General features: G+C 43.2%; 2 protein-coding genes and 1 long non-coding RNA gene across 3 annotated transcripts in view; 1 reads left to right on the top strand and 2 right to left on the bottom strand.

Moving 5' to 3' along the window:
- Positions 1 to 3613, top strand: part of LOC138854532 (mucin-22-like) — a 6776-nt gene extending 3163 nt beyond the window's left edge. The window contains exon 2 of the mRNA XM_070098315.1: positions 1906 to 3613. Coding sequence (XP_069954416.1) covers positions 1906 to 1994 — 89 coding nt within the window. The 3' untranslated portion in view covers positions 1995 to 3613. The remainder of the gene's footprint in view (positions 1 to 1905) is intronic.
- LOC138854533 (uncharacterized) lies at positions 3098 to 3844 on the bottom strand. The gene is made up of 3 exons (XR_011393731.1): positions 3770 to 3844; positions 3546 to 3705; positions 3098 to 3195 (listed from the first exon to the last, which is right to left on the bottom strand). It is a non-coding gene; the product is annotated as an uncharacterized lncRNA (long non-coding RNA).
- A 27810-nt stretch (positions 3845 to 31654) lies between these two features.
- LOC138854531 (uncharacterized) lies at positions 31655 to 71415 on the bottom strand. Its single transcript, XM_070098314.1, has 2 exons — positions 70414 to 71415; positions 31655 to 31860 (listed from the first exon to the last, which is right to left on the bottom strand). Exons 1-2 carry the CDS (start codon positions 70943 to 70945, stop codon positions 31742 to 31744), a joined length of 651 nt encoding a protein of 216 aa, XP_069954415.1. The 5' UTR covers positions 70946 to 71415; the 3' UTR covers positions 31655 to 31741.
- Between the last annotated feature and the right edge of the window lie 674 nt (positions 71416 to 72089).

The raw sequence follows: 72089 nt of genomic DNA, 5'->3' as shown, positions 1-72089 counted from the left end.
CCCTCTCTTTCTCCCTTTCTGCCTGTTTGTTTCTCATTCTCCTGTGTCTTTGTCTCTCAATGTCCCTCTCTTTCTCCCTTTCTGCCTGTTTGTTTCTCATTCTCCTGTGTCTTTGTCTCTCAATGTCCCTCTCTTTCTCCCTTTCTGCCTGTTTGTTTCTCATTCTCCTGTGTCTGTCTCTCAATGTCCCTCTTTCTCCCTTTCTGCCTGTTTGTTTCTCATTCTCCTGTGTCTGCCTCTCAATGTCCCTCTCTTTCTCCCTTTCTGCCTGTTTGTTTCTCATTCTCCTGTGTCTGTCTCTCAATCTCCCTCTCTTTCTCCCTTTCTGCCTGTTTGTTTCTCATTCTCCTGTGTCTGCCTCTCAATGTCCCTCTCTTTCTCCCTTTCTGCCTGTTTGTTTCTCATTCTCCTGTGTCTGCCTCTCATTGTCCCTCTCGTTCTCCCTTTTTGCCTGTTTGTTTCTCATTCTCCTGTGTCTGTCTCTCAATGTCCCTCTTTCTCCCTTTCTCCCTGTTTGTTTCTCATTCTCCTGTGTCTGTCTCTCAATGTCCCTCTCTTTCTCCCTTTCTGCCTGTTTGTTTCTCATTCTCCTGTGTCTTTGTCTCTCAATCTCCCTCTCTTTCTCCCTGTTTGTTTCTCATTCTCCTGTGTCTGCCTCTCATTGTCTCTCTCTTTCTCCCTTTCTGCCTGTTTGTTTCTCATTCTTCTGTGTCTGTCTCTCAATGTCCCTCTCTTTCTCCCTTTCTGCCTGTTCGTTTCTCATTCTCCTGTGTCTTTGTCTCTCAATCTCCCTCTCTTTCTCCCTTTCTGCCTGTTTGTTTCTCATTCTCCTGTGTTTGCCTCTCATTGTCCCTCTCTCCCTTTCTGCCTGTTTGTTTCTCATTCTCCTGTGTCTTTGTCTCTCAATGTCCCTGTTTGTTTCTCATTCTCCTGTGTCTGTCTCTCAATGTCCCTCTCTTTCTCCCTTTCTGCCTGTTTGTTTCTCATTCTCCTGTGTCTTTGTCTCTCAATCTCCCTCTCTTTCTCCCTGTTTGTTTCTCATTCTCCTGTGTCTGCCTCTCATTGTCTCTCTCTTTCTCCCTTTCTGCCTGTTTGTTTCTCATTCTCCTGTGTCTGCCTCTCATTGTCCCTCTCTTTCTCCCTTTCTGCCTGTTTGTTTCTCATTCTCCTGTGTCTGTCGCTCAATGTCCCTCTCTTTCTCACTTTCTGCCTGTTTGTTTCTCATTCTCCTGTGTCTGTCTCTCAATGTCCCTCTCTTTCTCACTTTCTGCCTGTTTGTTTCTCATTCTCCTGTGTCTGCCTCTCATTGTCCCTCTCTTTCTCCCTTTCTGCCTGTTTGTTTCTCATTCTCCTGTGTCTGTCTCTCAATGTCCCTCTCTTTCTCCCTTTCTGCCTGTTTGTTTCTCATTCTCCTGTGTCTGCCTCTCATTGTCCCTCTCTTTCTCTCTTTCTGCCTGTTTGTTTCTCATTCTCCTGTGTCTGTCTCTCAATGTCCCTCTCTTTCTCCCTTTCTGCCTGTTTGTTTCTCATTCTCCTGTGTCTTTGTCTCTCAATCTCCCTCTCTTTCTCCCTGTTTGTTTCTCATTCTCCTGTGTCTGCCTCTCATTGTACCTCTCTCCCTTTCTGCCTGTTTGTTTCTCATTCTCCTGTGTCTGTCTCTCAATGTTCCTCTCTCTCTCTCTTTCTGCCTGTTTGTTTCTCATTCTCCTGTGTCTTTGTCTCTCAATGTCCCTCTCTTTCTCCCTTTCTGCCTGTTTGTTTCTCATTCTCCTGCGTCTGTCTCTCATTGTCCCTCTCTTTCTCTCTTTCTGCCAGTTTGTTTCTCATTCTCCTGTGTCTGTATCTATCTATCTTCCTGTCTATCTCTCAGTTATTTGCTAAGTTCAGTTTTCTCTCTCCACACAGAGTTTGTTCGTCCCAACAGACGCAGAAGAATCTCCAAGTTCCATAAGAACACCGCCGCGCCACACACCACCATCACAACATTCGTCTAACTCACTAATGACCAGTCAGAGCCTTCACCTGGACACTAGTGGCCAATCAGCAGTCTCGTGAGAACCCTAGTGGCCAATCAGTCTTCATCTGGATACTATTGGCCAATCAGCAGTCTCGTGAGAACCCCAGTGGCCAATCAGAGTCTTCATCTTCGCACTAGTGGCCAATCAGCAGTCTCGTGAGAACCCTAGTGGCCAATCAGAGCCTTCATCTGGACACTAGTGGCCAATCAGCAGTCTCGTGAGAACCCTAGTGGCCAATCAGTCTTCATCTGGATACTATTGGCCAATCAGCAGTCTCGTGAGAACCCTAGTGGCCAATCAGAGTCTTCATCTTCGCACTAGTGGCCAATCAGCAGTCTCGTGAGAACCCTAGTGGCCAATCAGAGCCTTCATCTGGACACTAGTGGCCAATCAGCAGTCTCGTGAGAACCCTAGTTGTCAATCAGTCTTCATCTGGACACTAGTGGTCAATCAGTGCTCTCGTGAGAACCCTAGTGGCCAATCAGAGCCTTCACGTGTGCCCTAGTGACCAATCAGAGCCTTCACGTGTGCCCTAGTGACCAATCAGAGCCTTCACGTGTGCCCTAGTGACCAATCAGAGCCCTCATGTTCACTACAGTAACGAATCAATGTTTTTCGTGTATATATATATATCAGTGTATATACACTGAGAGGTGTGTATCTCAGTGTATACACTAAGTATACTGTAATCACAAACACTGTTGTTAGATCACAGGTGATAAGCAGCCGTTAATGACCCTCGTTCAAGTTAATTAGTACATTTTGTATTTGAAGGAATTATAGTGATTATAGTGGATTAATGGGTAATTATGACGGCAGAGCTGAGCAAATATGTGCTATACCTGACACATCTGGCTGTTTTTAAAGCATCAGAGGTGTTAGCTAATTGACATCAGTCGTGCTAGTAATTAGCTGACTGATGATAAAATATGCAGATCACACGAAAAATATTTAAAAGTCTGTGAATCCCTTGCTAGAAGTGTTTGTAACTAGTTACATGGGCTTGCTAGAAAGATAGGAAATAATCTTAAGTATATTTATTGGTATTCGCTTCTAAGTGGGAAGATTTTTTACCATCCTGGACACTGAGGTTTGTATTCTTGGTCCATATGTAGTGTATAATGTCGAGGTACTCTCCTTCACGCTTGTACCCCAGGATGCCACCCACACCAGTCACCTAACACACAGGATGCCACCCACACCAGTCACATAACACAGGATGCCACCCACACCAGTCACCTAACACACAGGATGCCACCCACACCAGTCACATAACACACAGGATGCCACCCACACCAGTCACCTAACACACAGGATGCCACCCACACAAGTCACCTAACACACAGGATGCCACCTACACCAGTCACATAACACACAGGATGCCACCCACACCAGTCACCTAACACACAGGATGCCACCCACACCAGTCACCTAACACACAGGATGCCACTCACACCAGTCACCTAACACACAGGATGCCACTCACACCAGTCACCTAACACACAGGATGCCACCTACACCAGTCACCTAACACACAGGATGCCACCCACACCAGTCACCTAACACACAGGATGCCACCCACACCAGTCACCTAACACACAGGATGCCACCCACACCAGTCACCTAACACACAGGATGCCACCCACACCAGTCACCTAACACACAGGATGCCACCCACACCAGTCACCTAACACACAGGATGCCACCCACACCAGTCAATTAACACCCAGGATGCCACCCACACCAGTCACCTAACACCCAGGATGCCACCCACACCAGTCACCTAACACCCAGGATGCCACCCACACCAGTCACCTAACACACAGGATGCCACCCACACCAGTCAATTAACACCCAGGATGCCACCCACACCAGTCACCTAACACCCAGGATGCCACCCACACCAGTCACCTAACACCCAGGATGCCACCCACACCAGTCACCTAACATACAGGATGCCACCCACACCAGTCACCTAACACACAGGATGCCACCCACACCAGTCAATTAACACCCAGGATGCCACCCACACCAGTCACCTAACACCCAGGATGCCACCCACACCAGTCACCTAACACCCAGGATGCCACCCACACCAGTCACCTAACACCCAGGATGCCACCCACACCAGTCACCTAACACCCAGGATGCCACCCACACCAGTCACCTAACACCCAGGATGCCACCCACACCAGTCACCTAACACCCAGGATGCCACCCACACCAGTCACCTAACACCCAGGATGCCACCCACACCAGTCACCTAACACCCAGGATGCCACCCACACCAGTCACATAACACCCAGGATGCCACCCACACCAGTCACCTAACACCCAGGATGCCACCCACACCAGTCAATTAACACCCAGGATGCCATCCACACCAGTCACCTAACACCCAGGATGCCACCAACACCAGTCACCTAACACCCAGGATGCCACCCACACCAGTCACCTAACACCCAGGATGCCACCCACACCAGTCACATAACACCCAGGATGCCACCCACACCAGTCACCTAACACCCAGGATGCCACCCACACCAGTCAATTAACACCCAGGATGCCATCCACACCAGTCACCTAACACCCAGGATGCCACCCACACCAGTCACCTAACACCCAGGATGCCACCCACACCAGTCACCTAACACCCAGGATGCCACCCACACCAGTCACCTAACACCCAGGATGCCACCCACACCAGTCACCTAACACCCAGGATGCCACCCACACCAGTCACATAACACCCAGGATGCCACCCACACCAGTCACCTAACACCCAGGATGCCACCCACACCAGTCAATTAACATCCAGGATGCCATCCACACCAGTCACCTAACACCCAGGATGCCACCCACACCAGTCACCTAACACCCAGGATGCCACCCACACCAGTCACCTAACACCCAGGATGCCACCCACACCAGTCACATAACACCCAGGATGCCACCCACACCAGTCACCTAACACCCAGGATGCCACCCACACCAGTCAATTAACACCCAGGATGCCATCCACACCAGTCACCTAACACCCAGGATGCCACCCACACCAGTCACCTAACACCCAGGATGCCACCCACACCAGTCACCTAACACCCAGGATGCCACCCACACCAGTCAATTAACACCCAGGATGCCATCCACACCAGTCACCTAACACCCAGGATGCCACCCACACCAGTCACCTAACACCCAGGATGCCACCCACACCAGTCACCTAACACCCAGGATGCCACCCACACAACACAGTCTTGAACAACTTGTGGACAAACTCGACTAAGAGGTATATACCAAAAGGTATATACTTACTTTTATGCCAAATTAATTTAACATGTTAAAAGTAATATAATATTAGGTAATTAACATAGTCAAGGAAACAGAAAAATTTATCCTAGTCACAAAGTGTTGAATTTATTGATATAGATTTAATGGCTGCAATAATGAGAATGTTCATCCCTCTACTAAATTAATGTAACACTAACAAAGAATCTCTATTGATTTTATTAGTTTTACAGTTGAAATGTTGTGTCTAGAGATGATGGTGGTGTTTTATTCGTCAGGAAACTGGGAAAAATATCTCATGACAAGAGTCTTAGTAATATGACAAGTTAACGTGAGTCTTTGGCCAATGTCAGGAAATACTTGTAGTGTTTCCTGACAAACATTACCTAACCTAACCTGAAGACCAGCGTCAGGAAACACTTGTTCTGTTTCCTGACAAACCTTACCTAACCTAACCTGAAGACCAGCGTCAGGAAACACTTGCCCTGTTTCCTGACAAACATTACCTAACCTAACCTGAAGACCAGCGTCAGGAAACACTTGTCTTGTTTCCTGACAAACCTTACCTAACCTAACCTGAAGACCAGCGTCAGGAAACACTTGTTCTGTTTCCTGACAAACCTTACCTAACCTAACCTGAAGACCAGCGTCAGGAAACACTTGTTCTGTTTCCTGACAAACATTACCTAACCTAACCTGAAGACCAGCGTCAGGAAACACTTGTCCTGTTTCCTGACAAACCTTACCTAACCTAACCTGAAGACCAGCGTCAGGAAACACTTGTTCTGTTTCCTGACAAACCTTACCTAACCTAACCTGAAGACCAGCGTCAGGAAACACTTGTCCTGTTTCCTGACAAACATTACCTAACCTAACCTGAAGACCAGCGTCAGGAAACACTTGTTCTGTTTCCTGACAAACATTACCTAACCTAACCTGAAGACCAGCGTCAGGAAACACTTGTCCTGTTTCCTGACAAACATTACCTAACCTAACCTGAAGACCAGCGTCAGGAAACACTTGTTCTGTTTCCTGACAAACCTTACCTAACCTAACCTGAAGACCAGCGTCAGGAAACACTTGTTCTGTTTCCTGACAAACATTACCTAACCTAACCTGAAGACCAGCGTCAGGAAACACTTGTTCTGTTTCCTGACAAACCTTACCTAACCTAACCTGAAGACCAGCGTCAGGAAACACTTGTTCTGTTTCCTGACAAACATTACCTAACCTAACCTGAAGACCAGCGTCAGGAAATACTTGTTCTGTTTCCTGACAAACCTTACCTAACCTAACCTGAAGACCAGCGTCAGGAAACACTTGTCCTGTTTCCTGACAAACATTACCTAACCTAACCTGAAGACCAGCGTCAGGAAACACTTGTTCTGTTTCCTGACAACTTGTCCTGTTTCCTGACCTTACCTAACCTAACCTGAAGACCAGCGTCAGGAAACACTTGTCCTGTTTCCTGACAAACATTACCTAACCTAACCTGAAGACCAGCGTCAGGAAACACTTGTTCTGTTTCCTGACAAACATTACCTAACCTAACCTGAAGACCAGCGTCAGGAAACACTTGTTCTGTTTCCTGACAAACATTACCTAACCTAACCTGAAGACCAGCGTCAGGAAACACTTGTTCTGTTTCCTGACAAACCTTACCTAACCTAACCTGAAGACCAGCGTCAGGAAACACTTGTCCTGTTTCCTGACAAACATTACCTAACCTAACCTGAAGACCAGCGTCAGGAAACACTTGTTCTGTTTCCTGACAAACCTTACCTAACCTAACCTGAAGACCAGCGTCAGGAAACACTTGTCCTGTTTCCTGACAAACATTACCTAACCTAACCTGAAGACCAGCGTCAGGAAACACTTGTTCTGTTTCCTGACAAACATTACCTAACCTAACCTGAAGACCAGCGTCAGGAAACACTTGTTCTGTTTCCTGACAAACATTACCTAACCTAACCTGAAGACCAGCGTCAGGAAACACTTGTTCTGTTTCCTGACAAACCTTACCTAACCTAACCTGAAGACCAGCGTCAGGAAACACTTGTCCTGTTTCCTGACAAACATTACCTAACCTAACCTGAAGACCAGCGTCAGGAAACACTTGTTCTGTTTCCTGACAAACATTACCTAACCTAACGTGAAGACCAGCGTCAGGAAACACTTGTTCTGTTTCCTGACAAACATTACCTAACCTAACCTGAAGACCAGCGTCAGGAAACACTTGTTCTGTTTCCTGACAAACATTACCTAACCTAACCTGAAGACCAGCGTCAGGAAACACTTGTTCTGTTTCCTGACAAACCTTACCTAACCTAACCTGAAGACCAGCGTCAGGAAACACTTGTTCTGTTTCCTGACAAACCTTACCTAACCTAACCTGAAGACCAGCGTCAGGAAACACTTGTCTTGTTTCCTGACAAACCTTACCTAACACATCTTTCAGAAGGTACCTTGATGCTGCTGGTGGAGGGCTTTTGATCCAAGGAGGTGTAGCTAATTTCCTTCCAAATCATAATGATTACCTCCCATTCCCCCCGGCGCTGCTGGATGACCCCTACATGTTTAGCGCTCCTTCTTCAATAATGGTAAAAAAAACACTAACTTATCTATTAAAAAAAACCGACCTTTTGGAGACTAAAAATGATGTTTGAATAATCATCAGAAAAAATGTGAAACTTAAATATTTTAGCGAATTTGCAAAAATTTAATTTTAATTTTGTAGACGAATGAATAAAAACATTTATAAGCAGATGTATCTTAGTGTATATACATTTAATATATATATATATATATATATATATATATATATATATATATATATATATATATATATATACTAGGATATACATCTGGATATTTACATGTTGCTCACTTATTATAGACATTATTACTAAGTCAATCAACACTTCCCAGATGCAATGTTGGACCAAAAACATGTGTAGGCCTACTAGTGTAGGCGTACTACTAGTGTAGGCCTACTACTAGTGCAGGCCAACTAGTGTAGGCCAACTAGTGCAGGCCATCTAGTGTAGGCCTACTACTAGTGTAGGCGTACTAGTGCAGGCCAACTAGTGTAGGCCTACTAGTGTAGGCACATTACAATATACAACTTTGGTTGTACATAATATTATAAATGTTCATTATTAAACTCGTCTTCTACCCTTAACAAATATGATTAATTTTCTTCTATTATTATTTATTTCCATTATTATATGTATATATATATATATATATATATATATATATATATATATATATATATATATATATATATATATATATATATATATATATATATGGCTACTTATTTCTAGTCTTATCACGAGTCGTTATAAAGTTTAATTTTGGTTTTTGTGTTACTTACAATAAAGAAATCAAGATAATTATGTTTTTTTGTTCTTGAAAAAACTGAGTCAGTAATATGACCAGGCCAGAAGAGTGGTCCTGGACCACAGTGGTGATCCAGGACCACAGTGGTGATCCAGGACCACTGTGGTGATCCAGGACCACAATGGTGATTCAGGACCACAATGGTAATACAAGTACCACAGTGGTGGTTTAGGACCACAATGGTGGTTTTGGACCATAATGGTAATATAAGGACCACAGTGGTGGTAAGTAAGTAAGTTTATTCAGGTATACACAAATACAGTTACATAGAATTATCATACATAGCAGCATATGTGTAGAGAACCTGGGATAACACAAAAAAGTCAGAAAGAGTGACTTATTTCCATTGGGGTCCTTTTACCTTATTATTATAATATAAAGGTTAAAATATTTTCTTATTATTCTACAATGAAGATAACATCTTATTATCATACTAAAAAGACTATCTACTACACGAGGGTCATTAAGACTATCTACAATACGAGGGTCATTACTAGGAATAAGGTAAAATTTACACGTATGTTTGCTAAAAAATAGAAAATCATTCCCCTCCCTTTCTGTAGCTACATTCATCAGACACTTTTTGGCACTCTTCTTGAACTGGTTCACGCTATGACTGGCTTTGACATGTGCGGGTAGTCTGTTCCATTCCTTTATTGCTGTACAATAAAAGGTGTTTGAAGCCTGGCCACTGACTGTGGGTACTACAAAGTTGTGCTCTCTCCCCCTAGTACTATGATTGCTTTGGTTCCCAAGCTTGACAAAATTGACAGCAAGATATTCTGGACACTGTTTGTGAGCAATTTTATAAACATGATTTAGCTTCAGTTGTTTTACTCTGTCTTCAACATTCAGCATATCCAACTGCTGTAATTCATCCTGGCCTACATGTTCTCTTGGTCCCAGCCCCAGGATGAATCTTACGATTTTGTTCTGGGTGATTTGCAGTCTATCTTTCAGTTTTTTTGTCAAGGCAGAGTACCAAGAAGAGCAAGCGTAATCCATATGGCATTGTATAAGGGCTAGACATAGGGTCCTGCGAGCCTCAGTAGGTAAACCATTGTGGGTTAGGACCACAATGGTAATACAAGGACCACAGTGGTGGTCAGTGTATGTACACTGAGAGGTGTATATCTCAGTGTATATACACTGACAGATGTACATCTTATTGTATATACATTGAAAGGTGTATATCTCAGTGTATATACATTGAAAGGTGTATATCTCAGTGTATATACACTGAGAGGTGTATATCTCAGTGTATATACACTGAGGGGCGTATATCACAGTGTATATACACTGAGAGGTGTATATCTTAGTGTATATACACTGAGAGGTGTATATCTCAGTGTATATACACTGAGAGGTGTATATCTCAGTGTATATACACTGAGAGGTGTATATCACAGTGTATATACACTGATATATATATATATATATATATATATATATATATATATATATATATATATATATATATATATATATATATATATATATACATACATATATATACATGTATATATATTTACTACCAGTACATGTACAAGGTATACAGACCATAGCTGACATCAGTGACATACTATGTAGAAAGTCCCTTGTTATGCTGAGCATTTCCCGCAATTTAGGTCCTTGTCCCAGGATGCGACCCACACCAGTCCACTAACTCCTAGGTAACCATTTTACTGATGGGTGAACATAGACAACCGGTGTAAAGAAACACACCCAATGTTTCTACCCTCGCTGAGAATCGAACGCATACCCTCACCCTGTGAAGCGAGAGCTTGAGAGAGAGAGAGAGAGAGACAGAGAGAGACAGAGAGAGACAGAGAGAGACAGAGAGAGCATGTGAAGGTTGTCAGTGGAAGGTGACACACGGTAGTAATGGACAAAACTCGTTAAGGTGAAGGAAGAACACGAGATGCGAGAGAAGAGATGGTAGGCGTGGGAATACTGAGTCAGCAAGATGGCAGGCGTGGGAATACTGAGTCAGCAAGATGGTAGGCGTGGGAATACTGAGTCAGCAAGATGGCAGGCGTGGGAATACTGAGTCAGCAAGATGGCAGGCGTGGGAATACTGAGTCAGCAAGATGGCAGGCGTGGGAATACTGAGTCAGCAAGATGGCAGGCGTTGGAATACTGAGTCAGCAAGATGGCAGGCGTTGGAATACTGAGTCAGCAAGATGGTAGGCGTGGGAATACTGAGTCAGCAAGATGGCAGGCGTGGGAATACTGAGTCAGCAAGATGGCAGGCGTTGGAATACTGAGTCAGCAAGATGGTAGGCGTGGGAATACTGAGTCAGCAAGATGGCAGGCGTTGGAATACTGAGTCAGCAACATGGCAGGCGTGGGAATACTGAGTCAGCAAGATGGCAGGCGTGGGAATACTGAGTCAGCAAGATGGCAGGCGTGGGAATACTGAGTCGGCAAGATGGCAGGCGTGGGAATACTGAGTCAGCAAGATGGCAGGCGTGGGAATACTGAGTCGGCAAGATGGCAGGCGTGGGAATACTGAGTCAGCAAGATGGCAGGCGTTGGAATACTGAGTCAGCAAGATGGCAGGCGTGGGAATACTGAGTCGGCAAGATGGCAGGCGTGGGAATACTGAGTCAGCAAGATGGCAGGCGTGGGAATACTGAGTCAGCAAGATGGCAGGCGTGGGAATACTGAGTCAGCAAGATGGCAGGCGTTGGAATACTGAGTCAGCAAGATGGTAGGCGTGGGAATACTGAGTCAGCAAGATGGCAGGCGTTGGAATACTGAGTCAGCAACATGGCAGGCGTGGGAATACTGAGTCAGCAAGATGGCAGGCGTGGGAATACTGAGTCAGCAAGATGGCAGGCGTGGGAATACTGAGTCGGCAAGATGGCAGGCGTGGGAATACTGAGTCAGCAAGATGGCAGGCGTTGGAATACTGAGTCAGCAAGATGGCAGGCGTGGGAATACTGAGTCAGCAAGATGGCAGGCGTTGGAATACTGAGTCAGCAAGATGGCAGGCGTGGGAATACTGAGTCGGCAAGATGGCAGGCGTGGGAATACTGAGTCAGCAAGATGGCAGGCGTGGGAATACAGAGTCAGCAAGATGGCAGGCGTGGGAATACTGAGTCAGCAAGATGGCAGGCGTTGGAATACTGAGTCAGCAAGATGGTAGGCGTGGGAATACTGAGTCAGCAAGATGGCAGGCGTTGGAATACTGAGTCAGCAACATGGCAGGCGTGGGAATACTGAGTCAGCAAGATGGCAGGCGTGGGAATACTGAGTCAGCAAGATGGCAGGCGTGGGAATACTGAGTCGGCAAGATGGCAGGAGTGGGAATACTGAGTCAGCAAGATGGCAGGCGTGGGAATACTGAGTCGACAAGATGGCAGGCGTGGGAATACTGAGTCAGCAAGATGGCAGGCGTTGCAATACTGAGTCAGCAAGATGGCAGGCGTGGGAATACTGAGTCGGCAAGATGGCAGGCGTGGGAATAGTGAGTCAGCAAGATGGCAGGCGTGGGAATACTGAGTCAGCAAGATGGCAGGCGTGGGAATACTGAGTCAGCAAGATGGCAGGCGTTGGAATACTGAGTCAGCAAGATGGTAGGCGTGGGAATACTGAGTCAGCAAGATGGCAGGCGTTGGAATACTGAGTCAGCAACATGGCAGGCGTGGGAATACTGAGTCGGCAAGATGGCAGGCGTGGGAATACTGAGTCAGCAAGATGGCAGGCGTGGGAATACTGAGTCAGCAAGATGGCAGGCGTGGGAATACTGAGTCAGCAAGATGGCAGGCGTTGGAATACTGAGTCAGCAAGATGGTAGGCGTGGGAATACTGAGTCAGCAAGATGGCAGGCGTTGGAATACTGAGTCAGCAAGATGGCAGGCGTGGGAATACTGAGTCGGCAAGATGGCAGGCGTGGGAATACTGAGTCAGCAAGATGGCAGGCGTGGGAATACTGAGTCAGCAAGATGGCAGGCGTGGGAATACTGAGTCAGCAAGATGGCAGGCGTGGGAATACTGAGTCAGCAAGATGGCAGGCGTGGGAATACTGAGTCAGCAAGATGGCAGGCATAGGAATACTGAGTCAGCAAGATGGCAGGCATAGGAATACTGAGTCAGCAAGATGGTAGGCGTGGGAATACTAAGTCAGCAAGATGGCAGGCATAGGAATACTGAGTCAGCAAGATGGCAGGCGTGGGAATACTGAGTCAGCAAGATGGCAGGCATAGGAATACTGAGTCAGCAAGATGGTAGGCGTGGGAATACTGAGTCAGCAAGATGGCAGGCATAGGAATAGAGTCAGCAAGATGGAAGGCGTGGGAATACTGAGTCAGCAAGATGGCAGACGTGGGAATACTGAGTCAGCAAGATGGCAGGCGTGGGAATACTGAGTCAGCAAGATGGCAGGCGTGGGAATACTGAGTCAGCAAGATGGCAGGCGTGGGAATACTGAGTCAGCAAGATGGCAGGCGTGGGAATACTGAGTCAGCAAGATGGCAGGCGTGGGAATACTGAGTCAGCAAGATGGCAGGCATAGGAATACTGAGTCAGCAAGATGGCAGGCGTGGGAATACTGAGTCATCAAGATGGTAGGCGTGGGAATACTGAGTCAGCAAGATGGCAGGCGTGGAAATACTGAGTCAGCAAGATCTCAGGTGTGGGAATACTGAGTCAGCAAGATGGCAGACGTGGGAATACTGAGTCAGCAAGATGGCAGGCGTGGGAATACTGAGTCAGCAAGATGGTAAGCGTGGGAATACTGAGTCAGCAAGATGGCAGGCGTGGGAATACTGAGCCAGCAAGATGGCAGGCGTGGGAATACTGAGTCAGCAAGATGGCAGGCGTGGGAATACTGAGTCAGCAAGATGGTAGGCTTGGGAATACTGAGTCAGCAAGATGGCAGGCGTGGGAATACTGAGTCAGCAAGATGGCAGGCCTGGGAATACTGAGTGAGCAAGATGGTAGGCGTGGGAATACTGAGTCAGCAAGATTGCAGGCGTGGGAATACTGAGTCAGCAAGATGGTAGGCGTGGGAATACTGAGTCAGCAAGATGGTAGGCGTGGGAATACTGAGTCAGCAAGATGGCAGGCGTGGGAATACAGAGTCAGCAAGATGGCAGGCGTGGGAATACTGAGTCAGCAAGATGGTAGGCGTGGGAATACTGAGTCAGCAAGATGGCAGGCGTGGGAATACTGAGTCAGCAAGTTGGTAGGTGTAGGAATACTGAGTCAGCAAGATGGCAGGCATGGGAATACTGAGTCAGCAAGATGGCAAGCGTGGGAATACTGAGTCAGCAAGATGGCAGGCGTGGGAATACTGAGTCAGCAAGATGGTAGGCGTGGGAATACTGAGTCAGCAAGATGGCAGGCGTGGGAATACTGAGTCAGCAAGATGGCAGGCGTGGGAATACTGAGTCAGCAAGATCTCAGGTGTGGGAATACTGAGTCAGCAAGATGGCAGACGTGGGAATACTGAGTCAGCAAGATGGCAGACGTGGGAATACTGAGTCAGCAAGATGGCAGGCGTGGGAATACTGAGTCAGCAAGATGGTAAGCGTGGGAATACTGAGTCAGCAAGATGGCAGGCGTGGGAATACTGAGTCAGCAAGATGGCAGGCGTGGGAATACTCAGCCTGCAAGATGGCAGGCGTGGGAATACTGAGTCAGCAAGATGGCAGGCGTGGGAATACTGAGTCAGCAAGATGGTAGGCTTGGGAATACTGAGTCAGCAAGATGGCAGGCGTGGGAATACTGAGTCAGCAAGATGGCAGGCCTGGGAATACTGAGTCAGCAAGATGGTAGGCGTGGGAATACTGAGTCAGCAAGATGGTAGGCGTGGGAATACTGAGTCAGCAAGATGGCAGGCCTGGGAATACTGAGTCAGCAAGATGGTAGGCGTGGGAATACTGAGTCAGCAAGATGGTAGGCGTGGGAATACTGAGTCAGCAAGATGGCAGGCGTGGGAATACAGAGTCAGCAAGATGGCAGGCGTGGGAATACTGAGTCAGCAAGATGGTAGGCGTGGGAATACTGAGTCAGCAAGATGGCAGGCGTGGGAATACAGAGTCAGCAAGATGGCAGGCGTGGGAATACTGAGTCAGCAAGATGGCAGGCGTGGGAATACTGAGTCAGCAAGATGGCAGGCGTGGGAATACTGAGTCTGCAAGATGGTCGGTGTAGGAATACTGAGTCAGCAAGATGGCAGGCGTGGGAATACTGAGTCAGCAAGATGGCAAGCGTGGGAATACTGAGTCAGCAAGATGGCAGGCGTGGGAATACTGAGTCAGCAAGATGGTAGGAGTGGGAATACTGAGTCAGCAAGATGGCAGGCGTGGGAATACTGAGTCAGAAAGATGGCAGGCGTGGGAATACTGAGTCAGCAAGATGGTAGGCGGGGGGATACTGAGTCAGCAAGATGGCAGGCGTGGAAATCTGAATCAGCAAGATGGCAGGCGTGGGAATACTGAGTCAGCAAGATGGTAGGCGTGGGAATACTGAGTCAGCAAGATGGTAGGCGTGGAAATACTAAGGCAGCAAGATGGTAGGCGTGGGAATACTGAGTCAGCAAGATGGCAGGTGTGGGAATACTGAGTCAGCAAGATGTCAGGCGTGGGAATACTGAGTCAGCAAGATGGCAGGCGTGGGAATACTGAGTCAGCAAGATGGCAGGCGTGGGAATACTGAGTCAGCAAGATGGCAGGCGTGGGAATACTGAGTCAGCAAGATGGCAGGCGTGGGAATACTGAGTCAGCAAGATGGTAGGCGTGGGAATACTGAGTCAGCAAGATGGTAGGCGTGGGAATACTGAGTCAGCAAGATGGCAGGCGTAGGAATACTGAGTCAGCAAGATGGTAGGCGTGGGAATACTGAGTCAGCAAGATGGTAGGCGTGGGAATACTGAGTCAGCAAGATGGCAGGCGTGGGAATACTGAGTCAGCAAGATGGTAGGCGTGGGAACACTGAGTCAGCAAGATGGTAGGCGTGGGAATACTGAGTCAGCAAGATGGTAGGCGTGGGAATACTGAGTCAGCAAGATGGTAGGCGTGGGAATACTGAGTCAGCAAGATGGCAGGCGTGGGAATACTGAGTCAGCAAGATGGTAGGCGTGGGAATACTGAGTCAGCAAGATGGTAGGCGTGGGAATACTGAGTCAGCAAGATGGTAGGCGTGGGAATACTGAGTCAGCAAGATGGTAGGCGTGGGAATACTGAGTCAGCAAGATGGTAGACGTGGGAATACTGAGTCAGCAAGATGGCAGGCGTGGGAATACTGAGTCAGCAAGATGGTAGGCGTGGGAATACTGAGTCAGCAAGATGGAAGGCGTGGGAATACTGAGTCAGCAAGATGGTAGGCGTGGGAATACTGAGTCAGCAAGATGGCAGGCGTGGAAATACTGAGTCAGCAAGATGGCAGGCGTGGGAATACTGAGTCAGCAAGATGGCAGGCGTGGGAATACTGAGTCAGCAAGATGGCAGGCGTGGGAATACTGAGTCAGCAAGATGGTAGGTGTGGGAATACTGAGTCAGCAAGATGGCAGGCGTGGGAATACTGAGTCAGCAACATGGCAGGCGTGGGAATACTGAGTCAGCAAGATGGTAGGTGTGGGAACACTGAGTCAGCAAGATGGCAGGCGTGGGAATACTGAGTCAGCAAGATGGTAGGCGTGGGAATACTGAGTCAGCAAGATGGCAGGCGTGGAAATACTGAGTCAGCAAGATGGCAGGCGTGGGAATACTGAGTCAGCAAGATGGCAGGCGTGGGAATACTGAGTCAGCAAGATGGCAGGCGTGGGAATACTGAGTCAGCAAGATGGTAGGTGTGGGAATACTGAGTCAGCAAGATGGCAGGCGTGGAAATACTGAGTCAGCAAGATGGCAGGCGTGGGAATACTGAGTCAGCAAGATGGCAGGCGTGGGAATACTGAGTCAGCAAGATGGCAGGCGTGGGAATACTGAGTCAGCAAGATGGTAGGCGTGGGAATACTGAGTCAGCAAGATGGCAGGCGTGGGAATACTGAGTCAGCAAGATGGTAGGCGTGGGAATACTGAGTCAGCAAGATGGCAGGCGTGGGAATACTGAGTCAGCAAGATGGCAGGCGTGGGAATACTGAGTCAGCAAGATGGCAGGCGTGGGAATACTGAGTCAGCAAGATGGCAGGCGTGGGAATACTGAGTCAGCAAGATGGCAGGCGTGGGAATACTGAGTCAGCAAGATGGCAGGCGTGGGAATACTGAGTCGGCAAGATGGCAGGCGTAGGTTCTGCCCAAGAATTAGGCAAGCGAAGAATTCCCAAGTATTAAGATCCCAAGAAGTTGCAGTGTCTGACAGGTTTGTAGATGAATGGTTCAGAGAACCGACATGTTGATAAATTAGACACATGTGCAACTCTTGGGTATCTTTATTGAGATGATGAAGCCACTGTGTGGCGAAACGTTTCCTCAATAAAGATACCCAAGAGTTGCACATGTGTCTAATTTATCAACATGTCGGTTCTCTGAACCATTCATCTACAAACCTGTCAGACACTGCAACTTCTTGGGATCTTAATACTTAGGAATTCTTCGCTTGCCTAATTCTTGGGCACGACCTACTTCCACATTGAACAAATGTGACACTACCTATGACTGCTACACCTCTCCTGCCATACGGTTTATAAGCTGCTTCTCCGCTCATCTGCCGTATTCTACTCAAGATTGATGGACTGAACACATCGACTCAAGGTTGAGGGACTGATTACCTCATTCTCCTCCTGTTCTTCAAGTTTCTCCTATGTATGGACTGATGAAGCCACTGTGTGGCGAAACGTTTCCTCAATAAAGATACCCAAGAGTTGCACATGTGTCTAATTTATCAGCATAACTAGACTGGTTGCCATATATCTTGGTAACTAGGCTGGTTGCCATATACCATGGTAAATAGACTGTTTGCCATATACCATGGCAACTAGGCTGGTTGCCATCCACCATGGTAACTAGACTGGCTGCCATATACCATGGCAACTAGACTGGTTGACATACACCATGGTAACTAGACTGGCTGGAATATACCATGGCAACGACTGGTTTCCATCCATGGTAACTAGACTGGTTGCCATACAGCATGGCAACTAGACTGGTTGCCATCCAGGATGGTAACTAGACTGGTTGCCATACAGCATGGCAACTAGACTGGTTGCCATCCAGGATGGTAACTAGACTGGTTGCCATACAGCATGGCAACTAGACTGGTTGCCATATACCATGGCAATTAGACTGGTTGCCATATACCATGGCAATTAGACTGGTTGCCATATACCATGGCAATTAGACTGGTTGCCATATACCATGGCAACTAGACTACATCCAGCATGGCAACTATTCTGGTTGTCATCCATCATATACTGGAGTCACTCATGGGACAAGTGTTGACTCAAGGCTAGGAAATATAAAAAAAAAATTTTAATTTCATTTACGCATTTCTGGTGTAGAGTAAAAATGTAGCTGATCATGTAGTAGTCTAGCATGTTGTATCAACAACCTGGCCACCTCATGTGAGCTCCAAGACTTCCCCATCAGCTGGGTTATTACAAGTGTCCAAGACTTCCCCATCAACTGGGGTATTACAAGTGTCCAAGACTTCCCCATCAACTGGGTTATTACAAGTGTCCAAGACTTCCCCATCAGCTGGGTTATTACAAGTGTCCAAGACTTCCCCATCAACTGGGTTATTACAAGTGTCCAAGACTTCCCCATCAGCTGGGTTATTACAAGTGTCCAAGACTTCCCCATCAGCTGGGTTATTACAAGTGTCCAAGACTTCCCCATCAGCTGGGTTATTACAAGTGTCCAAGACTTCCCCATCAGCTGGGTTATTACAAGTGTCCAAGACTTCCCCATCAGCTGGGTTATTACAAGTGTCCAAGACTTCCCCATCAGCTGGGTTATTACAAGTGTCCAAGACTTCTCCATCAGCTGGGTTATTACAAGTGTCCAAGACTTCCCCATCAGCTGAGTTATTACAAGTGTCCAAGACTTCTCCATCAGCTGGGTTATTACAAGTGTCCAAGACTTCCCCATCAGCTGGGTTATTACAAGTGTCCAAGACTTCCCCATCAGCTGGGTTATTACAAGTGTCCAAGACTTCCCCATCAACTGGGTTATTACAAGTGTCCAAGACTTCCCCATCAGCTGGGTTATTACAAGTGTCCAAGACTTCCCCATCAACTGGGTTATTACAAGTGTCCAAGACTTCCCCATCAACTGGGTTATTACAAGTGTCCAAGACTTCCCCATCAGCTGGGTTATTACAAGTGTCCAAGACTTCCCCATCAACTGGGTTATTACAAGTGTCCAAGACTTCCCCATCAGCTGGGTTATTACAAGTGTCCAAGACTTCCCCATCAACTGGGTTATTACAAGTGTCCAAGACTTCCCCATCACCTGGGGTATTACAAGTGTCCAAGACTTCCCCATCAACTGGGTTATTACAAGTGTCCAAGACTTCCCCATCAGCTGGGTTATTACAAGTGTCCAAGACTTCCCCATCAGCTGGGTTATTACAAGTGTCCAAGACTTCCCCATCAGCTGGGTTATTACAAGTGTCCAAGACTTCTCCATCAGCTGGGTTATTACAAGTGCCCAAGACTTCCCCATCAGCTGGGTTATTACAAGTGTCCAAGACTTCCCCATCAGCTGGGTTATTACAAGTGTCCAAGACTTCTCCATCAGCTGGGTTATTACAAGTGTCCAAGACTTCCCCATCAGCTGGGTTATTACAAGTGTCCAAGACTTCCCCATCAACTGGGTTATTACAAGTGTCCAAGACTTCCCCATCAACTGGGTTATTACAAGTGTCCAAGACTTCCCCATCAGATGGGTTATTAAAAGTGTCCAAGACTTCCCCATCAGCTGGGTTATTACAAGTGTCCAAGACTTCCCCATCAGCTGGGTTATTACAAGTGTCCAAGACTTCCCCATCAGCTGGGTTATTACAAGTGTCCAAGACTTCCCCATCAACTGGGTTATTACAAGTGTCCAAGACTTCCCCATCAGCTGGGTTATTACAGGTGTCCAAGACTTCCCCATCAACTGGGTTATTACAAGTGTCCAAGACTTCCCCATCAGCTGGGTTATTACAAGTGTCCAAGACTTCCCCATCAACTGGGTTATTACAAGTGTCCAAGACTTCCCCATCAGCTGGGTTATTACAAGTGTCCAAGACTTCCCCATCAGCTGGGTTATTACAAGTGTCCAAGACTTCCCCATCAGCTGGGTTATTACAAGTGTCCAAGACTTCCCCATCAGCTGGGTTATTACAAGTGTCCAAGACTTCCCCATCAGCTGGGTTATTACAAGTGTCCAAGACTTCCCCATCAGCTGGGTTATTACAAGTGTCCAAGACTTCTCCATCAGCTGGGTTATTACAAGTGTCCAAGACTTCCCCATCAGCTGGGTTATTACAAGTGTCCAAGACTTCCCCATCAGCTGGGTTATTACAAGTGTCCAAGACTTCCCCATCAGCTGGGTTATTACAAGTGTCCAAGACTTCCCCATCAGCTGGGTTATTACAAGTGTCCAAGACTTCCCCATCAGCTGGGTTATTACAAGTGTCCAAGACTTCCCCATCAACTGGGTTATTACAAGTGTCCAAGACTTCCCCATCAGCTGGGTTATTACAAGTGTCCAAGACTTCTCCATCAGCTGGGTTATTACAAGTGTCCAAGACTTCCCCATCAGCTGGGTTATTACAAGTGTCCAAGACTTCCCCATCAGCTGGGTTATTACAAGTGTCCAAGACTTCCCCATCAGCTGGGTTATTACAAGTGTCCAAGACTTCTCCATCAGCTGGGTTATTACAAGTGTCCAAGACTTCCCCATCAACTGGGTTATTACAAGTGTCCAAGACTTCCCCATCAGCTGGGTTATTACAAGTGTCCAAGACTTCCCCATCAGCTGGGTTATTACAAGTGTCCAAGACTTCCCCATCAGCTGGGTTATTACAAGTGTCCAAGACTTCCCCATCAGCTGGGTTATTACAAGTGTCCAAGACTTCTCCATCAGCTGGGTTATTACAAGTGCCCAAGACTTCCCCATCAGCTGGGTTATTACAAGTGTCTAAGACTTCCCCATCAGCTGGGTTATTACAAGTGTCCAAGACTTCTCCATCAGCTGGGTTATTACAAGTGTCCAAGACTTCCCCATCAGCTGGGTTATTACAAGTGTCCAAGACTTCCCCATCAACTGGGTTATTACAAGTGTCCAAGACTTCCCCATCAACTGGGTTATTACAAGTGTCCAAGACTTCCCCATCAGCTGGGTTATTAAAAGTGTCCAAGACTTCCCCATCAGCTGGGTTATTACAAGTGTCCAAGACTTCCCCATCAGCTGGGTTATTACAAGTGTCCAAGACTTCCCCATCAGCTGGGTTATTACAAGTGTCGAAGACTTCCCCATCAGCTGGGTTATTACAAGTGTCCAAGACTTCTCCATCAGCTGGGTTATTACAAGTGTCCAAGACTTCCCCATCAGCTGGGTTATTACAAGTGTCCAAAACTTCCCCATCAGCTGGGTTATTACAAGTGTCCAAGACTTCCCCATCAACTGGGTTATTACAAGTGCCCAAGACTTTCCCATCAACTGGGTTATTATAAGTGTCCAAGACTTCCCCATCAACTGGGTTATTATGTGTCCAAGACTTCCCCATCAGCTGGGTTATTACAAGTGTCGAAGACTTCCCCATCAGCTGGGTTATTACAAGTGTCGAAGACTTCCCCATCAGCTGGGTTATTACAAGTGTCCAAGACTTCTCCATCAGCTGGGTTATTACAAGTGTCCAAGACTTCCCCATCAGCTGGGTTATTACAAGTGTCCAAGACTTCCCCATCAACTGGGTTATTACAAGTGTCCAAGACTTCCCCATCAGCTGGGTTATTACAGGTGTCCAAGACTTCCCCATCAACTGGGTTATTACAAGTGTCCAAGACTTCCCCATCAGCTGGGTTATTACAAGTGTCCAAGACTTCCCCATCAACTGGGTTATTACAAGTGTCCAAGACTTCCCCATCAGCTGGGTTATTACAAGTGTCCAAGACTTCCCCATCAGCTGGGTTATTACAAGTGTCCAAGACTTCCCCATCAGCTGGGTTATTACAAGTGTCCAAGACTTCCCCATCAGCTGGGTTATTACAAGTGTCCAAGACTTCCCCATCAGCTGGGTTATTACAAGTGTCCAAGACTTCCCCATCAGCTGGGTTATTACAAGTGTCCAAGACTTCTCCATCAGCTGGGTTATTACAAGTGTCCAAGACTTCCCCATCAGCTGGGTTATTACAAGTGTCCAAGACTTCCCCATCAACTGGGTTATTACAAGTGTCCAAGACTTCCCCATCAGCTGGGTTATTACAAGTGTCCAAGACTTCCCCATCAGCTGGGTTATTACAAGTGTCCAAGACTTCCCCATCAGCTGGGTTATTACAAGTGTCCAAGACTTCCCCATCAGCTGGGTTATTACAAGTGTCCAAGACTTCCCCATCAGCTGGGTTATTACAAGTGTCCAAGACTTCCCCATCAGCTGGGTTATTACAAGTGTCCAAGACTTCCCCATCAGCTGGGTTATTACAAGTGTCCAAGACTTCTCCATCAGCTGGGTTATTACAAGTGTCCAAGACTTCCCCATCAGCTGGGTTATTACAAGTGTCCAAGACTTCCCCATCAGCTGGGTTATTACAAGTGTCCAAGACTTCCCCATCAGCTGGGTTATTACAAGTGTCCAAGACTTCCCCATCAACTGGGTTATTACAAGTGTCCAAGACTTCCCCATCAGCTGGGTTATTACAAGTGTCCAAGACTTCTCCATCAGCTGGGTTATTACAAGTGTCCAAGACTTCCCCATCAGCTGGGTTATTACAAGTGTCCAAGACTTCTCCATCAGCTGGGTTATTACAAGTGTCCAAGACTTCCCCATCAGCTGGGTTATTACAAGTGTCCAAGACTTCCCCATCAGCTGGGTTATTACAAGTGTCCAAGACTTCCCCATCAGCTGGGTTATTACAAGTGTCCAAGACTTCCCCATCAACTGGGTTATTACAAGTGTCCAAGACTTCCCCATCAGCTGGGTTATTACAAGTGTCCAAGACTTCTCCATCAGCTGGGTTATTACAAGTGTGACTTCCAAGACAAGTGTCCAAGACCCCATCAGCTGGGTTATTACAAGTGTCCAAGACTTCATCCTGGGTTATTACAATCAACTGGGTTATTACAAGTGTCCAAGACTTCCCCATCAGCTGGGTTATTACAAGTGTCCAAGACTTCCCCATCAGCTGGGTTATTACAAGTGTCCAAGACTTCCCCATCAACTGGGTTATTACAAGTGTCCAAGACTTCCCCATCAGCTGGGTTATTACAAGTGTCCAAGACTTCTCCATCAGCTGGGTTATTACAAGTGTCCAAGACTTCCCCATCAGCTGGGTTATTACAAGTGTCCAAGACTTCCCCATCAACTGGGTTATTACAAGTGTCCAAGACTTCCCCATCAGCTGGGTTATTACAAGTGTCCAAGACTTCCCCATCAGCTGGGTTATTACAAGTGTCCAAGACTTCCCCATCAGCTGGGTTATTACAAGTGTCCAAGACTTCCCCATCAGCTGGGTTATTACAAGTGTCCAAGACTTCTCCATCAGCTGGGTTATTACAAGTGTCCAAGACTTCCCCATCAGCTGGGTTATTACAAGTGTCCAAGACTTCCCCATCAGCTGGGTTATTACAAGTGTCCAAGACTTCCCCATCAGCTGGGTTATTACAAGTGTCCAAGACTTCCCCATCAGCTGGGTTATTACAAGTGTCCAAGACTTCCCCATCAGCTGGGTTATTACAAGTGTCCAAGACTTCCCCATCAGCTGGGTTATTACAAGTGTCCAAGACTTCCCCATCAGCTGGGTTATTACAAGTGTCCAAGACTTCCCCATCAGCTGGGTTATTACAAGTGTCGAAGACTTCCCTGGGTTATTACAATCAGCTCAGCTGGGTTATTACAAGTGTCCAAGACTTCCCCATCAGCTGGGTTATTACAAGTGTCCAAGACTTCCCCATCAACTGGGTTATTACAAGTGTCCAAGACTTCCCCATCAGCTGGGTTATTACAAGTGTCCAAGACTTCCCCATCAACTGGGTTATTAAAAGTGTCCAAGACTTCCCTATCAGCTGGGTTATTAGATGTGTTAAAGACTTCCCCATCAGCTGGGTTATTACAAGTGTCGAAGACTTCCCCATCAACTGGGTTATTACAAGTGTCCAAGACTTCCCATCAGCTGGGTTATTACAAGTGCCCAAGACTTCCTCATCAACTGGGTTATTACAAGTGTCCAAGACTTCCCCATCAACTGGGTTATTACAAGTGTCCAAGACTTCCCCATCAGACTTCCCCATCAACTGGGTTATTACAAGTGTCCAAGACTTCCCCATCAGCTGGGTTATTACAAGTGTCCAAGACTTCCCCATCAACTGGGTTATTACAAGTGTCCAAGACTTCCCCATCAGCTGGGTTATTACAAGTGTCCAAGACTTCCCCATCAGCTGGGTTATTACAAGTGTCCAAGACTTCCACATCAGCTGGGACAAGTGTCCAAGACCCCATCAGCTGGGTTATTACAAGTGTCCAAGAGTTCCCCATCAGCTGGGTTATTACAAGTGTCCAAGACTTCCCCATCAGCTGGGTTATTACAAGTGTCCAAGACTTCCCCATCAGCTGGGTTATTACAAGTGTCCAAGACTTCCCCATCAGCTGGGTTATTACAAGTGTCCAAGACTTCCCCATCAACTGGGTTATTATGTGTCCAAGACTTCCCCATCAGCTGGGTTATTACAAGTGTCCAAGACTTCCCCATCAGCTGGGTTATTACAAGTGTCCAAGACTTCCCCATCAGCTGGGTTATTACAAGTGTCCAAGACTTCCCCATCAGCTGGGTTATTACAAGTGTCCAAGACTTCCCCATCAGCTGGGTTATTACAAGTGTCCAAGACTTCCCTGGGTTATTACAATCAAGCTGGGTTATTACAAGTGCCCAAGACTTCCCCATCAGCTGGGTTATTACAAGTGTCCAAGACTTCCCCATCAGCTGGGTTATTACAAGTGTCCAAGACTTCCCCATCAACTGGGTTATTACAAGTGTCCAAGACTTCCCCATCAGCTGGGTTATTACAAGTGTCCAAGACTTCTCCATCAGCTGGGTTATTACAAGTGTCCAAGACTTCCCCATCAGCTGGGTTATTACAAGTGACTTCTCCAAGACTTCTTCCCCACCAGCTGGGTTAGTACAAGTGTCCACGACGTCCCCATCAGCTGGGTTATTACAAGTGTCCAAGACTTCCCCATCAGCTGGGTTATTACAAGTGTCCAAGACTTCCCCATCAGCTGGGTTATTACAAGTGTCCAAGACTTCCCCATCAGCTGGGTTATTACAAGTGTCCAAGACTTCCCCATCAGCTGGGTTATTACAAGTGTCCAAGACTTCCCATCCTGGGTTATCACAAGTGTCCAAGACTTCCCCATCAGCTGGGCTATTACAAGTGTCCAAGACTTCCCCATCAGCTGGGTTATTACAAGTGTCCAAGACTTCCCCATCAGCTGGGTTATTACAAGTGTCCAAGACTTCCCCATCAGCTGGGTTATTACAAGTGTCCAAGACTTCTCCATCAGCTGGGTTATTACAAGTGCCCAAGACTTCCCCATCAGCTGGGTTATTACAAGTGTCTAAGACTTCCCCATCAGCTGGGTTATTACAAGTGTCCAAGACTTCTCCATCAGCTGGGTTATTACAAGTGTCCAAGACTTCCCCATCAGCTGGGTTATTACAAGTGTCCAAGACTTCCCCATCAACTGGGTTATTACAAGTGTCCAAGACTTCCCCATCAACTGGGTTATTACAAGTGTCCAAGACTTCCCCATCAGCTGGGTTATTAAAAGTGTCCAAGACTTCCCCATCAGCTGGGTTATTACAAGTGTCCAAGACTTCCCCATCAGCTGGGTTATTACAAGTGTCGAAGACTTCCCCATCAGCTGGGTTATTACAAGTGTCGAAGACTTCCCCATCAGCTGGGTTATTACAAGTGTCCAAGACTTCTCCATCAGCTGGGTTATTACAAGTGTCCAAGACTTCCCCATCAGCTGGGTTATTACAAGTGTCCAAGACTTCCCCATCAACTGGGTTATTACAAGTGTCCAAGACTTCCCCATCAGCTGGGTTATTACAGGTGTCCAAGACTTCCCCATCAACTGGGTTATTACAAGTGTCCAAGACTTCCCCATCAGCTGGGTTATTACAAGTGTCCAAGACTTCCCCATCAACTGGGTTATTACAAGTGTCCAAGACTTCCCCATCAGCTGGGTTATTACAAGTGTCCAAGACTTCCCCATCAGCTGGGTTATTACAAGTGTCCAAGACTTCCCCATCAGCTGGGTTATTACAAGTGTCCAAGACTTCTCCATCAGCTGGGTTATTACAAGTGTCCAAGACTTCCCCATCAGCTGGGTTATTACAAGTGTCCAAGACTTCCCCATCAACTGGGTTATTACAAGTGTCCAAGACTTCCCCATCAGCTGGGTTATTACAAGTGTCCAAGACTTCCCCATCAGCTGGGTTATTACAAGTGTCCAAGACTTCCCCATCAGCTGGGTTATTACAAGTGTCCAAGACTTCCCCATCAGCTGGGTTATTACAAGTGTCCAAGACTTCCCCATCAGCTGGGTTATTACAAGTGTCCAAGACTTCCCCATCAGCTGGGTTATTACAAGTGTCCAAGACTTCCCCATCAGCTGGGTTATTACAAGTGTCCAAGACTTCTCCATCAGCTGGGTTATTACAAGTGTCCAAGACTTCCCCATCAGCTGGGTTATTACAAGTGTCCAAGACTTCCCCATCAGCTGGGTTATTACAAGTGTCCAAGACTTCCCCATCAGCTGGGTTATTACAAGTGTCCAAGACTTCCCCATCAACTGGGTTATTACAAGTGTCCAAGACTTCCCCATCAGCTGGGTTATTACAAGTGTCCAAGACTTCTCCATCAGCTGGGTTATTACAAGTGTCCAAGACTTCCCCATCAGCTGGGTTATTACAAGTGTCCAAGACTTCTCCATCAGCTGGGTTATTACAAGTGTCCAAGATTTCCCCATCAGCTGGGTTATTACAAGTGTCCAAGACTTCCCCATCAGCTGGGTTATTACAAGTGTCCAAGACTTCCCCATCAGCTGGGTTATTACAAGTGTCCAAGACTTCCCCATCAACTGGGTTATTACAAGTGTCCAAGACTTCCCCATCAGCTGGGTTATTACAAGTGTCCAAGACTTCTCCATCAGCTGGGTTATTACAAGTGTCCAAGACTTCCCCATCAGCTGGGTTATTACAAGTGTCCAAGACTTCCCCATCAGCTGGGTTATTACAAGTGTCCAAGACTTCCCCATCAGCTGGGTTATTACAAGTGTCCAAGACTTCCCCATCAGCTGGGTTATTACAAGTGTCCAAGACTTCCCCATCAACTGGGTTATTACAAGTGTCCAAGACTTCCCCATCAGCTGGGTTATTACAAGTGTCCAAGACTTCTCCATCAGCTGGGTTATTACAAGTGTCCAAGACTTCCCCATCAGCTGGGTTATTACAAGTGTCCAAGACTTCCCCATCAACTGGGTTATTACAAGTGTCCAAGACTTCCCCATCAGCTGGGTTATTACAAGTGTCCAAGACTTCCCCATCAGCTGGGTTATTACAAGTGTCCAAGACTTCCCCATCAGCTGGGTTATTACAAGTGTCCAAGACTTCCCCATCAGCTGGGTTATTACAAGTGTCCAAGACTTCCCCATCAGCTGGGTTATTACAAGTGTCCAAGACTTCCTGTCCAAGACTTCCCCATCAGCTGGGTTATTACAAGTGTCCAAGACTTCCCCATCAACTGGGTTATTACAAGTGTCCAAGACTTCTCCATCAGCTGGGTTATTACAAGTGTCCAAGAGAGGCTCCGAGGCAGTATATATACCAAGAATACACATACATGCTTCTGGCTTTCTCTTGTGCTACCAACACATGTATTTTATTCCAGGTAAACTATATTTTTAATACTGCACAATGAAATAGGTTTTTTCTTATCTATGTAAGACTGTGAATTCTGGATAAAGATGAGTTGTACAACATCAAGTAGATAAAATGAATCACTCTTCTTTCTTTGGTGACATTAAAAAATGTTTTATATAGACGACTTTATAGGTGTCATTTGAAGATTGAGACACTTATGCAGCATATGGGAATCTTTATTCAGGAAACGTTTCGCCACACAGTGGCTTCATCAGTCCAATACAAAGAGGAAGGCGTAAGGAGAGGAGGAGAATGAGGTAATCAGTCCCTCAACCTGGAGTCGATGTGTTCAGTCCATCAATCTACAAGATTGATGGACTGAACACATCGACTCCAGGTTGAGGGACTGATTACCTCATTCTCCTCCTCTCCTTACGCCTTCCTCTTTGTATTGGACTGATGAAGCCACTGTGTGGCGAAACGTTTCCTGAATAAAGATTCCCATATGCTGCATAAGTGTCTCAATCTTCAACATGTCGGTTTTTCAAACCATTCATCACACAGGTGTCATTTATCAAGTAGTCAGTTTTTTGAACCATTTATTCACAGGCCACTGTAATATACATGATACCCAATTTTATATTCCAATTTGCAAATTATAAATTGTCCTTAATTTATTAATGGAAGTATATAAAAAAAATATGGACTAATTGTTGAATTTTCCACTGACTGTATAACTGTTTTTATACAAAGATGAAAATTAAGAGGAAATAACAGACAAAAGAATGAAAACTTGGAATTACTAATACAAATATGAAATAAAGATCAATAAAGTTAAAAGTTTTGTGATGGTCAACACTTAATAGAATGATGTGATTGAACATATTTTTTACTACTCTAACAACCATGTATATTAATTCCATGCCACACTGAGGAAATGAGAGAGAGAGAGAGAGAGAGAGAGAGAGAGAGAGAGAGAGAGAGAGAGAGAGAGAGAGAGAGAGAGAGAGAGAGAGAGAGAGAGAGAGAGAGAGAGAGAGAGAGAGAGAGAATGTCATTGGACTAGAAGCCAAATATTGCTTGAGTACCACTTGTGGTAGCCTCAGCCATCATCATGGCCAGCCAGGCTACAATAATATTAACTTGTACTCTAGATTAGCATATAAACCCCTCCCCCCCCCTTCCCAAAGAACATAAAGACTGTACAAATATAACATGAGATCATGGTTTGAGGTGTGACTCTTCCTCCCATTATGAACTAAGGAATGTTGTGAATAAGTTAACAAATATGTAAACAGGTTGGTATATTATCTTCAAGTCTCTTGGATAGTTTTGAAACAATTAAGTTGGTTTCATAATGGGATGAATCAATCACAGTCCTTTCATAAGCAATAAAACCAAATATGAATTACTGAAAGCCATTAAATGAATTGTTACATTGCACTACCATAGTTTAAACTTAGTATATTTGGCATTCTAGGCTATTTCAGTAAACCAAATTTGATTTTTATCACAAAATACAAAAAATTCTGTAGACCAGAACCTTTTACAGTCTATTAATCTAACATCAGTAAAAAAGTTAAATAGATTATAACTCCACTTAGGTTCTAATGTGTGACCATTATGCATTAAGTATTTCTTCCCCATAATCAAACTCGTTAGGTTAGTGGTATTTTGTCAGGAAATACAAGGTAATTATTCCAGACATAAATTTTAATTCATATGGTGGCATTTAATGGAGATTTTTGGTCATTATTATGACCAACATCTACTACTTACCAGTCCACTTATACAAGACACTAAGGTCAGTGGTGTGCTGGGATTTGTATCTTTCCACATACGTACTTAAACAACCTATTACAGAATACACAAATATCCTACATGTAGAAGCTTATGACGATGTTTGAATCCAACTTGGACCATTTACAGGTCACACTAACACATGAAGGTGAAGGAGCCAGTATATATAGAGGGACAAGGACGAGGCAAAGGAAAAAAGGAGGCGAAGAAGTATTGGTGGTGTGTCTTGTAAATGGTCCAAGTTGGACTAAAACATCGTCGGAAGCTCTTCTCTCCTCTGTGCAGGTCATTTGTGTATTGTTCCAGTCACGGTATTGTGCCTTTTTGTTCTTTATTACAGAATATAAAAAAGGGTCCTCCCAGGGTATGGACTTTTACATACACTAGGGCTGCAGTATTCTGTAGAATTCCGTCAATGGCGGAGTACAATTCTCAATGGCTAAGTTATAAAAAAAAAAATCACATACCATAACTATTAAGATCACACAAGTGTAAAAATAAACTTTTGATGTTAATAAAAAAACTAGACCTTAAATTACAAATAAATATAAGATGACTAGCCTACTTTTGCTCACTGTGGTAAAAATTGCACATTTATATATATTACTATTGACATCAACTTAGAAAACTTCATGAAGTGCATTGCTGTAACAAATACTGTATCTGCAAATTAATGTACTAGCACTATTACCCAGAGAGCACTGAAAGACATGTATATAATGGTTAAAATAGTCAATGGCAACATAACATAAATTGTTTATGTGTTTACTGAATAAATCTGAGCACATCACAATGGTATCTTCCTTGTGACAGTTTATGAGTCATATAATTACCTCCCCATCCCACCTTATGTCAAGACTTAACGTTAATTTTGCCTGAGATCATAATGTTATTAATAATGTAAAAATCTGATTGCTAACATTATTTAAAACTGCACAAATTTGAATGCTATTATAAAAAATGATTTGCAGATTTTAATAAGTAATATACAGTTCAAGTTTGGTGTTACTTGTCAGTTGCAGGATTTAATGTCAAAATGGGAAATCAAGTGAATGAATTTTAACGACAAGATTTTATAATTTATGATACTGTCCCAGAACAAAATTAAAATTGTAAACTGGTGATAAATATTAATAATACAGCAGTTGGTGTAGTTTCCCATCTGCCATGTAAGACAGAGCATCAAGGGGTCTGACATGCAAATTTAACTTCAGCTTTCAAAATTTTTTCAAATCTAATTTAAGTGTCGAATTTTTTTTCAAATCTAATTTAAGAATACAAAAACTTTTCAAGTCTAATTTAAGGTTTCAAAGTCTGAGAAAGCCTTGGCTTTCAAAGTAACTGTAAAGATCGGGTCTGACAGGTGTTGGTCCAACCCTAGACCAGTCCAAGCAAAGCTAGTCTCATCAAGGTGTTATTTAAAAAAGTTAAGTCTTGGTTAGGTGGAACTTAAGGAAGACAAATATATAAACATGGTAAAAAAAAAAGCCTACTCTAAGCAATGAAAACAAAGAAACACACACACATATATATATTAAAATATCATCTATAAATATCTCCTGAAATATTTACGACTGGTGATTTCACTTAATACAATTTTTGTCTACAAAAATTGTCAATAAATTACCGTAAAAAAAAATTTCACAGATTACAACTTTTTAAGTTCAATTTCAAGGTGAAGTTCTAAATGCTCTCTATACTGTACATTCAATGTTGAGCTCTAGGCAACTTATTAATGTATTTATATTAAACTTGGCGTAAAGAATGTTTGCCTTTAGTTATGAGTTTTTTTTTACACATATGACAGTACATTATGTTCATAAATTTACAAAATGTGGCGACCACGCTTTTTTTTTATGCTGCAGCTACTCTTAAAAAAAAAAAGAGAGAGAGAGAGAGGGAGAGAGAGAGAGAGAGAGATGTTGACACTGTCCTTGAAGTGAGTCACAAATTTCATGGAGTCAGCCAGGAAGGCAATGTAGACATAATAAGTATTTTGCTCTATGTCCCAGGTGCTGTATGACTCTTATGGGTTTAGCACTTGTTTATGAATACAATGATTCAGTCTCCGGCAAATCTGCAAAAGTTCTCGACCATACTCATAGGAGCCTTTTGCAGCCTCGGAGATCCTTCAGAGTTGAAGGCTAAGTTTGAAAAGTCCCTCCTAAAACGCCCTTCCACGTGTCCCCTTGAGAGGTGGTACTTGGAGTCACTACTTGGAAGGTGTGGAGGGTGAGAGGGCCAGCTTCTTCCTCGGTGTGATGGGGTCACTCTCAACCTGATCCTCAGACTTGGAGCATGAGTGGAGTCGTTTCCTCTGTCGACCATAGTCTGTAAGAACAATACAAGTTAAAATTAAAGAGAAAAACCTGACAGAGCTGACAAAATGAAGAAGAGAAAATATAATAGAAGCAAGATGGTGTGTAGTGCTGTGGCTGTGAGGAGGTTCATCCCCACAACCACCATAGCAGATAACACGGGTTTCTAAAAAACAAAAAGGCACAATCTAATGACTGGAACAATACACAAACATCGATGTAAGCTTCTCTCTCCTATGTGCTGGGGCGTTTTATAATTCTCCTATGTGCTGGGGCATTTTATAATTCCTACAGGTTTACTGCTCTCTTTGATAATAATCCTATGTTCAGGTTGTGTAACAGAGGCTTTTACTGACCCACTTCACTACTTAGACAGGAAAACTGTCCCAATAAAAAGCTTAATCTACATTCATCTCTTTTCTTCAAACCAGATTAAAGTATATAGCTAAATATTGAAAGTTAATGTATATAAAGCTAAATAATAACAGACAGGACTACACATGAATCTGCTGTACTTATGAAAATTACATGTACTAACAATGACCTTTAAACTCTGACCCTTATACCTACCTTCCTCTCTCTCTCTTACTTCTCCCTCCCAAGACGAACACAACCTCGGGGGATAAAGGAGAGGGACCAGGTGCACAGATTGGGGGCAGGTGAGGGGTGAGAGGAGGGGGAAGGAAGGACTGAACTCCCCCCACAACAGTCACGACCCTCCCTTTCCCTTGTCACAAGCCTCCCCCTCCCTCTCTCTACCCTGAGGCCAACACTATCTACCCTCCTCCCACGCTACCCGAGACTGCTTCCTACACCCTCTCCCCCTCTTCTTCTCACACACCAACAACCCCCTCCCCTGCCATTCCTTCAACACCCATATTCCCAATCACCCAATACCCCTTCCTCAGTCCTCCAAAATTCCCCTATCCAACTCCTTCAACATTTTCCCCTCCTTCCATACCTCCAAACATCCTCCTTCCATTCCTGGTAAACCCACGGGACATCACGTTCAAATATCCCAAAGAGATGGTAGTGGTGACTGGTTGCTGTAGTAGTGGTGGTGGTTGTTGTGGTGGTGGTGGAGGTTGCTGTGGCGGTGGTGGAGGCTGCTGTGGTGGTGGTTGCTGTGGTGGTGGTAGGTAGTGTTCGTAGCAGACTCAGAAATATTAGCAGGAATCGAGTATAATAATAATGTTACCACTACAAGGCGAGTGAAATTGCAGAAGTGGAGAATTTACAGAGAACTTTACTGCACGTATGAGTTCCATCAAACACCTTAACTACTAGAGCGCAGGCGAGATACATCATAATCTACACCTGGAAGATTCTGGAGGGACTGGTCCCTAATATGCACACAGCAATCACTCCATACGAAAGCAAAAGACTTGGCAGGTGATGCAACATACCCCCAGTGAAAAATAGGAGCGCCACTGGTACACTAAGAGAAAACGCAATAAGTGTCCGGGGCCCAAGACTGTTCAACAGCCTCCCACCAGCAATAAGGGGCATTACGGGAAGACCCCTGGTTGCCTTCAAGAGGGAGCTGGACAGATACCTAAAGACGGTGCCGGATCAGTCGGGTTGTGGTTCGTACGTTGGATTGCGTGCGGCCAGCAGTAACAGCCTCGTTGATCAGGCCCTGATACCTGATGGACCGGGTCGCGGGGGCGTTGATTCCCGGAGTGCCCTCCAGGTAGACTTCAGGTAAGGTAGGTACTACTACTACTACAAATAATAATAATAATCAATAAAAAGTAGGGGCGCCATTGGTACACTAAGAGAAAACACCATAAGTGTCCGGGGCCCAAAACTGTTCAACAGCCTCCCATCAAGCATTAGGGGAATTGCCAATAAACCCCTGGCTGCCTTCAAGAGAGAGCTGGACAGATACCTAAAGTCAGTGCCGGATCAGCCGGGCTGTGGCTCGTACGTCGGACTGCGTGCGGCCAGCAGTAACAGCCTAGTTGATCAGGCCCTGATCCATCGGGAGGCCTGGTCGTGGACCGGGCCGCGGGGGCGTTGATCCCCGGAATAACCTCCAGGTAACCTCCAGGTATATATCTACAAGTACACGATACAACTTATACAGACCATAGTAGTAGACAATGAATAGAAGGATCAAGAGTAAAAATATATTACAAAGAAAAGTCACCTACTGGCCCATGCTAGGCAGGTCCAAGTCACCTACTGGCCCATGCTAGGCAGGTCCAAGTCACCTACTGGCCCATGTTAGGGAGGTCCAAGTCACCTACTGGCCCATGCTAGGCAGGTCCAAGTCACCTACTAGCTCATGCTAGGCAGGTCCAAGTCACCTATTGAGGAAGGGATGATAAGCAAAGATGACAAGAGTGAGAGATAAATAGCTGGCTAGCGAGATAAACAGGTAGTTAGCTAGCGAGATAAACAGGTAGTTAGCTAGCGAGATAAACAGGAAGTTAGCTAGCGAGATAAACAGGTAGTTAGCTAGCGAGATAAACAGGAAGTTAGCTAGCGAGATAAACAGGTAGTTAGCTAGCGAGATAAACAGGTAGTTAGCTAGCGAGATAAACAGGTAGTTAGCTAGCAAGATAAACAGGTAGTTGAAGCGAGATAAAACAGGAAGTTAGGCTGGCGAGATAAACAGGGTAGTTGGCTGGCGAGATAAACAGAAAGTTAGCTAGCGAGATAAACAGGTAGTTAGCTAGCGAGATAAACAGGTAGTTAGCTAGCGAGATAAACAGGTAGTTAGCTAGCGAGATAAACAGAAAGTTAGCTAGCGAGATAAACAGGAAATTAGCTAGCGAGATAAACAGAAAGTTAGCTAGCGAGATAAACAGGAAGTTAGCTAGCGAGATAAACAGAAAGTTAGCTAGCGAGATAAACAGAAAGTTAGCTAGCGAGATAAACAGGAAATTAGCTAGCGAGATAAACAGGTAGTTAGCTAGCGAGATAAACAGGTAGTTAGCTAGCGAGATAAACAGGTTAGAAGCTAGGCGAGATACAGGTAGTTAGCTAGCGAGATACACAGGTAGTTAGCTAGCGAGATAAACAGGTAGTTAGCTAGTGAGATAAACAGGTAGTTAGCTAGCGAGATAAACAGGTAGTTAGCTAGCGAGATAAACAGGTAGTTAGCTAGCGAGATAAACAGGAAGTTAGCTAGCGAGATAAACAGGAAGTTGGCTAGCGAGATAAACAGGTAGTTGCTAGCCCGAGATAAACAGGAAGTTAGCTAGCGAGATAAACAGGTAGTTAGCTAGCGAGATAAACAGGTAGTTAGCTAGCGAGATAAACAGGTAGTTAGCTAGCGAGATAAACAGGTAGTTAGCTAGCGAGATAAACAGGTAGTTAGCTAGCGAGATAAACAGGTAGTTAGCTAGCGAGATAAACAGGTAGTTAGCTAGCGAGATAAACAGGAAGTTAGCTAGTGAGAGATAAACAGGTAATTAGCTAGCGAGATATAAATAGGTAGTTAGCTAGCGAGAGATCACAATAACGTGACAGATAAGATAAGATAAGATAAGATTTCGTTCGGATTTTTAACCCCGGAGGGTTAGCCACCCAGGATAACCCAAGAAAGTCAGTGCGTCATCGAGGACTGTCTAACTTATTTCCATTGGGGTCCTTAATCTTGTCCCCCAGGATGCGACCCACACCAGTCGACTAACACCCAGGTACCTATTTGCTGCTAGGTGAACAGGACAACAGGTGTAAGGAAACGTGTCGAAATGTTTCCACCCGCCGGGAATCGAACCCGGGCCCTCCGTGTGTGAAGCGGGAGCTTTAGCCACCAGGTGTGTCTGTACGTCAAAGTTTAAACGGACGGTGGCCTGAGCCTTCACTCTTGGCCCTGAAAGGCCCAACGGGTTTAGGACTTTGTATATTCCTTCGTACAACATAAACTTGGCTTTCTCTGTTCAGTGTGATGACTTATTTATCTCTTTTCTATCATGACTCTCTCCAACAATTTTGTGGCTACACATGTTGGCTGTTTATATCATCTGAATGTGGCTTCCGTCTTATTCCTCTCTTAAACATACTCCTAACTTGTGTACAGGAGGGTCCCGCTTATACAGCAGGTTAGGTTCTGGACTATTGCTGTACAGGAGGGTTCCGCTTATACAGCAGGTTAGGTTCTGGACTGTTGCTGTACAGGATGGCCCCGCTTATACAGCAGGTTAGGTTCTGGACTACTGCTGTGTCCCGCTTATACAGCAGGTTAGGTTCTGGACTACTGCTGTACAGGATGGCCCCGCTTATACAGCAGGTTAGGTTCTGGACTACTGCTGTACAGGAGGGTCCCGCTTATACAGCAGGTTAGGTTCTGGACTACTGCTGTACAGGATGGCCCCGCTTATACAGCAGGTTAGGTTCTGGACTACTGCTGTACAGGAGGGCCCCGCTTATACAGCAGGTTAGGTTCTGGACTACTGCTGTACAGGAGGGTCCCGCTTATACAGCAGGTTAGGTTCTGGACTACTGCTGTACAGGAGGGCCCCGCTTATACAGCAGGTTAGGTTCTGGACTACTGCTGTACAGGAGGGTCCCGCTTATACAGCAGGTTAGGTTCTGGACTACTGCTGTACAGGAGGGTTCCGCTTATACAGCAGGTTAGGTTCTGGACTACTGAACAGGAGGGTCCCGCCTATCCAGCAGGGTAGGTTCTGGACTACTGTTGTACAGGGGAGCCCCGCTTATCCAGCAGGGTAGGTTCTGGACTACTGTTGTACAGGGGAGCCCCGCTTATCCAGCAGGGTAGGTTCTGGACTACTGTTGTACAGGGGAGCCCCGCTTATCCAGCAGGGTAGGTTCTGGACTACTGTTGTACAGGAGGGTCCCGCTTATACAGCAGGTTAGGTTCTGTACTATTGCTGTACAGGATGGCCCCGCTTATACAGCAGGTTAGGTTCTGGACTACTGCTGTACAGGAGGGTCCCACTTATACAGCAGGTTAGGTTCTGGGCTACTGCTGTACAGGAGGGTTCCGCTTATACAGCAGGTTAGGTTCTGGACTACTGCTGTACAGGATGGCCCCGCTTATACAGCAGGTTAGGTTCTGGACTACTGCTGTACAGGAGGGTCCCGCTTATACAGCAGGTTAGGTTCTGGACTATTGCTGTACAGGATGGCCCCGCTTATACAGCAGGTTAGGTTCTGGACTACTGCTGTACAGGAGGGTCCCGCTTATACAGCAGGTTAGGTTCTGGACTACTGCTGTACAGGAGGGTCCCGCTTATACAGCAGGTTAGGTTCTGGGCTACTGCTGTACAGGAGGGTTCCGGTTATACAGCAGGTTAGGTTCTGGACTACTGAACAGGACGGTCCCACTTATACAGCAAGTTAGGTTCTGGACTACTGCTGTACAGGAGGGTCCCGCTTATACAGCAGGTTAGGTTCTGGACTACTGAACAGGAGGGCCCCACTTATACAGCAGGTTAGGTTCTGGACTACTGTTGTACAGGAGGGCCCCGCTTATACAGCAGGTTAGGTTCTGGACTACTGCTGTACAGGAGGGCCCTGCTTATGCAGCAAGTTAGGTTCTGGACTACTGCTGTACAGGAGGGCCCCGCTTATACAGCAGGTTAGGTTCTGGACTACTGCTGTACAGGAGGGCCCCGCTTATACAGCAGGTTAGGTTCTGGATCCCTGGTGTACTACTTGAGATTCTAGTGTTGCGAAATCCAGTGAACTGGTGGGAAGAAATTACTAATATTCACCTGAGAGAAGAAGTACTTCCCTGGATGGTTGTTACTGTCCGTCACCTTCACGACAGGAAGGTTGGTAGTACTTCCCTGGATGGTTTGTTACTGTCTGTCACCTTCACGACAGGAAGGTTGGTAGTACTCCCCTGGATGGTTGTTACTGTCCGTCACCTTCACGACAGGAAGGTTGGTAGTACTTCCCTGGATGGTTGTTACTGTCCGTCACCTTCACGACAGGAAGGTTGGTAGTACTTCCCTGGATGGTTGTTACTGTCCGTCACCTTCACGACAGGAAGGTTGGTAGTACTTCCCTGGATGGTTGTTACTGTCCGTCACCTTCACGACAGGAAGGTTGGTAGTACTTCCCTGGATGGTTGTTACTGTCCGTCACCTTCACGACAGGAAGGTTGGTAGTACTTCCCTGGATGGTTGTTACTGTCCATCACCTTCACGACAGGAAGGTTGGTAGTACTTCCCTGGATGGTTGTTACTGTCCGTCACCTTCACGACAGGAAGGTTGGTAGTACTTCCCTGGATGGTTGTTACTGTCCATCACCTTCACGACAGGAAGGTTGGTAGTACTTCCCTGGATGGTTGTTACTGTCAGTCACCTTCACGACAGGAAGGTTGGTAGTACTTCCCTGGATGGTTGTTACTGTCCGTCACCTTCACGACAGGAAGGTTGGTAGTACTTCCCTGGATGGTTGTTACTGTCCGTCACCTTCACGACAGGAAGGTTGGTAGTACTTCCCTGGATGGTTGTTACTGTCCGTCACCTTCACGACAGGAAGGTTGGTAGTACTTCCCTGGATGGTTGTTACTGTCCATCACCTTCACGACAGGAAGGTTGGTAGTACTTCCCTGGATGGTTGTTACTGTCCGTCACCTTCACGACAGGAAGGTTGGTAGTACTTCCCTGGATGGTTGTTACTGTCCATCACCTTCACGACAGGAAGGTTGGTAGTACTTCCCCTGGATGGTTGTTACTGTCAGTCACCTTCACGACAGGAAGGTTGGTAGTACTTCCCTGGATGGTTGTTACTGTCCGTCACCTTCACGACAGGAAGGTTGGTAGTACTTCCCTGGATGGTTGTTACTGTCCGTCACCTTCACGACAGGAAGGTTGGTAGTACTTCCCTGGATGGTTGTTACTGTCCGTCACCTTCACGACAGGAAGGTTGGTAGTACTTCCCTGGATGGTTGTTACTGTCCGTCACCTTCACGACAGGAAGGTTGGTAGTACTTCCCTGGATGGTTGTTACTGTCCGTCACCTTCACGACAGGAAGGTTGGTAGTACTTCCCTGGATGGTTGTTACTGTCCGTCACCTTCACGACAGGAAGGTTGGTAATACCTCCCTGGATGGTTGTTACTGTCCGTCACCTTCACGACAGGAAGGTTGGTAATACCTCCCTGGATGGTTGTTACTGTCCGTCACCTTCACGACAGGAAGGTTGGTAATACCTCCCTGGATGGTTGTTACTGTCCGTCACCTTCACGACAGGAAGGTTGGTAATACCTCCCTGGATGGTTGTTACTGTCCGTCACCTTCACGACAGGAAGGTTGGTAATACCTCCCTGGATGGTTGTTACTGTCCGTCACCTTCACGACAGGAAGGTTGGTAGTACTTCCCTGGATGGTTGTTACTGTCCGTCACCTTCACGACAGGAAGGTTGGTAATACCTCCCTGAAGCCAGCTACAAGAGAGTCCCGCTTTACAGCGTCTCACTAATACAGCACTTCTCTAATATAACCAGTCTTCATTTATTCAGACTTCGTATTACAAATATACTCATCACTCATTATAAGTTAAACACAAAAACATTTTTTAGGCCTAGCTCTATTGCTCAAATAATATATAATAGCGTAAACATGTTACCAGGCTTGTATGTGCATTTGTAAGTGGAGAGAGAGAGAGTGAGAGAGAGAGAGAGAGAGAGAGAGAGAGAGAGAGAGAGAGAGAGAGAGAGAGAGAGAGAGAGAGAGAGAGAGAGAGAGAGAGAGATTATTATTATTATTATAATCAAGGGGGAAGCGCTAAACCCGGAGGATTATACAGCACCTGGGGGGGGATGTGGAAGGCATTCAGGCTTAATTCGGGGAACTGGAGCACAGATCCAATTCCCTAAATCAAGAGCCCCTCACCAACATCAAGGAACCTTCCTTGAGGGGAGAGAGAGAGAGAGAGAGAGAGAGAGAGAGAGAATGTTTCACTTTACAGCAGCAGCCCGGAACCTAACCTGTACACATTATATCTCGGATGGTTCCCGTCACTGTTCAGGTATGTGCCCTCCCCCCTGCTGTCACAACAATTATCTCACAACACAGAATATCCTCGGGGTAAATATTGTGGTGTATACCAGGCTGCGTGAGGTCACCAGCGATGGTACAGTGTCAGAGGTCATGCTACTGTGTGTGTGGACTCACCTAACCATGGTTGTAGGGGTTCATTCACAGCTCCTGGCCCCACCTCTTCACTGGTCGCTACTAGGTCCACTCTCCCTGCTCCATGAGCTTTATCATACCTCTTCTTAAAGCTATGTATGGTTCCTGCCTCCACTACATCACTCTCCAGATTGTTCCACTTCCTGACAACTCTATGGCTGAAGACCTATTTCCTAACATCCCTGTGACCCATCTAAGTCTTCAACTTCCAACTGTGACCCCTTGTTGTTGTGTCTCATCTCTGGAACATCCTGAGAGAGAGAGAGAGAGAGAGAGAGAGAGAGAGAGAGAGAGAGAGAGAGAGAGAGAGAGAGAGAGAGAGAGAGAGAGAGAGAGAGAGAGAGAGAGAGAGAGAGAGAGAGAGAGAGAGAGAGAGAGAGAGCATAATGATGTCAACGAGATAAAGTCAGTTGATCAAATGAAAATGCTGACCCACAGATGGCTCCAACTTCATCCTGTTCCGTACTTGTATGTCTCATAACAATAAAAATGCTTTCAAATGAGCTGATGTGGGTAACAGCCAATAAAGTTAGGAATCTTTAACCTGTAATATAGCTGTCAATAAAGCTAGGGATCCTTAACCTTGTCAAACCCTGTGTAAAAAAAAAGAGAGAGAGAGAGAGAGAGAGAGAGAGAGAGAGAGAGAGAGAGAGAGAGAGAGAGAGAGAGAGAGAATCACCAGTCTTGTTATAAATATTAACACATCTTCCACAAACGGGGAAAATAGGAAAGAAAACATGAAAATGCATTAGGAAAATCATACAAGTAACAGAAAGGATCTACATATTTCGGACTTAACCAAAGGCCGTCTTCAGAACACCAATAATATATAATTTTCAAAACGCAATGTACAAGCATATTATATTTAGTGAAGAATTCTTTTACGTTATTATTAGCTTCTACGCACATACTAGATGACGTTAATCTTACGCTAGGCGCCTATTGGAGCGCTCAGGCTAACCCACTTGTGACGTCACAAACTATACTCTCTTCTTATTGGCTATGGCAAATCATCTGATAACGTCACGCATCACACTGGATGTTCATTGGCGATCACGGCACAGAGGTAGTGACGTCATGGGTCACTCGGGGCTCTCATTGACGTTGCCATTGGTAACCGACCGGTGACGTCACGGGCCACACCTGATGGCGACTGTCGCCTCCCGCCATTATTTTCTTCAAGTTTAAACGTGTCTGGTTACTCCCCCTCCCCCCAGCATTGTTTCAGCGGTTGATCACGAGTTACACATACATGTATACACCTGAATGTACACGAGTGTAGACACGAGGATATACAGGTGGATACACACATGGAGGTATATATAGGATATACACATGGAGGTATATATAGGATATACACATGGAGGTATATATAAGGATATACACATGGAGGTATATATAGGATATACACATGGAGGTATATATAAGGATATACACATGGAGGTATATATAAGGATATACACATGGAGGTATATATAAGGATATACACATGGAGGTATATATAAGGATATACACATGGAGGTATATATAAGGATATACACATGGAGGTATATATAAGGATATACACATGGAGGTATATATAAGGATATACACATGGAGGTATATATAAGGATATACACATGACTCAAGAAATCGTAATGACACGATTGCAAACGTGGACATGTGAATATACACATGTAGGCTCAAAAAATACATATAAGCGTATTTGAGGATATACACACGAACGTATATATGAGGATATACATATGTACGTAGGCTCGAGAATACACATGGATATATATAATAGACGTATATATATAAATTTACACAAAATGAAGACATGAAAATCAACGAACGTGTGTGTGTGTGAGAGAGAGAGAGAGAGAGAGAGAGAGAGAGAGAGAGAGAGAGAGAGAGAGAGAGATAGAGAGAGAGAGAGAGAGAGAGAGAGAGAGAGAGAGAGAGAGAGAGAGAGAAACTTTAACTCATAAGATAAAGATGAGTTACAGTGAAGAAAATAAATGAATACACCGCATGTAATGGTGGAGGACAGTACATGTTAATGGTGGAGGACAGTACATGTTAATGGTGGAGGACAGTACATGTTAATGGTGGAGGACAGTACATGTTAATGGTGGAGGACAGTACATGTTGATGGTGGAGGACAGTACATGTTTAATGGTGGAGGACAGTACATGTTAATGGTGGAGGACAGTACATGTTAATGGTGGAGGACAGTACATGTTGATGGTGGAGGACAGTACATGTTTAATGGTGGAGGACAGTACATGTTAATGGTGGAGGACAGTACATGTTAATGGTGGAGGACAGTACATGTTAATGGTGGAGGACAGTACATGTTAATGGTGGAGGACAGCACATGTTAATGGTGGAGGACAGTACATGTTAATGGTGGAGGACAGTACATGTTAATGGTGGAGGACAGTACATGTTGATGGTGGAGGACAGTACATGTTAATGGTGGAGGACAGTACATGTTAATGGTGGAGGACAGTACATGTTAATGGTGGAGGACAGTACATGTTAATGGTGGAGGACAGTACATGTTGATTGGTGAGGACAGTACAGACAGTACATGTTAATGGTGGAGGACAGTACATGTTAATGGAGGACAGTACATGTTGATGGTACAGTACATGTTTAATAACAGTACATGTTAATGGTGGAGGACAGTACATGTTAATGGTGGAGGACAGTACATGTTAATGGTGGAGGACAGTACATGTTAATGGTGGAGGACAGCACATGTTAAGTGACAGTACATGTTAATGGTGGAGGACAGTACATGTTAATGGTGGAGGACAGTACATGTTAATGGTGGAGGACAGTACATGTTAATGGTGGAGGACAGTACATGTTGATGGTGGAGGACAGTACATGTTTAATGGTGGAGGACAGTACATGTTAATGGTGGAGGACAGTACATGTTAATGGTGGAGGACAGTACATGTTAATGGTGGAGGGACAGTACATGTTAATGGTGGAGGACAGTACATGTTAATGGTGGAGGACAGTACATGTTAATGGTGGAGGACAGTACATGTTAATGGTGGAGGACAGTACATGTTGATGGTGGAGGACAGTACATGTTTAATGGTGGAGGACAGTACATGTTAATGGTGGAGGACAGTACATGTTAATGGTGGAGGACAGTACATGTTAATGGTGGAGGACAGTACATGTTAATGGTGGAGGACAGTACATGTTAATGGTGGAGGACAGTACATGTTAATGGTGGAGGACAGTACATGTTGATGGTGGAGGACAGTACATGTTGATGGTGGAGGACAGTACATGTTAATGGTGGAGGACAGTACATGTTAATGGTGGAGGACAGTACATGTTAATGGTGGAGGACAGTACATGTTAATGGTGGAGGACAGTACATGTTAATGGTGGAGGACAGTACATGTTAATGGTGGAGGACAGTACATGTTGATGGTGGAGGACAGTACATGTTGATGGTGGAGGACAGTACATGTTGATGGTGGAGGACAGTACATGTTGATGGTGGAGGACAGTACATGTTGATGGTGGAGGACAGTACATGTTGATGGTGGAGGACAGTACATGTTAATGGTGGAGGACAGTACATGTTAATGGTGGAGGACAGTACATGTTAATGGTGGAGGACAGTACATGTTAATGGTGGAGGACAGTACATGTTGATGGTGGAGGACAGTACATGTTGATGGTGGAGGACAGTACATGTTAATGGTGGAGGACAGTACATGTTAATGGTGGAGGACAGTACATGTTGATGGTGGAGGACAGTACATGTTGATGGTGGAGGACAGTACATGTTAATGGTGGAGGACAGTACATGTTGATGGTGGAGGACAGTACATGTTTAATGGTGGGAGGAACTGCTGCCTGTGTGTGTGTGTAACATCTTCAGGAGAGAACATGTTGGTGGGAGGAAATCCTGCGTGCGTGCGTGTGTGTGTGTGTGTGTGTGTGTGTGTGTGTGTACTCGCCTAGTTGAGGTTCCAGGGGTCGAGTCCAAGCTCCTGGCCCCGCCTCTTCACTGATCGCTACTAGGTCACTCTCCCTGAACCGTGAGCTTTATCGTACCTCTGCTTAAAGCTATATATGGATCCTGCCTCCACTACATCGCTTCCCAAACTATTCCACTTGCTGACTACTCTGTGGCTGAAGAAATACTTCCTAACATCCCTGTGATTCATCTGTCTTCAACTTCCAACTGTGTCCCCTTGTTGCTGTGTCCAGTCTCTGGAACATCCTGTCTTTGTCCACCTTGTCAATTCCTCTCAGTATTTTGTATGTCGTTATCATGTCCCCCCTATCTCTCCTGTCCTCCAGTGTCGTCAGGTTGATTTCCCTTAACCTCTCCTCGTAGGACAAACCTCTTAGCTCTGGGACTAGTCTTGTTGCAAACCTTTGCACTTTCTCTAGTTTCTTTACGTGCTTGGCTAGGTGTGGGTTCCAAACTGGTGCCGCATACTCCAATATGGGCCTAACGTACACGGTGTACAGGGTCCTGAACGATTCCTTATTAAGATGTCGGAATGCTGTTCTGAGGTTTGCTAGGCGCCCATATGCTGCAGCAGTTATTTGGTTGATGTGCCCTTCAGGAGATGTGCCTGGTGTTATACTCACCCCAAGATCTTTTTCCTTGAGTGAGGTTTGTAGTCTCTGGCCCCCTAGACTGTACTCCGTCTGCGGTCTTCTTTGCCCTTCCCCAATCTTCATGACTTTGCACTTGGTGGGATTGAACTCCAGGAGCCAATTGCTGGACCAGGTCTGCAGCCTGTCCAGATCCCTTTGTAGTTCTGCCTGTTCTTCGATCGAGTGAATTCTCATCAACTTCACGTCATCTGCCAACAGGGACACCTCAGAGTCTATTCCTTCCGTCATGTCGTTCACAAATACCAGAAACAGCACTGGTCCTAGGACTGACCCCTGTGGGACCCCGCTGGTCACAGGTGCCCACTCTGACACCTCGCCACGTACCATGACTCGCTGCTGTCTTCCTGACAAGTATTCCCTGATCCATTGTAGTGCCTTCCCTGTTATCCCTGCTTGGTCCTCCAGTTTTTGCACCAATCTCTTGAGTGGAACTGTGTCAAGCGCCTTCTTGCAGTCCAAGAAAATGTGCGCGCGCGCGCGCGTGTGTGTGTGTGTGTGTGTGTGTGTGTGTGTGTGTGTGTGTGTGTGTGTGTGTGTGTGTGTGTGTGTGTGTGTGTGTTTGTATGTGTGTGTGTGTATGTGAGTGTGTGTGTATGTGTGTGTGTGTGTGTGTGTGTATATGTGTGTGTGTGTATATGTGTGTGTGTGTGTATGTGTGTGTATGTGTGTATGTGTGTATGTGTGTGTTAGTTAGTGTCCTAGGCACATGTCGATTAGACACTGTGTTGTATGTGTGTGTGTGTGTGTGTGTGTATGTATGTGTATGTGTGTGCGCGTGTATGTGTGTGTGTATGTGTGTGTGTGTGTGTGTGTGCGTGTGCGCGCGCGCGCGTGTGTATGTTTGTGTGTGTGTGAACCTGCAGGACGAAACATGTTTCATGGAGGGAGGAAATGCTGCGTGTGTGAGAGAGAGCCTGAGTGCGCGCCCGCACACACACAAGGTGAACATTTACACACTGGTCTGGAGGACACACGTGTTTTATAATAATCTTTATTTCTACAAGTACATGTACAAGGTCTACAAGTACATGTACAAGGTCTACAAGTACATGTACAAGGTATACAGACCATAGCTGACATCAATGACATACTACTATATAGAAAGTCCCTTGTTATGTGGAGCATTTCCCGCAAATTAGGTAATTTTTGTCCCCAGGATGCGACCCACACCAGTCCACTAACACCCAGGTACTGCTAGGTGAACATGTACAGCAGGTGTAAGATGACTAACACCCAGGTACTGCTAGGTGAACATGTACAGCAGGTGTAAGGTGACTAACACCCAGGTACTGCTAAGTGAACATGTACAGCAGGTGTAAGGTGACTAACACCCAGGTACTGCTAGGTGAACATGTACAGCAGGTGTAAGGTGACTAACACCCAGGTACTGCTAGGTGAACATGTACAGCAGGTGTAAGGTGACTAACACCCAGGTACTGCTAAGTGAACATGTACAGCAGGTGTAAGGTGACTAACACCCAGGTACTGCTAGGTGAACATGTACAGCAGGTGTAAGATGACTAACACCCAGGTACTGCTAGGTGAACATGTACAGCAGGTGTAAGGTGACTAACACCCAGGTACTGCTAAGTGAACATGTACAGCAGGTGTAAGGTGACTAACACCCAGGTACTGCTAAGTGAACATGTACAGCAGGTGTAAGGTGACTAACACCCAGGTACTGCTAAGTGAACATGTACAGCAGGTGTAAGGTGACTAACACCCAGGTACTGCTAGGTGAACATGTACAGCAGGTGTCTTAATAAAACACGTGCCAATATTACACATATGGTACATTATGCAGATATACACCCAGGATACACCAGCGCTTTATGTGATTTATTTCCATGCATGTGCGTGTGTCCGTATCTATGCTAGCATGTATTATGTGTGCATATGCGTGCATGTACACGTGTTTGTGTGCGTGTGGGGGGCATAAGCAACCACTGTCTGCAGTGCCCTTGAACCACATTCCTGCAGTGGTGTGTACGTGTGCGTGTAGGTATGTACGTGTAGGTGTATGTGTGCAAAGATGTTACAACACCCCCCCCCCCTTTCTCATTTTTCGAAGCTGCACACAGTAATTAAGTTTACGATAATTTATACCTTTGTGCACTTACGTACAGTGTGTGTGTGTGTGTGTGTGTGTGTGTGTGTGTGTGTGAGGTCAGCAGGCAGACAACAAGCAGGCTCACGTTGCATGTGCATGATGCAACATTAAGTCACTGCCACCACACGCTGGAACATTCACATTATTCCCCGCATTATCAACACATTCCTACAACACATACCTACTCACCAGGAGCTGTGAATCGACCCCTGCAACTATAAATAGGCGGGAATAAATACAACTCAACAAACATAACTGCTCACATGGAGCTGTGACTAGACCCCTGCAATTGCAAATAGGCTGGTAAAAATACACCTCAACACATCCACAACCCCTCAAAGTATATACTAACTCCACAAGTCTCCAGGTATATACTAACTCTACAACCCCTCAAAGTATATACTAACTCCACAAGTCTCCAGGTATATACTAACTCTACAACCCCTCAAAGTATATACTAACTCCACAAGTCTCCAGGTATATACTAACTCTACAACCCCTCAAAGTATATACTAACTCTACAACCCCTCAAAGTATATACTAACTCCACAAGTCTCCAGGTATATACTAACTCTACAACCCCTCAAAGTATATACTAACTCCACAAGTCTCCAGGTATATACTAACTCTACAACCCCTCAAAGTATATACTAACTCCACAAGTCTCCAGGTATATACAAACTCTACAACCCCTCAAAGTATATACTAACGCCACAAGTCTCCAGGTATATACTAACTCTACAACCCCTCAAAGTATATACTAACTCCACAAGTCTCCAGGTATATACTAACTCTACAACCCCTCAAAGTATATACTAACTCTACAAGCCTCCAGGTATATATTAACTCTACAAGCCTCCAGGTATATACTAACTCTACAAACCTTCAGGTATATACTAACTCTACAAGCCTCCAGGTATATACTAACTCCACAAACCTTCAGGTATATACTTACTCCACAAACCTCCAGGTATATACTAACTCCACAACCCTCCAAGTATGTACTAACTCCACAACCCTAAAGGTATATACTAACTCCACAACCCTCCAAGTATATACTAACTCCACAACCCTCCAGGTATATACTAACTCCACAACCCTCCAGGTACTTATATACTAACTCCGCAAGCCTGCAGGTGTATATACTAACTCCACAAACCCTCTAGGTATATATACTACCTCCACAAACCTCCAGGTATATACTAACTCCGCAAACCCTCCAGGTATTACACTAACTCCACAAACATTCAGGTATATACTAACTCCGCAAACCCTCTAGGTATATATACTACCTCCACAAACCTCCAGGTATATACCAACTCCACAAACCCTCCATATATACTAACTCCACAAACCCTTCAGGTATATATACTAACCACAAACCCTCCAGGTATATTCTAACACCACAAACCCTCCAGGTATATATACTAACTCCACAATCCTCCAGGTATACATACTAACTCCACAAACCCTCCAGGAATATACTACTCCACAATCCTCCAGGTATATATACTACACAATCCTCCAGGCATATATACTAACTCCACAAACCTCCAGGTATACATACTAACTCCACAAACTCTCCAGGTATATATACTAACTCCACAAACCCTCCAGGTATATACCACAAAATCCTCCAGGTACATACTAACTCCACAAACCCTCCAGGTATATACTACACAATCGTCCAGGTATATACACTAACTCCACAAACCCTCCAGGTATATACTACACAATCCTCCAGGTATATATACTAACTCCACAAACCATCCAGGTATATACTACACAATCCTCCAGGTATATACACTAACTCCACAAACCTCCACTTCTCCAATTTTCGATATTATCACGTCCATACTGCTAGTCTCAGAAATTCAACACTGCATAATATTAAATCTGGCAGCAGTAGTCTGGCACACTGTTGCTGTCATGATGTAGTCTGGTACATTGTTGTTGCCATGATGTAGTCTGGTACACTGTTGCTGTCATGATGTAGTCTGGCACACTGTTGCTGTCATGATGTAGTCTGGTACACTGTTGCTGTCATGATGTAGTCTGGTACATTGTTGTTGCCATGATGTAGTCTGGCACACTGTTGCTGTCATGATGTAGTCTGGCACACTGTTGCTGTCATGATGTAGTCTGGTACACTGTTGCTGTCATGATGTAGTCTGGCACACTGTTGCTGTCATGATGTAGTCTGGTAAATTGTTGTTGTCATGATGTAGTCTGGTACATTGTTGTTGTCATGATGTAGTCTGGTACATTGTTGTTGTCACGATGTAGTCTGGTACACTGTTGCTGTCATGATGTAGTCTGGTACACTGTTGCTGTCATGATGTAGTCTGGTACACTGTTGCTGTCATGATGTAGTCTGGTACACTGTTGCTGTCATGATGTAGTCTGGTACATTGTTGCTGTCATGATGTAGTCTGGTACACTGTTGCTGTCATGATGTAGTCTGGTACACTGTTGCTGTCATGATGTAGTCTGGTACACTGTTGCTGTCATGATGTAGTCTGGTACACTGTTGCTGTCATGATGTAGTCTGGTACATTGTTGCTGTCATGATGTAGTCTGGTACACTGTTGCTGTCATGATGTAGTCTGGTACACTGTTGCTGTCATGATGTAGTCTGGTACAATGTTGCTGTCATGATGTAGTCTGGTACATTGTTGCTGTCATGATGTAGTCTGGTACACTGTTGCTGTCATGATGTAGTCTGGTACACTGTTGCTGTCATGATGTAGTCTGGTACACTGTTGCTGTCATGATGTAGTCTGGTACATTGTTGCTGTCATGATGTAGTCTGGTACACTGTTGCTGTCATGATGTAGTCTGGTACACTGTTGCTGTCATGATGTAGTCTCGTACACTGTTGCTGTCATGATGTAGTCTGGTACACTGTTGCTGTCATGATGTAGTCTGGTACATTGTTGTTGTCATGATGTAGTCTGGTACACTGCTGCTGTCATGATGTAGTCTGGTACACTGTTGCTGTCATGATGTAGTCTGGTACATTGTTGCTGTCATGATGTAGTCTGATACACTGTTGTTGTCATGATGTAGTCTGGTACACTGTTGCTGTCATGATGTAGTCTGGTACACTGTTGCTGTCATGATGTAGTCTGGTACATTGTTGTTGTCATGATGTAGTCTGGCACACTGTTGCTGTCATGATGTAGTCTGGTACACTACTGCTGTCATGATGTAGTCTGGTACATTGTTGTTGTCATGATGTAGTCTGGCACACTGTTGCTGTCATGATGTAGTCTGGTACATTGTTGTTGTCATGATGTAGTCTGGCACACTGTTGCTGTCATGATGTAGTCTGGTACACTACTGCTGTCATGATGTAGTCTGGTACATTGTTGTTGTCATGATGTAGTCTGGTACATTGTTGCTGTCATGATGTAGTCTGGTACATTGTTGCTGTCATGATGTAGTCTGATACACTGTTGTTGTCATGATGTAGTCTGGTACACTGTTGCTGTCATGATGTAGTCTGGTACACTGTTGCTGTCATGATGTAGTCTGGTACACTGTTGCTGTCATGATGTAGTCTGGTACATTGTTGTTGTCATGATGTAGTCTGGCACACTGTTGCTGTCATGATGTAGTCTGGTACACTACTGCTGTCATGATGTAGTCTGGTACATTGTTGTTGTCATGATGTAGTCTGGCACACTGTTGCTGTCATGATGTAGTCTGGTACATTGTTGTTGTCATGATGTAGTCTGGTACACTGTTGCTGTCATGATGTAGTCTGGTACACTGTTGCTGTCATGATGTAGTCTGGTACATTGTTGCTGTCATGATGTAGTCTGGTACACTGTTGCTGTCATGATGTAGTCTGGTACACTGTTGCTGTCATGATGTAGTCTGGTACACTGTTGCTGTCATGATGTAGTCTGGTACACTGTTGCTGTCATGATGTAGTCTGGTACATTGTTGTTGTCATGATGTAGTCTGGTACACTGCTGCTGTCATGATGTAGTCTGGTACACTGTTGCTGTCATGATGTAGTCTGGTACATTGTTGCTGTCATGATGTAGTCTGATACACTGTTGTTGTCATGATGTAGTCTGGTACACTGTTGCTGTCATGATGTAGTCTGGTACACTGTTGCTGTCATGATGTAGTCTGGTACATTGTTGTTGTCATGATGTAGTCTGGCACACTGTTGCTGTCATGATGTAGTCTGGTACACTACTGCTGTCATGATGTAGTCTGGTACATTGTTGTTGTCATGATGTAGTCTGGCACACTGTTGCTGTCATGATGTAGTCTGGTACATTGTTGTTGTCATGATGTAGTCTGGCACACTGTTGCTGTCATGATGTAGTCTGGTACACTACTGCTGTCATGATGTAGTCTGGTACATTGTTGTTGTCATGATGTAGTCTGGTACATTGTTGCTGTCATGATGTAGTCTGGTACATTGTTGCTGTCATGATGTAGTCTGATACACTGTTGTTGTCATGATGTAGTCTGGTACACTGTTGCTGTCATGATGTAGTCTGGTACACTGTTGCTGTCATGATGTAGTCTGGTACACTGTTGCTGTCATGATGTAGTCTGGTACATTGTTGTTGTCATGATGTAGTCTGGCACACTGTTGCTGTCATGATGTAGTCTGGTACACTACTGCTGTCATGATGTAGTCTGGTACATTGTTGTTGTCATGATGTAGTCTGGCACACTGTTGCTGTCATGATGTAGTCTGGTACATTGTTGTTGTCATGATGTAGTCTGGCACACTGTTGCTGTCATGATGTAGTCTGGTACACTACTGCTGTCATGATGTAGTCTGGTACATTGTTGTTGTCATGATGTAGTCTGGTACACTACTGCTGTCATGATGTAGTCTGGTACATTGTTGTTGTCATGATGTAGTCTGGTACATTGTTGCTGTCATGATGTAGTCTGGTACATTGTTGTTGTCATGATGTAGTCTGGTACACTACTGCTGTCATGATGTAGTCTGGTACACTACTGCTGTCACGATGTAGTCTGGTACATTGTTGCTGTCATGATGTAGTCTGGTACACTACTGCTGTCACGATGTAGTCTGGTACATTGTTGTTATCATGATGTAGTCTGGTACACTACTGCTGTCATGATGTAGTCTGGTACACTACTGCTGTCATGATGTAGTCTGGTACACTGCTGCTGTCACGATGTAGTCTGGTACATTGTTGCTGTCATGATGTAGTCTGGTACATTGTTGCTGTCATGATGTAGTCTGGTACACTACTGCTGTCATGATGTAGTCTGGTACACTACTGCTGTCATGATGTAGTCCGGTACATTGTTGTTGTCATGATGTAGTCTGGTACACTGCTGCTGTCACGATGTAGTCTGGTACATTGTTGTTGTCATGATGTAGTCTGGTACACTACTGCTGTCATGATGTAGTCTGGTACACTGTTGCTGTCATGATGTAGTCTGGCACACTGCTGCTGTCACGATGTAGTCTGGTACATTGTTGCTGTCATGATGTAGTCTGGTACATTGTTGCTGTCATGATGTAGTCTGGTACATTGTTGCTGTCATGATGTAGTCTGGTACACTGTTGCTGTCATGATGTAGTCTGGTACATTGTTGTTGTCATGATGTAGTCTGGTACACTGTTGCTGTCATGATGTAGTCTGGTACACTGTTGCTGTCATGATGTAGTCTGGTACATTGTTGTTGTCATGATGTAGTCTGGTACATTGTTGCTGTCATGATGTAGTCTGATACACTGTTGCTGTCATGATGTAGTCTGGTACGTTGTTGCTGTCATGATGTAGTCTGGTACATTGTTGCTGTCATGATGTAGTCTGGTACACTGTTGCTGTCATGATGTAGTCTGGTACATTGTTGCTGTCATGATGTAGTCTGGTACACTGTTGCTATCATGATGTAGTCTGGTACATTGTTGCTGTCATGATGTAGTCTGGTACACTGTTGCTGTCATGATGTAGTCTGGTACACTGTTGCTGTCATGATGTAGTCTGGTACATTGTTGTTGTCATGATGTAGTCTGGCACACTGTTGCTGTCATGATGTAGTCTGGTACACTACTGCTGTCATGATGTAGTCTGGTACATTGTTGTTGTCATGATGTAGTCTGGCACACTGTTGCTGTCATGATGTAATCTGGTACATTGTTGTTGTCATGATGTAGTCTGGCACTGTTGCTGTCATGATGTAGTCTGGTACACTACTGCTGTCATGATGTAGTCTGGTACACTACTGCTGTCATGATGTAGTCTGGTACATTGTTGTTGTCATGATGTAGTCTGGTACACTACTGCTGTCATGATGTAGTCTGGTACATTGTTGTTGTCATGATGTAGTCTGGTACATTGTTGCTGTCATGATGTAGTCTGGTACATTGTTGTTGTCATGATGTAGTCTGGTACACTACTGCTGTCATGATGTAGTCTGGTACACTACTGCTGTCACGATGTAGTCTGGTACATTGTTGCTGTCATGATGTAGTCTGGTACACTACTGCTGTCACGATGTAGTCTGGTACATTGTTGTTGTCATGATGTAGTCTGGTACACTACTGCTGTCATGATGTAGTCTGGTACACTACTGCTGTCATGATGTAGTCTGGTACACTACTGCTGTCATGATGTAGTCTGGTACACTGCTGCTGTCACGATGTAGTCTGGTACATTGTTGCTGTCATGATGTAGTCTGGTACATTGTTGCTGTCATGATGTAGTCTGGTACACTACTGCTGTCATGATGTAGTCTGGTACACTACTGCTGTCATGATGTAGTCTGGTACATTGTTGTTGTCATGATGTAGTCTGGTACACTGTTGCTGTCATGATGTAGTCTGGTACACTGTTGCTGTCATGATGTAGTCTGGTACATTGTTGTTGTCATGATGTAGTCTGGCACACTGTTGCTGTCATGATGTAGTCTGGTACACTACTGCTGTCATGATGTAGTCTGGTACATTGTTGTTGTCATGATGTAGTCTGGCACACTGTTGCTGTCATGATGTAGTCTGGTACATTGTTGTTGTCATGATGTAGTCTGGCACACTGTTGCTGTCATGATGTAGTCTGGTACACTACTGCTGTCATGATGTAGTCTGGTACATTGTTGTTGTCATGATGTAGTCTGGTACATTGTTGCTGTCATGATGTAGTCTGGTACATTGTTGCTGTCATGATGTAGTCTGATACACTGTTGTTGTCATGATGTAGTCTGGTACACTGTTGCTGTCATGATGTAGTCTGGTACACTGTTGCTGTCATGATGTAGTCTGGTACACTGTTGCTGTCATGATGTAGTCTGGTACATTGTTGTTGTCATGATGTAGTCTGGCACACTGTTGCTGTCATGATGTAGTCTGGTACACTACTGCTGTCATGATGTAGTCTGGTACATTGTTGTTGTCATGATGTAGTCTGGCACACTGTTGCTGTCATGATGTAGTCTGGTACATTGTTGTTGTCATGATGTAGTCTGGCACACTGTTGCTGTCATGATGTAGTCTGGTACACTACTGCTGTCATGATGTAGTCTGGTACATTGTTGTTGTCATGATGTAGTCTGGTACACTACTGCTGTCATGATGTAGTCTGGTACATTGTTGTTGTCATGATGTAGTCTGGTACATTGTTGCTGTCATGATGTAGTCTGGTACATTGTTGTTGTCATGATGTAGTCTGGTACACTACTGCTGTCATGATGTAGTCTGGTACACTACTGCTGTCACGATGTAGTCTGGTACATTGTTGCTGTCATGATGTAGTCTGGTACACTACTGCTGTCACGATGTAGTCTGGTACATTGTTGTTATCATGATGTAGTCTGGTACACTACTGCTGTCATGATGTAGTCTGGTACACTACTGCTGTCATGATGTAGTCTGGTACACTGCTGCTGTCACGATGTAGTCTGGTACATTGTTGCTGTCATGATGTAGTCTGGTACATTGTTGCTGTCATGATGTAGTCTGGTACACTACTGCTGTCATGATGTAGTCTGGTACACTACTGCTGTCATGATGTAGTCCGGTACATTGTTGTTGTCATGATGTAGTCTGGTACACTGCTGCTGTCACGATGTAGTCTGGTACATTGTTGTTGTCATGATGTAGTCTGGTACACTACTGCTGTCATGATGTAGTCTGGTACACTGTTGCTGTCATGATGTAGTCTGGCACACTGCTGCTGTCACGATGTAGTCTGGTACATTGTTGCTGTCATGATGTAGTCTGGTACATTGTTGCTGTCATGATGTAGTCTGGTACATTGTTGCTGTCATGATGTAGTCTGGTACATTGTTGCTGTCATGATGTAGTCTGGTACATTGTTGTTGTCATGATGTAGTCTGGTACATTGTTGCTGTCATGATGTAGTCTGATACACTGTTGCTGTCATGATGTAGTCTGGTACGTTGTTGCTGTCATGATGTAGTCTGGTACATTGTTGCTGTCATGATGTAGTCTGGTACACTGTTGCTGTCATGATGTAGTCTGGTACATTGTTGCTGTCATGATGTAGTCTGGTACACTGTTGCTATCATGATGTAGTCTGGTACATTGTTGCTGTCATGATGTAGTCTGGTACACTGTTGCTGTCATGATGTAGTCTGGTACACTGTTGCTGTCATGATGTAGTCTGGTACATTGTTGTTGTCATGATGTAGTCTGGCACACTGTTGCTGTCATGATGTAGTCTGGTACACTACTGCTGTCATGATGTAGTCTGGTACATTGTTGTTGTCATGATGTAGTCTGGCACACTGTTGCTGTCATGATGTAGTCTGGTACATTGTTGTTGTCATGATGTAGTCTGGCACTGTTGCTGTCATGATGTAGTCTGGTACACTACTGCTGTCATGATGTAGTCTGGTACACTACTGCTGTCATGATGTAGTCTGGTACATTGTTGTTGTCATGATGTAGTCTGGTACACTACTGCTGTCATGATGTAGTCTGGTACATTGTTGTTGTCATGATGTAGTCTGGTACATTGTTGCTGTCATGATGTAGTCTGGTACATTGTTGTTGTCATGATGTAGTCTGGTACACTACTGCTGTCATGATGTAGTCTGGTACACTACTGCTGTCACGATGTAGTCTGGTACATTGTTGCTGTCATGATGTAGTCTGGTACACTACTGCTGTCACGATGTAGTCTGGTACATTGTTGTTGTCATGATGTAGTCTGGTACACTACTGCTGTCATGATGTAGTCTGGTACACTACTGCTGTCATGATGTAGTCTGGTACACTACTGCTGTCATGATGTAGTCTGGTACACTGCTGCTGTCACGATGTAGTCTGGTACATTGTTGCTGTCATGATGTAGTCTGGTACATTGTTGCTGTCATGATGTAGTCTGGTACACTACTGCTGTCATGATGTAGTCTGGTACACTACTGCTGTCATGATGTAGTCTGGTACATTGTTGTTGTCATGATGTAGTCTGGTACACTGCTGCTGTCACGATGTAGTCTGGTACATTGTTGTTGTCATGATGTAGTCTGGTACACTACTGCTGTCATGATGTAGTCTGGTACACTGTTGCTGTCATGATGTAGTCTGGCACACTGCTGCTGTCACGATGTAGTCTGGTACATTGTTGCTGTCATGATGTAGTCTGGTACATTGTTGCTGTCATGATGTAGTCTGGTACACTGTTGCTGTCATGATGTAGTCTGGTACATTGTTGTTGTCATGATGTAGTCTGGTACACTGTTGCTGTCATGATGTAGTCTGGTACACTGTTGCTGTCATGATGTAGTCTGGTACATTGTTGTTGTCATGATGTAGTCTGGTACATTGTTGCTGTCATGATGTAGTCTGATACACTGTTGCTGTCATGATGTAGTCTGGTACGTTGTTGCTGTCATGATGTAGTCTGGTACATTGTTGCTGTCATGATGTAGTCTGGTACACTGTTGCTGTCATGATGTAGTCTGGTACATTGTTGCTGTCATGATGTAGTCTGGTACACTGTTGCTATCATGATGTAGTCTGGTACATTGTTGCTGTCATGATGTAGTCTGGTACACTGTTGCTGTCATGATGTAGTCTGGTACACTGTTGCTGTCATGATGTAGTCTGGTACATTGTTGCTGTCATGATGTAGTCTGGTACATTGTTTTTGTCATGATGTAGTCTGGTACACTACTGCTGTCATGATGTAGTCTGGTACATTGTTGTTGTCATGATGTAGTCTGGTACACTGCTGCTGTCACGATGTAGTCTGGTACATTGTTGTTGTCATGATGTAGTCTGGTACACTACTGCTGTCATGATGTAGTCTGGTACACTGTTGCTGTCATGATGTAGTCTGGCACACTGCTGCTGTCACGATGTAGTCTGGTACATTGTTGCTGTCATGATGTAGTCTGGTACATTGTTGCTGTCATGATGTAGTCTGGTACATTGTTGCTGTCATGATGTAGTCTGGTACACTGTTGCTGTCATGATGTAGTCTGGTACATTGTTGTTGTCATGATGTAGTCTGGTACACTGTTGCTGTCATGATGTAGTCTGGTACACTGTTGCTGTCATGATGTAGTCTGGTACATTGTTGTTGTCATGATGTAGTCTGGTACATTGTTGCTGTCATGATGTAGTCTGATACACTGTTGCTGTCATGATGTAGTCTGGTACGTTGTTGCTGTCATGATGTAGTCTGGTACATTGTTGCTGTCATGATGTAGTCTGGTACACTGTTGCTGTCATGATGTAGTCTGGTACATTGTTGCTGTCATGATGTAGTCTGGTACACTGTTGCTATCATGATGTAGTCTGGTACATTGTTGCTGTCATGATGTAGTCTGGTACTGTTGCTGTCATGATGTAGTCTGGTACACTGTTGCTGTCATGATGTAGTCTGGTACATTGTTGCTGTCATGATGTAGTCTGGTACATTGTTTTTGTCATGATGTAGTCTGGTACACTACTGCTGTCATGATGTAGTCTGGTACATTGTTGCTGTCATGATGTAGTCTGGTACATTGTTGCTGGCATGATGTAGTCTGGTACATTGTTGTTGTCATGATGTAGTCTGGTACACTACTGCTGTCATGATGTAGTCTGGTACATTGTTGTTGTCATGATGTAGTCTGGTACATTGTTGCTGTCATGATGTAGTCTGGTACACTGTTGCTGTCATGATGTAGTCTGGTACACTGCTGCTGTCATGATGTAGTCTGGTACACTGTTGCTGTCATGATGTAGTCTGGTACATTGTTGTTGTCATGATGTAGTCTGGTACATTGTTGTTGTCATGATGTAGTCTGGTACATTGTTGTTGTCATGATGTAGTCTGGTACATTGTTGTTGTCACGATGTAGTCTGGTACATTGTTGTTGTCATGATGTAGTCTGGTACATTGTTGCTGTCATGATGTAGTCTGGTACATTGTTGTTGTCATGATGTAGTCTGGTACATTGTTGCTGTCATGATGTAGTCTGGTACATTGTTGTTGTCATGATGTAGTCTGGTACATTGTTGCTGTCATGATGTAGTCTGGTACACTGTTGCTGTCATGATGTAGTCTGGTACACTGCTGCTGTCATGATGTAGTCTGGTACACTGTTGCTGTCATGATGTAGTCTGGTACATTGTTGTTGTCATGATGTAGTCTGGTACATTGTTGTTGTCATGATGTAGTCTGGTACATTGTTGCTGTCATGATGTAGTCTGGTACATTGTTGTTGTCATGATGTAGTCTGGTACATTGTTGCTGTCATGATGTAGTCTGGTACATTGTTGTTGTCATGATGTAGTCTGGTACATTGTTGTTGTCATGATGTAGTCTGGTACATTGTTGTTGTCATGATGTAGTCTGGTACATTGTTGCTGTCATGATGTAGTCTGGTACATTGTTGCTGTCATGATGTAGTCTGGTACATTGTTGTTGTCATGATGTAGTCTGGTACATTGTTGTTGTCATGATGTAGTCTGGTACATTGTTGCTGTCATGATGTAGTCTGGTACACTGCTGCTGTCATGATGTAGTCTGGTACATTGTTGTTGTCATGATGTAGTGTGGTACACTGCTGCAGTCATGATGTAGTCTGGTACACTGCTGCTGTCACGATGTAGTCTGGTACATTGTTGTTGTCATGATGTAGTCTGGTACACTGCTGCAGTCATGATGTAGTCTGGTACACTGCTGCTGTCACGATGTAGTCTGGTACATTGTTGTTGTCATGATGTAGTCTGGTACACTGTTGCTGTTATGATGTAGTCTGGTACACTGTTGCTGTCATGATGTAGTCTGGTACACTGTTGCTGTTATGATGTAGTCTGGTACATTGTTGTTGTCATGATGTAGTCTGGTACATTGTTGCTGTCACGATGTAGTCTGGCACATTGTTGTTGTCATGATGTAGTCTGGTACATTGTTGCTGTCATGATGTAGTCTGGTACACTGTTGTTGTCATGATGTAGTCTGGTACATTGTTGCTGTCATGTAGTCTGGCACACTGTTGCTGTCATGATGTAGTCTGCTACACTGCTCCTGTCATGATGTAGTCTGGTACATTGTTGTTGTCATGATGTAGTCTGGTACACTGCTGCTGTCATGATGTAGTCTGGTACATTGTTGCTGTCATGATGTAGTCTGGTACATTGTTGCTGTCATGATGTAGTCTGGTACATTGTTGCTGTCATGATGTAGTCTGGTACACTGCTGCTGTCATGATGTAGTCTGGTACATTGTTGTTGTCATGATGTAGTCTGGTACACTGCTGCTGTCATGATGTAGTCTGGTACATTGTTGCTGTCATGATGTAGTCTGGTACATTGTTGCTGTCATGATGTAGTCTGGCACACTGTTGTTGTCATGATGTAGTCTGGTACATTGTTGCTGGCATGATGTAGTCTGGTACATTGTTGCTGTCATGATGTAGTCTGGTACACTGCTGCTGTCATGATGTAGTCTGGTACACTGTTGCTGTCATGATGTAGTCTGGTACATTGTTGCTGTCATGATGTAGTCTGGTACACTGCTGCTGTCATGATGTAGTCTGGTACACTGCTGCTGTCACGATGTAGTCTGGTACACTGCTGCTGTCATGATGTAGTCTGGTACATTGTTGCTGTCATGATGTAGTCTGGTACATTGTTGCTGTCATGATGTAGTCTGGTACATTGTTGCTGTCATTATGTAGTCTGGCACACTGTTGTTGTCATGATGTAGTCTGGTACATTGTTGCTGTCATGATGTAGTCTGGTACATTGTTGCTGTCATGATGTAGTCTGGTACACTGCTGCTGTCATGATGTAGTCTGGTACATTGTTGCTGTCATGATGTAGTCTGGTACACTGCTGCTGTCATGATGTAGTCTGGTACATTGTTGCTGTCATGATGTAGTCTGGTACACTGCTGCTGTCATGATGTAGTCTGGTACACTGCTGCTGTCACGATGTAGTCTGGTACACTGTTGTTGTCACGATGTAGTCTGGTACACTGTTGTTGTCACGATGTAGTCTGGTACACTGTTGTTGTCACGATGTAGTCTGGTACACTGTTGTTGTCACGATGTAGTCACGATGTAGTTCAGAGTGAAGAAGGCCAAAACTGTGATAAGATTTTTGCGTTCAAGAACTATTTCATCCATGATGACGAACTTCACTTATACCTCACTTCTTACAAAACACTTGAATAAACATGAATATATGTGTATGTACATTAGTGTGTGTATATATATATATATATATATATATATATATATATATATATATATATATATATATATATATATATATATATATATATAATGTGGAACAATGTTCCAGACTATGGAACAAGACTCTTCTCCAGGCTGAGGGACTGACCACCTCAACACTACGTCTTCAAAGATCATGGACTGATGACATCGTCTTCACATCTCTACTGCTTCTGCTAACTCTTCTGTATCTGGCTGAAGAAGCCTACTGTGTATGCCAAACGTTTCATATATCTAACCTAACATATACTTAACGTCCCCCCCCCTCCTGGTGAGCGAAACGTTGTATTAATAAATATCGCGTTAATTTACCATTGTTTCTACCGAACTTTAACATTATAAGTGACTCACGTACATTAAAATTATTCCAGAAGACACTCAACACTTTTTGACTGCCTTCACTTATATACACACTGCCTAAATGGTACAGTATATACACACTTCCTAGACGGTACAGCATATACACACTGCCTAGACGGTACGGGATACTGTTAGTGGTCTTATAATTAACCTGAATTATTATTCCCTTCAAGAAACACTAAGTCACCACTAGGTCATGCAACCTACTGGGAATGGTAGAAAATCATAATTTGATCTGAGAGAAAAAGGGATAATTTCAATTCCTTGGATGAAGAGCCCTTCCCTAGCATCCCTGCACCGCCTTGAAGGGAATTTGGGAAAATATTGTTGAGTAATTAAATGTATATATTTTCAAAGTACACTATTAATGTTCCAAACGTAATTTAACTGTTAATATTTCGTCTCCTTGTTCTTCAATTAAGGCGGATAATGGACGGTGCCAAAACAACTATATACAGTACAGAAAAAAAAATCCTATTGCTATACACACTTCTTGACTTGAGTTTTTGCATCAGTTGCCGAGGGCTATCCTGAAGCATGGATGGTAGTGTAAGTTATCCTAAGTTATCCTGGTCGACTCTATGTCATCCAGGATATAAGAGGGTTATAAATATTTTTTTCTGTAATAGTTATCCTAGGTTAAATTTGTATGATATACTTTTAATGTACCTAAGTGTGTTTAAAACATTTAAGTCATACATGCAAAATCTAAATATTGTCTCTCTCTAGTATCTTAGTAAACAGGTTTTCATTGCGTGTGAAACTGCCTATATACCTGACCCTCATTCTTGTTTTAATAAGAACTGGAACTAGCATTGTGTGGATGACCTTATTTAAATGAGGTTAAGTTACTTTTGTTCACTTGTAAACAGCGGACCAGCAGCAGCAACAGCCTAGCTGACCAGGCAAGCCCCAGACGAGCCTGGCCTATGGCCGGGCTCCAGGAATAGAAAAACTCGGAACTCATCAAAGGTACACATCTCACAGGATAGTTGGATAGCTGTTTCAGTGATGTATACAGCAGAAATTACATGGCACTCACACGACGAGTATAGTGCAGAATATTATTATTCAAGCCTAATATTACTAAACATTTGGAAAATTTTCATATTTTCGATATAGGCAAAATTTTATTGATACCGTCCCATCACTAAAAGAAAATAATAATTATTTCCTTTATGAGTTCTTAATGTGTTGAAGTTGAATATAACAATGTTGTGCTACAAATATCTTATCTAAATAATATGAAGGTTATTTTGTATGCAGGCGTGTATATAATATATATACATGTATAATATATATACATGTATATATATACATGTATAATATATATACATGTATAATATATATACATGTATAATATATATACATGTATTTATAAATTCTAAGAGCTTGTAATTTCAATATTTTTTCAGTGGTTGTTTTGCATATTTTGAGAGCACCTGTTGACTATGATTGCATAATATATCAACTAAAACTGCAAAATCAGTGAAGATTAGTATTTCTTCAGTTAACAATGTTAAATTAAACTTAAACAGTCCAGCAGCCTCAGTTACTGTTAAGTCATAGTTTATATCAAAGGTTTTAGTATTAATTAGTATTTTAAGTCAAGTCATTTTTTTGGCCAGAAAATCAGCGCATACTATAATAGGCTTTTTTCAACTTATTGTAGTGTGTTATGTAGAATATACATGTATTGGTTTTTTATTAGTTATATTAAGCTTGACCTCTTAAGGATGATTCCTTGATGCCAGGGAGGGGAGGGGGGTTCTTGATCCAAGGAATTGCACCTGACCTTCCTTGGATCGAACCTGACTGCCTTCCATTTCCCCCAGGGTCTCTATGTTCCCTACGAGTTTAGCGCTCCCTCCATGAACATATAATGTCAAACTGATAAATAAATAACGTGCTAGGTTATGGTGTCTGGGTCATCACAACACTCCTTCCTAGAGGCTACTGAAGGGTTCTTGATCCAAGGAATTCGGCTACCCTCTCTTGAGTTTTAATACAACCCATTCCCCAAGCGCCGAATAACCCGTACGGATTTAGCGCCTCCCTATAATAATAATGAACTTCGTGTAGAAGAAACAAGCAAAATATGAAGCAACTTGGGTAGAAATGAGGCGATCTGTGTTGAGCTTAGTTGAGAATATCAACATTGTGGCCTAATATGAGTCTAATATCTTTACTGTGTACCCCATACCCATCCTGTGGGTGGTAGTCACCTCATACCCATCCTGTGGGTGGTAGTCACCACCATACCCATCCTGTGGGTGGAAGTCAAAACATTACAGAGGTACCAAATGGGTCCAGGGACTGGACCCCAATGGAAATAAGTCACTCTGACTTTTTTGGGTTATCCCAGGTTCTCTACACATATGCTGCTATGTACGATAATTCTATGTAACTGTATTTGTGTATACCTGAATAAACTTACTTACTTATGATAGCTGAACAAGTTAGAAAGGTTACAATCATGGCTAGTTATGACAGACGAGGCTTCCTTCACTCTCACTATAAAGGAAAATTACGTAAAGATAAGTAATGGACATCTGGAGAAGCCTAATATTTATATAGAACTCGACAGATCCCTTAACTCAGAAAGATGTGACTTATAGCTTGGCGGTTCAGACTATAGATTACAACCAAAATAGGATCAATCTTGAGCGGATCGAGGCGAATGGGTAAGTTTATATAGGTACAGGTACACATAATCACAATAATCATTCATAGTATAAATTACCCACCATAACTTATTTGACTAAAGTCTTTGTAACATCTTATTATTTAAATCTTACGGGTATACAAGTGTTATCAGAATGGGGTGGGTGGCATCCTGGGGTAGAATATAGTATACCTGGGATGACTGACTGACTTTAAAAAACTGATGTACGATCACTGCTGTTAACTTGTAAGTTTAACTCTAACAATGGACATAGATAGCCGAGGGTGAACTTCTGGTCGTAAATGGAAGAATAGAATGCTATATTATATCTTAATTTTAAAAGAACTTCGAATAATATAAAGTCAATTCTACATAATATACCATTGTGGAATGTTTAAAATGTATATGCAGCCAATGTACAATTTTATACCAATGTAAAATATTTATGATATTCCATATTATAAATATAATCACTGCTACTTGACTAGTCTCATGACGTCAACAATAATACTATTAGCATTAGTAGACATTAATCTTCAACTATCTTACGAATTATAGCTTTGAGATCTAAAGCCTCATTCACCCTCGTTCAGCTACCAAAACTTTGGGGCCCATTTCCTGGACCTATTATGTACCTCTGTAATCTTTTGACTACCACCCACAGGATGGGTATGGTGACTACCACCCACAGGATGGGTATGGTGACTACCACCCACAGGATGGGTATGGTGTGACTACCACCCATATAATATATATATATATATATATATATATATATATATATATATATATATATATATATATATATATATATATATATATATATATATATATATATATATATATATATATATATATATATATATATATATATTAAGTCCTTTCTGAAATTTTCTCTTATACGATTAGATATATTTTTTCATTACTGTTAATGTAAAAAATTTTAATTTTGCACCAAAAGAATCTTAGAAAACTTACCTAACCTTATTATAACAAGCTCAATTTATTTTAGCCTAACCCAACTAAATATATTTTAAATACGTTTACAATAATTTAGTACTAAACAAACACAAATATATTTTTTTCGTTAGGTTCAGAATAATTTGTGCAAAATTATTGTATACACAAATTTTCACTTGTCCTATATGGCAAGATGAGCGTTGCTATTTAAGCCAAGATCACAAGTTCTGCCTATTCGGCACGACATATATATATATAATATATAGCGTTAGTGTATATGGAGGGTTTATATCGTGCACTGCACTGTCTTAACGGTAATAGTAGTTAAGGTTGACCGGGAAACAAGAACAGTACAGTAGTGTACTTTGATTTAAATTAATTTTTGTATAACATACTAGGTGCTTATGTCTTGTAATTTCTGCAATTTTATTTTTGAATTTTGTAACGTTTATATATATATATATATATATATATATATATATATATATATATATATATATATATATATATATATATATATATATATATATATATATATATATATATATATATATATATATATATATATATATATATATATATATATATATATATATATATATATATGACTGCAGATGACAAAAATATCTTTGAATATAATATAAAAAAAACTAATAAAGTGTTTTTGGGATATTCTAGATTAAATAATTATTTTTAACTATTAAGCTTAATTATTACGACCCTTATAGAAATAATAAACATTCAGAATTTTTATTTGTGTAGTATACAAAGTGTAGTATATATATATATATATATATATATATATATATATATATATATATATATATATATATATATATATATATATATATATATATATATATATATATATATATATAATTATATATATATATATATAAATTATATATATATATATATAATTGTTATATACAAAGAAAGCCATGAGCATAAAATTTTCTTTGATCAATATATCCAATAGTTTGTGTCTCAAAATAATGACTGGTTAATGAGGTTTAAAATCTATCCACTACTCTACACCACCAGTCAAGAATACTATAACTTAATGTATAAATTATTGATTAAACTCCGTGTATTAGTATATAAATACACTTGCAGTGCATATAACCTTAAATTAACATTATTTTTTAATATCTAACGTTTTTAAAAGGTCAACTTTTGAAAGGAGCGGAAGTATGATGTTGAAGGATTCCTGAAACAAGGAAACACTTCAGTTTCCTTGGATTAAACCTGATTACCTCCCATTACCAAGGCATTCGTTAACCCTTAAGGATTTAGGGTTTCTTTATGCATTACTATTAGTGTCAGCCACAATAATTTGGACTAAATAATTGACGTAACATGATTAAAATAGGGAAAATATTTCAGCCGCCTTATTAAATAAATTGACGGTAAGAAAATAAAACAACACAATCTATCACCTCCATACTTAATATAACACAACCTATCACCTCCATACTTAATATAACACAATCTATCACCTCCATACTTATTATAACAAAATCTATCACCTCCATACTTAATATAACACAATCTATCACCTCCATACTTAATATAACACAACCTATCACCTCCATACTTAATATAACACAATCTATCACCTCCATACTTAATATAACACAATCTATCACCTCCATACTTATAACAAAATCTATCACCTCCATACTTAATATAACACAATCTATCACCTCCATACTTAATAACACAATCTATCACCTCCATACTTAATATAACACAACCTATCACCTCCATACTTAATATAACACAATCTATCACCTCCATACTTAATATAACACAATCTATCACCTCCATACTTAATATAACACAATCTATCACCTCCATACTTAATATAACACAATCTATCACCTCCATACTTAATATAACACAATATCACACAACACAAACTATCACCTCCATACTTAACATAACACAGTCTATCACCTCCATACTTAATATAACACAATCTATCACCTCCATACTTAATATAACACAATCTATCACCTCCATACTTAATATAACACAACCTATCACCTCCATACTTAATATAACACAATCTATCACCTCCATACTTAATATAACACAATCTATCACCTCCATACTTAATATAACACAATCTATCACCTCCATACTTAATATAACACAATCTATCACCTCCATACTTAATATAACACAATCTATCACCTCCATCCTTAATATAACACAATCTATCACCTCCATACTTAATATAACACAATCTATCACCTCCATACTTAATATAACACAATCTATCACCTCCATACTTAATATAACAACCTATCACCTCCATACTTAATATAACACAATCTATCACCTCCATACTTAATATAACACAATCTATCACCTCCATACTTAATATAACACAACCTATCACCTCCATACTTAATATAACACAATCTATCACCTCCATACTTAATATAACACAATCTATCACCTCCATACTTAATATAACACAACCTATCACCTCCATACTTAATATAACACAATCTATCACCTCCATACTTAATATAACACAATCTATCACCTCCATACTTAATATAACACAACCTATCACCTCCATACTTAATATAACACAATCTATCACCTCCATACTTAATATAACACAACCTATCACCTCCATACTTAATATAACACAATCTATCACCTCCATACTTAATATAACACAACCTATCACCTCCATACTTAATATAACACAATCTATCACCTCCATACTTAATATAACACAATCTATCACCTCCATACTTAATATAACACAATCTATCACCTCCATACTTAATATAACACAATCTATCACCTCCATACTTAATATAACACAATCTATCACCTCCATACTTAATATAACACAATCTATCACCTCCATACTTAATATAACACAATCTATCACCTCCATACTTAATATAACACAATCTATCACCTCCATACTAATATAACACAACCTATCACCTCCATACAATCTATCACCTCCATACTTAATATAACACAATCTATCACCTCTTAATATAACACAAACTATCACCTCCATATAACATAACACAGTCTATCACCTCCATACTTAATATAACTACAATCTATCACCTCCATACTTAATATAACACAATCTATCACCTCCATACTTAATATAACACAAATCACCTCCATCACACAATCTATCACCTCCACTTAATATAACACAATCTACCACCTCCATACTTAATATAACACAATCTATCACCTCCATACTTAATATAACACAATCTATCACCTCCATACTTAATACCTCCATACTTAATATAACACAATCTATCACCTCCATACTTAATATAACACAATCTATCACCTCCATACTTAATATAACACAATCTATCACCTCCATACTTAATATAACACAATCTATCACCTCCATACTTAATATAACACAATCTATCACCTCCATACTTAATATAACACAATCTATCACCTCCATACTTAATATAACACAATCTATCACCTCCATACTTAATATAACACAATCTATCACCTCCATACTTAATATAACACAATCTATCACCTCCATACTTAATATAACACAACACAATCTATCACCTCCATACTTAATATAACACAATCTATCACCTCCATACTTAATATAACACAATCTATCACCTCCATACTTAATATAACACAATCTATCACCTCCATACTTAATATAACACAATCACCTATCACCTCTATCATCCATCCTTAATATAACACAACCTATCACCTCCATACTTAATATAACACAATCTATCACCTCCATACTTAATATAACACAATCTATCACCTCCATACTTAATATAACACAATCTATCACCTCCATACTTAATATAACACAATCTATCACCTCCATACTTAATATAACACAATCTATCACCTCCATACTTAATATAACACAATCTATCACCTCCATACTTAATATAACACAATCTATCACCTCCATACTTAATATAACACAATCTATCACCTCCATACTTAACTTATAACACAATCTATCACCTCCATACTTAATATATACACAATCTATCACCTCCATCCTTAATATAACACAATCTATCACCTCCATACTTAATATAACACAATCTATCACCTCCATCCTTAATATAACACAATCTATCACCTCCATACTTAATATAACACAACCCATCACCTCTACACTTAACATAACACAATCTATCACCTCTATACTTATAACACAACCTATCATTACACTTAATATAGCACAATCTATCACCTCCATACTTAATATAACGCAATCTATCACCTCTATACCTAATATAACAATCTATCACCTCTATACCTAATATAACAATCTATCACCTCTATACCTAACAACAATCTATCACCTCTATACCACACAATCTATCACCTCCATACTTAATATAACGCAATCTATCACCTCTATACCTAATATAACAATCTATCACCTCTATACCTAACAACAATCTATCACCTCTATACCTAACAACAATCTATCACCTCTATACCTAATATAACAATCTATCACCTCTATCACCTCTATACCTCTATACCTATATAAACAATCTATCACCTCTATACCTAACAACAATCTATCACCTCTATACCTAATATAACAATCTATCACCTCTATACCTAATATAACAATCTATCACCTCTATACCTAATATAACACAATTTATCACTTCTATACCTAACAATCTATCACCTCTATACCTAATATAAATCTATCACCTCTATACCTAACAACAATCTATCACCTCTATACCTAATATAACAATCTATCACCTCTATACCTAATATAACACAATCTATCACCTCTATACCTAACAACAATCTATCACCTCTATACCTAATATAACAATCTATCACCTCTATACCTAATATAACAATCTATCACCTCTATACCTAATATAACACAATCTATCACCTCTATACCTAACAACAATCTATCACCTCTATACCTAATATAACAATCTATCACCTCTATACCTAATATAACAATCTATCACCTCTATACCTAATATAACATAATCTATCACCTCTATACCTAACAACAATCTATCACCTCTATACCTAATATAACAATCTATCACCTCTATACCTAATATAACAATCTATCACCTCTATACCTAATATAACAATCTATCACCTCTATACCTAATATAACAATCTATCACCTCTATACCTAACAACAATCTATCACCTCTATACCTAATATAACAATCTATCACCTCTATACCTAATATAACAATCTATCACATCTATACCTAACATAACAATCTAGCACCTCTATACCTAATATAACACAATCTATCACCTCTATACCTAACAATCTATCACCTCTATACCTAATATAACAATCTATCACCTCTATACCTAATATAACACAATCTATCACCTCTATACCTAATATAACAATCTATCACCTCTATACCTAATATAACAATCTATCACATCTATACCTAACATAACAATCTAGCACCTCTATACCTAATATAACACAATCTATCACCTCTATACCTAACAATCTATCACCTCTATACCTAATATAACAATCTATCACCTCTGTACCTAACAATCTATCACCTCTATACCTAATATAACAAACTATCACCTCCATGCTTAATATAACACAATCTATCACTATACTTAATATAATTAGTGAAGTGTTGCAGTTCAAAATAATTAAGCGATATTCAGCTTAAATTTGCATGTTTTAACATTTCTACAATACATTAGCAACAATATAAATAAAATAAGTCACTTTATCTGACTTTTTGGGGGGTTTATCCTGGTGGATAATTTACAGTTTGATAATTGTAATTATTTGTACCTGTGCCTAAAAAAACTTACATTATTACAGATGTAGCGAAGAACTGAAGTGATAAGAAAGTTTATTTAGGCACAGGTGCACATAAGAACAAATTACAATAGTGCAAAATACCCAGGATAGTAAGAAAATGGTTCAGTGTTACTTACCAGTGATTTTACACTGTAGTGTTTTAGGTGTGTGAGGTTCCTTCCTTCTGTGAGTCTTACGAGGTGTGAGAGGCAGTTGATGGACGGTGGGCAGGGCTGTAGCATATTCAATCTCCCTCACATCTTCAAAATTATCACCTTGAAAGCGGCTTTCTTCATCCGGCTGGCCTAGAAATCTGCAGACGTCGGCTGTGTCTTGACAAGCCGAGGTTGAGAGGTCGCCCAGGCTTGTTTCTTGAGGAATTTCCTTCTGAGAAGCTTGACTCAGACGGTGTTTCTTGACAGGTTTGGCTGGTGTCCACTGGTAGCGTCCTGACGGCAGCGGCCGGCACCGTACAGGGTCGAAATTCCATTTTTTCATGAAATGTTCGGCGGTGATGGTGAAGAGAGCCTCGGCCATCCTCAAGTTGGCCTTGGAGTCGTTAACACCGAGCTCAGAAAGAGCTCTTCTGGCTGAAGTTTTTTTGAAGAACATTCTGATGTCCGCAGCCTTGGAGGGCGAGCGAGGAGTGTCCAGCGAGTAAGATATCATTGTAATAGCCACAAAGTGGACACCAGCGGTAGTACTAGCAGTGCCAACAGTGGTACTAGCAGGTCCAACAGCGGTACTAGCAGGTCCAACAGTGGTACTAGCAGGTCCAACAGCGGTTCTAGCAGGTCCAACAGCGGTACTAGCAGGACCAGCAGTAGTACTAGCAGGACCAGCAGTAGTACTAGCAGGACCAGTAGTACTAGCAGGACCAACAGTAGTACTAGCAGGACCAACAGTAGTACTAGCAGGATCAACAGTAGTACTAGCAGGATCAACAGTAGTACTAGCAGGATCAACAGCAGTACTAGCAAGACCAGCAGTAGTACTAGCAGGATCAACAGTAGTACTAGCAGGATCAACAGTAGTACTAGCAGGATCAACAGTAGTACTAGCAGCATCAACAGCAGTACTAGCAGGACCAGCAGTAGCACTAGCAGCAGCAGCAGGAGGAGCAAGGTCCACACTGCACGAGGAGTATCAATCTACTAGGCTGGAGTCACAGCCGCGCGCACTAATAACATCCCAGGGAGGAGGACATTTAACTTCAAACCTTCAAAAGTCGCGGGTACTGAGTCTCCTCAACGGCCGCCGCCGCCGCAGTCGCAGCCGCCGCAGCTCTACATTAACTAACCGACTCTTGCCAGTTGTTGGCCGCAGCAGCGGCCTCATACATCCCCAACTCACCCATTATATTCCATTAATTCACCTCTATTTTACGTCATTAAGTTACCCTTTATTTTTTAAACGTATCTGTATAATCATTTCATAATGAATTTGTAATGCGCTGCGTCACCTGTTGACTCATGTAACACCGTCCATAATGTGGTAAATGTCAGATAAAAGGCAGGAATGACACCACTGCTACATTAATGCTCCGCCCATATCATAGAACGTATTACAAATGGCCTCACAGGCAAGAAAAATAGAATAAAATGGACATGTCTGGCTGGTGTCAGTGATGGTGTTAGCAGCCAGGGAGAAATACAACTATTCTCTCTCTCTCTCTCTCACACACACACACACACACACACACACACACACACACACACACACACACACACACAAAATGGTAACTAACTCACACATACACACAGCGATCAGTGAAGAGGCGGGGCCAGGAGATATGACTCGACCCCTGCAACCA

This window comes from Cherax quadricarinatus, chromosome 62 (assembly GCF_038502225.1).
Source record: "Cherax quadricarinatus isolate ZL_2023a chromosome 62, ASM3850222v1, whole genome shotgun sequence".
In the NCBI taxonomy this organism is placed as follows: Eukaryota; Metazoa; Arthropoda; class Malacostraca; order Decapoda; family Parastacidae; genus Cherax; species Cherax quadricarinatus.
This window is presented reverse-complemented; position numbering and strand designations above follow the sequence as displayed.

Bases quoted from the DNA above. Each gene is read 5' to 3' on its own strand.
- LOC138854531 (XM_070098314.1), bottom strand. From the start codon at position 70,945: ATGATATCTTACTCGCTGGACACTCCTCGCTCGCCCTCCAAGGCTGCG. The intron at 31,861-70,413 runs GTAAGTAACACT...TTGTTCTTACAG, and splicing joins ACTACAGTGTAAAATCACTG to ACTATGGTCGACAGAGGAAA.